Source organism: Magnolia sinica, chromosome 1, assembly GCF_029962835.1.
Source record: "Magnolia sinica isolate HGM2019 chromosome 1, MsV1, whole genome shotgun sequence".
NCBI classification, from domain to species: domain Eukaryota; kingdom Viridiplantae; phylum Streptophyta; class Magnoliopsida; order Magnoliales; family Magnoliaceae; genus Magnolia; species Magnolia sinica.
Window position 1 is genome coordinate 37,897,015 of NC_080573.1, and position 72,089 is coordinate 37,969,103.

At 40.6% G+C, this 72,089-nt stretch overlaps 1 protein-coding gene and 3 long non-coding RNA genes across 4 annotated transcripts; all 4 read left to right on the plus strand.

Moving 5' to 3' along the window:
* The first annotated feature begins 13,663 nt into the window (after positions 1-13,663).
* LOC131246173 (uncharacterized) lies at positions 13,664-34,711 on the plus strand. Its single transcript, XR_009171224.1, has 5 exons — positions 13,664-13,815; positions 14,498-14,587; positions 17,753-17,814; positions 32,106-32,158; positions 34,640-34,711. It is a non-coding gene; the product is annotated as an uncharacterized LOC131246173 (long non-coding RNA).
* On the plus strand, positions 30,275-31,383 carry LOC131246161 (uncharacterized). Its single transcript, XM_058246073.1, has 4 exons — positions 30,275-30,385; positions 30,481-30,552; positions 30,636-30,899; positions 30,993-31,383. Exons 2-4 carry the CDS (start codon positions 30,523-30,525, stop codon positions 31,155-31,157), a joined length of 459 nt encoding a protein of 152 aa, XP_058102056.1. The 5' UTR covers positions 30,275-30,385; positions 30,481-30,522; the 3' UTR covers positions 31,158-31,383.
* LOC131246179 (uncharacterized) lies at positions 32,787-33,452 on the plus strand. Its single transcript, XR_009171226.1, has 3 exons — positions 32,787-32,921; positions 33,141-33,208; positions 33,387-33,452. It is a non-coding gene; the product is annotated as an uncharacterized LOC131246179 (long non-coding RNA).
* Positions 34,712-35,136: 425 nt separating the features above from the next.
* On the plus strand, positions 35,137-36,102 carry LOC131240606 (uncharacterized). The gene is made up of 2 exons (XR_009168830.1): positions 35,137-35,274; positions 35,617-36,102. It is a non-coding gene; the product is annotated as an uncharacterized LOC131240606 (long non-coding RNA).
* Positions 36,103-72,089: the final 35,987 nt, after the last annotated feature.

Genomic DNA, 72,089 nt, shown 5'->3' on the forward strand with positions numbered 1-72,089 from the left:
CACTACACAAGCGCATACCAAGGCTGGAGTCAAGGTACTACATCTCACTCTATCAAGAAGATGAGTCTCACAACGATGTGTTGCTTAAGCTTGCAAGATTGGATTTTAATTGTCTACAATCACTGCATCAGAGAGAGTTCAGGGACCTCTCTAGGTAAGTTTCATTATTATTTTAGTGACGCATTTGGATGGTATCGTTAATAATATGATACACTGATGCGTAGGTGGTGGAACAATCTTGGGCTTGACTCAATTGAGCATCCAAACACAGTGCAACTAGTAACAAACAAACCATCTATTTCTTACTAATATGATATATTGATGTGTCGACATTTATTGTAGGTGGTGGAAGGATCTTGGGCTTACAACTAAGTACCCTTTTGCAAGAGATAGATTGGTGGAAACCTACTTTTGGATTTTGGGAGTGTACTTTGAGCCTCAGTACACCCGTGTAAGAGCAATAAAAACCAAAATAATGAAACTTTGGTCGATAATTGATGACATTTACGATGCATACGCCACGTTCGACGAACTTGAAATATTCACTAATGTAGTCTACAGGTATAAATCTGGAACCCTCCTTGAAATTTCAATATTCTTGCTGAAATCACTCCAGAGGGTTAATGGTGGTTGATAGACTATAAACTGGGAAATGGTCCATCTTTCTTATACACCTGATTACCGTGGAAACACTATCGATGTGAAATGTTAGAGACTAATAACTTTTAGGTGGGAACTTGAGGCCACAGAAGGGCTTCTAGATTACATGAAGGCTTGCTATCTTGCACTCTTAAACACAGTAGATGAAATAGAGAGCTAGATGATGTCGGAGGAAAAATTCTACCGTACAAACTACATAAAAAGAGAACTATGACATCAAAACTCTACTTCATGAGAGTTATTACAGTCATAGGGCAGTACCGCTAGCCAGGCACAAGGTCAGGCCCAGGTGAGTCCATGCCAGGCCTGGTAAATTGTAAGGCCGGCCATTTCCAACTATATCCATCTAGGTCCAGGCTCGTTGGTGATGATTGGTATTACATTAGGTTGGAATTGGATCCGGTTGACCCACTGAAATATCGGTCATCCAAACTGTTTATGAGTAGGTCAGTTATGGATTGAGCAATTTTTTTCAATGGTTCAAATATACTGAACTGAAAAAGCAATATGCCAATCATGTGTTTAAGATTTTCAAATGGGAGTAATGGTTCATTCAATCTAGATGATTGGTATTGCAAATGTACAATTGCATGTTCTTCCTCATCATATATTCTCCTATTTATTTTATTTTATTTATTTATTTATTTGAATTTTTCTAAAGGAGTTTGGTTTGATATGGCATGATCAGATGAAGGTGTTCATCTAGTCCTACATGGATGAAGCCAAATGGGTCAACAGAAAGCACGTGCCTACATTAGGAGAGCATCTTCATGTTTCACTACTCAGTTGCGGCTTCCCATTTCTCACCAGCGTTGCTTATGTTGGCATGGGAGATGTGGCCAGCAAGGAAGTCTTTGATTGGCTGAATACCCATCCAAAGTTCGTTATGGATTTATTGTGAGACCTGTCCTGAGTTTGCATGTTTGCATGTGTGTGTGTGAGTATGCATATCGTGTATTTTGGTCCCGCGGTCCTACCGGTCAAATTTCGGTGACCCGCGACCTTCGGATAGTGATTGCGGTCACCCTCGAGTTTGGTCACGTAGACCCGACTCGGATTGACCCAAGACCTATGCCATTGCGACCGCATCATCGCCGCGGTTCCAGCATCGTGTCTCATGCGTAAATCCAGCATGTCCATCAAAAGTTATGGGCCGCACATTATTTGGACCGTTGATTGCATTTTTAGTGGGACCCACCTGATTGCACATTTCCCCAGGTGCACTATTCCCAATGTCAGCCACCTTTAGCCTAGCAATGATGGCTTCTTTTCTCAAGAAACCATGATGAGATTAGCTTCTCTAGGCAATGATGAGCCACCCTATCCCATGAGCAATGATTATTTCTCTTTTCAAAAATTCATCTTTTTCTAAGAAAGCAATCATTTCAACCTTAGAAACTCTCTCATCTCCCTCTCTCTTTCTTCATTTCTCTCTTCTCCTCTTTGCAAATGTCCTCCATTGCTGAATTTTTCCAGCCCTCTTTCCTCTTCTTTCCCCCTAGATCTAACCATCAAAGATCCATCATCACCATTGAACCTCCTTCCTTGAAGCTTAAGGAGCATGGTGGTTGAAGAATCTTGAAGATCCAACAAGTGGGTGAGCATGTAGGATAGATTGCATGATTCTTATTGTCATAGATCTTTTGTTGCTTCATATGGAGAGTGTAGGACTCACCACATCAATGGTGAAGGTCCACCACTCCTTGGATAAGGTCTTTTTAGCCATCACTTGCATGCATGTGATCTTGATGGGGCCATTCTCCATGGACCCCATCTTGATGAGATTTCATTTCTTCTTCTCTTCCCCTTTCTATGGTTTGGATGTAATGATTATGTGGCCCACCTGATGTGCCATGCAACCAGAATTTTTAAATTTTGGGACATCCAGGCCCAAGTTGTTGGACACCCAGGCCCAACTGTGCTGCCTAGTTTTGCTGCTTGATTTGGAAAGCCTTTGGGCCTGATTTTATGGATTTTCTTGGGGAGGTGCTGGGCCTAGGAGTTGTGTGACACATCAGGGTGGACCCCACCTTGTGGAATCTATGATTTATTTCCCATTTATTAAATTTTTGGGCTGATCTAGACAGCAACATGTTGCTGTCCAGATTGCTGAAATTTTTTTTTATACTGTAATGTATGTGTTGTAGGCCTTGTTTGTGGTCTCATTTTTCCTGATTTCTTAGACTTCTCTTTGAGGTATGGACCCCACCTAAAAGTATGCTAAACCTCAGCTTCAAATGTCCCTATTTGATCACCCAAAAGGGTGGGCCAAGGAGGGTGGACGGTCCAGATTTTTCTGGACTGTCTAGCTACACTATTTGCTGGAAACTCATAAATATCAGCCTGATTTTGAAATTCTGGGCCACCTTTGTGGACCCCACCTTACTGTATACTTGTATAGGAAGGTTGGCCTTGTATTTTTTCTAAACTTACATAGACCTGGGCCCACTCAAATGGGGTGCTAAAGTCAGGGACAGCAACATTGCTGCAGCAGGAAAATAAAAATCTGGACCTTGCTGTCCATAAATTGTATGAGTTAAATAAAATATTTTTACTATCCCAAAAATCCTAAATTTTTGTAGGGAGGTGTCCCACCTATGGTAGGACCTATCCACACAATTTCAGGGCCAAGGAATCCTATTTGGGCATCCAAAAGAGTGGGCCAACATACTGGACTGCCAGAAATTTCTGCTGTGCAGTCCAGCAGCATAGTCCCATAAAAATAATATTAAAAAAATAATTTCTAAGAAGGTGGGCCATATTTCTGGATGCCAACTTGTTTTAGGCTTGATGAGGGACCTTGGGTCTAAATTTCAGGAATTTTGGAGGCCCAGAACCCACCCATTGGATGGCCCAAATTCAGGACAGTTATATTCCAGCAATATTTCACCTTAGATAGATTGTATTCTTTAAATTAATTTAAATCCTTTTGAGTATCCTAAAATCATGAAAATTTACAGGGAGGTGGTCCACCCATGGTGGAACTCACCTACAAATTTTTGGGGCTAATGGATCCCTGTGCACACCGTGGCAAGTGCTGGAATGGCTCACCACGTTCAGGTGTCCCGATTCACCAGATTTTCTTGATGGTCTGTTTTATTTAAATTAATTAAAATACTTCTGACCGTCCAAAAATCACAAAATTTTAAGGATTCGTGGTCCACCTATGGGAGGACCATCTTGTAAATTTTCATGGCCATCGGGCCCCTGTACTGATCGTGGTGTGGCCTGCAAACTTGGGTCAGTTTTGGGCCAGATACTCAGGCCCGTAGGACTACCCACCACGGGACGCCCCTACCTTGGGCGGTTGCTGGGCCTGTATTCCAGCGGCATGGCCCACTTCTAATGTGTGTTGTGCATTTCCCTCTCATCCGGTGGGACCCACTGTGATATGTGTGGGTCACCATGGGCTAATAACCCATCTGAATTAAATAAATTTCTGGATTCCAGCAGGCCCAGGAAGTGGGTGGGCTGGAATTCCAACAAGGGGCCCAAATTTGCTCCATAGTTGATTATTTTGGAGCTGTTGTTGCCCACCAGATTTAAGGGAGTATTGCACACACTCCTTGCCTTTTTCCTTAGACATTTTTGGGCATAATTAGTTCCTCTTAAAGCTCACCTTTGTGGTGATGTTGGGGGTTAGCCTTAACCAGATTTTTGGTAGTTTATAGGCCCAATGGGCTGGAAACCTATTTCTTGAGCCCAAGATCGTATAGGGCCTGACCTTATTATTTCACGGGCCCAACGGGCCGTCTACAGGCTGACCGTGTGTATTTATTAGCCGTGATGCCCTCATGAAATGCTTAATTATGGGCTGACTTGCGGGGCCCACATAAATGTATAGTGTGGAGGGCCTTGCTAAGTCTTTGGGCTGATGTGGTAAGGCCCACACTGTCAGTATATGCCTTGCATATGTGTATTCTTGGGTTTATGGGCTGCCCTCAAGCCCACCATAATGTATGAATTGGATGACTTTTGTTTTGGGCTATTTCTTTAGGGCCCATTATGTGATATAGTATATGCATGTTTGTGTTAGCAAGTAGGCCTTGTGGACTCAGTTCTTTTGGATAGGCCCACTGATCTTGAGCCTATACTCTCCTATCTATTGTGATGGGCTTAGGGGCAATGATACACAAGAAGTCGGGCCCTTGGCTGCCCATTAAACTGACCCTATACTTTGGCCAAAAGTGAGGCCCAACTCACTTGTGTTAAATGTGAAACTTGCCCATGTAAATGAATTACTGGGCTGCCCATGAAGCCCACCACAATATGTGGAATTATGACCTTTGTGGTTGGGCCCAAACATTACTTGAGGGCCCACTATATGGCTTATGAGTTGGGCTTGGGGTATGGCCTACTAGTCCACGCATTGCTTAGGCCTTAGATCTTTCATTATATGGGTAGTGGTGAGCTACCTCTTGGAAACCAGTTGAGGTTGGATGTCCTCCTGGGTGATCCTAAGGTAAGCTCATAGGTTTCTCTATGGGTGGTTAAAGGCCCACCATAGACCTTAGGCTATTTATTTAAGGCTCAATATGCATGTATGTAGAACCTACCTTAATGCATGTTTAGTCCAGGCCGTCCAAGCCTTGGATCGCCCGATTGTGGAAGCACTCTCTGCCTTGGGTTGCTGCTGGACTCACAATCCAGTAGTAGGCCTACTTGATCTTTTCATTATATATACACACTCTCCATCTGGTAGGGTCCCCCAGTGAGTATAGTTGGCCTTCATGAGATTATTTCCACATACTCAACTAATTTCTGGACCTTAGCAGGCCCAGGAAGTCAAACGGGCCAAAAGTTTATCAAAGGGCCTTCGATGTACAATTTTATGGTTACAACTTTATTTGGCTGTGGGGCTCACCATATTGAGAACTTGTGTACGTGTTACTTGCTTATGCTTTCTTATAATCTTTGGGCTTAATCAGTGCATTCTTTTGGGTCACTTTTAGTGATCTTATGAGGACCCCATCTTAAGATCAGAATTTTGGGACATTCAGTGAGCCCAGATTAGGCAGGGACATCCCAGCTTGGCCCAACCATACATTAGGCCGACTTCCACCATTTTGATGGACTTGTGGGCTGAGGTAAGGATAATATTGGGCCCTCGGTTGCCTACTTAAATTACTAATTATTGGGCTGATGTAGTGGGGCCCATTTCATCCAAACTTAAACCTATTTTTGGGCCGTATATTGTGTACGCGGGCTGCCCACCAAGTCCAACTTAATGCATGGATTCTATGGCCATTGGGAATTGGGCCTTGGGCCTTAATTCCCCTCTTAGAGCCATGTTGTTAAAAGTGGTATTATATCTTTTTATGGCCTATTATGAGGAATATATGTATGTGATTACTTTTATTTTTATCTTAAATGTAGGCCTTGGGCCTTTTATTCATATAGTTCATGGTAGATATGCCTTTTTGGGGAATGGTGGTTAAATGTCCCCATTATGGACCCCTCTAGGTCCGGTTGTATTTAAAAGTGATTGGATACTTATCTTAGACAGTTGCTAAGCTCATTTCTATATTACTTAGACCCGTAGTTGTATGCTTAGTCTTATGGGCTACCCCAGGTAAATGGGCCCCCACTAGAGGTGGGATTCCTTATGGATATTGTCTAAGTACCTAGTCTTGGTTCCTTCTTAGATAGGAGGAATGTAATTTACTTTGTATATCACCGCATAATGCGCCTAGACCCATCTTCATGGCCCATGTGCATCATTGTATGCTTGGATGACACTGTGTGTGTGGTTATGATTGTGCCATTGGGCATTGCATGCTGTCTTCCCGAGGGACGTAATATTCCCTCTTGAGCATGTTGGATGCTTGGAATTGATGCATAGTTGATTGTGTGATTCATGCATCTGGCATTGCATAATATGAGCATTATCATCCTTGCTTCATCAGGGTTGTAGCCTCCATAGATACATCATGGATGGCCATGTTTGGACACCGGAAATGTTACTTGAGCATACTGGGTGCATAGGATGCCCATGGGTGAAATTTCCAAAACTTCCATGGTACCAAGGATCTGCTCCAACGCCGTGACCGAGTGGAATATATGAGCGCACGAGGGCCTTATACTATTAGGCCGTGACTCCCACTGTCGTGTAGTCGGTTGGATAGGGGTGTGGCCTTACTCGCCTGATGTAAGAGGGCATTGCTAGGCTGAGTCTGACCAGCTCGTGAATGGGTCCGCTACCGTCAGGCCTTGCTAGTGATTGGTTATCCACAGGAGGGTAGTGAGGTCTCTTATGCTCGTTTGACTGTGCGGGGTCTGTAGAGCGGCAGTCATCCAGCAGTGTAATGGACCCCGGTGATTTCCTTATGATTGGAAATATACTTGACATATGGTTTGGTTATGAGCACTGGCATTACTTGCATCGCATTAGTATTGGTTATGTAAGCCCTTTCATGCATTGCCTTGGTATGGCGTCCAGTACTCATTGCATCATATTCATGATAAGCCTTGGTAAGGCTAGTGATATTCTCATTGAGCATGTCTCCTTCCTGTATCTCCTATTATTCTTCTGTGCACTATTATCACACACTTACACCACCCTCTAAGCTTCTATAAGCTTATGCACGATTGATGCGTGCAGGAGATCTTAGGCAGGCGTTGCAGTGGCAGAGTATGGATTAGAGCTGAGCTTGAGGACCCAGTATTGCATCCTTCCTTTCTTTCTTCTATTATCTTATGTATGTCCTTTTGGACCTCATGTAAACTTGTAAAAGTTCAAATTCTTAGTGGATTTTGTGATATGTGCCTTTTTTATTCTCAGATTTACTTGTTATGATCTTAGGTATGCTCGTATTGGAAATGGTTATATTGTTATGGAAATCCTCCTTGTAGGATCCCAGGATCGGAACCTGCTTCAGGAGCCGAGAATGGGGTACTACGGAGGCTGTTGCGGCCAGAACCGGCCATCTGGTTCCTTGTGAATCCGGTTACCGAGTCTGGGGCGTGACAATTTATCTATTGTATGCCGACTGTTGGATGACATCGCAAGCCATCATGTAAGAATACATATGAATTGAGTAGTAGCCCATGCACATTTTTCCTGGTAAATTAAATGTGCATAGGGATTCCCCACCACCACCAATCACGGATTAATGACTTATCTAAGTCGGAGGCAACTCAAACCTAATTTGGCACAATGAGTCAGCATTGACAATATTCGTAATTGGGTCAATCATGACTCGGGACTCAGGCCCAAACAATTTGGTCTGAGTTGACTGGTGAGTGGTGGAAGAAGTTTTTTTAGGTAATGCATCAACTAGGTACATGTGAGTTCAACACGGTTAGAGATTTTGATAAAGATAAAAAAAATATTGATAATCAATAATTTATATAAACTATAGTTTCCAATACAAATTACTGTTAACTAAAAAGTATGAGATCATTTTTTAAGTGGCAAGTTTTTAAAATGGCTTAACAAGATTTTGAGCTGATTCGTTGTGAAACTTTGTGTTCTATGTGTGACTCAATTTAGACTTGGCATGGCTCACCGAGCCGACTCGACATGACAAACTGAAGCAAAGCACTATTTAATGAGATGCTGATAAATTCTATATTTTATATATCTAATCCCTGTTGAAACTATTTTAAACATTTACTGATAATTATTGAATTTTTAATCTTCATAACTATTAGAAAGTAAGTCGAATCAGGTTGAGCTTTCAAGTCCACCTGACCGGCTAAGGTTTGACTTGAGTCAAGTTTTCGTATTGTACATGTTCTTATCACCCATTTATGTTGCTGATACCTGAAGTTTGAGCAAGAGAGGGAGCATGTTGCTTCAACTGTCGAGTGCTACATGAAGAAGCATGGTGTATCAGAGGAAGAAGCATATACCAAGCTTCGAGAAATGATTGCTATGGGGTGGAAGGACATAAACAAGGCATGCCTGGGACCGACTCTTATCCCATTGCCACTTCTTCTTCGAGGGACCAACCTCCCACGTGTGATAGAAGGCCTATACATCCATGGAGATGGATATACTAATTCCAAACATGAGACGAAAGAGAAAGTCATTGCGGTGCTTGTTGATCCTGTTCCCATTCCCATGTGAAAATGGGGTGTGCCACACTCATCTTCGGTTGCTTAAATAAGGCTCTGTTTTACACTTACCTATATTGTATAAGGGTGGGAGCACATAGAAACTATTTCTCATATGCATATATTTATGTTTATAGGATTATTTAGTGTTTTACACTTATCTATTTTGAACGAGGGTTGGGGCACATCCCAACTTCTTCTCATATGCATGTAATTTATGTTTATAGGATTATTGGGTGCTTAATACGTGTTTATAGTTTTCTAGTGTGATTGTGATTATATCCATACCTGTTATTATGATGTTATCAGTGGTTGTCAATTTATTACATGCATGATTCACTTGTAGACCGTTGCATATGGAGTGAAAAGTTGGAGCAGTAGATGTCACACTCCAGATTTCGGCACCCAAGCATTCTCTACTCAATTATGTAGTCATAGGTCGTTATATGAGCTAAATAAAATCATCACATTCATTTCAACCATTCATGCACGATGTAAATAGCAAAATATATCATCACTTAAATAAAATAAAAGGGATTCCCAATGTACATCAACTTATTTGAAATAAAAAGTTATACGAAAAGCAAGTGCATAGATCTATTTTTTATTCTCTTTTTCTTTCTTCGGTTCCACAATAACTTTCTTGAGATCACAACTCCACTCCTGGGTGTAAGAAGTGTAATGCCTTGGTTCCCCGTATCCCTTACTGGGCGCTAGTGCGCTCTCCCCATTGATTTCTGGAAGCCCTAAGTGTGTGCGCGTGTATGTCAGTGACCTTTCGCACATTTATCTTGACCTTGCGTGTGTGTGCATACCCTCAAGAGCGAGAGTGTGATCTTCGGACCATGTAGGTCTAGCCCCTGCACTCGAATGCCCTCACATGCACACATAATCACATAAAGAGCCATAAAACCCAAGTGCTAGAAGAAAACTCTAAGTGGTGAAGCAATGGGACACCCCCACCCTAAGTGGGCTTGAGCCCTAACTACACCCACGAGCTTAAACCCATTACAACTCATTCCACACATACTCTCTCTCTCTCTCTCTCTCTCTCTCTCTCTCTCATCACCACTACATCACACACCTCCACTCACACACACACACACGCTCTCTCTCTCTCTCTCATCACCACTACATTACACACCACTTGCACCCTCCACCCACTGTCTCTCATTCTTCTCACATACCATGCATTCTCTCCTCATGACACCTCACCCACATCCATGCCACCTCTCCACACATGTATGTTACCTCACTCCATGCACTCTCTATATATGACACCTCACCACATACCTCTTTACCAACCAATGCATGCGTTAAAAGACAATCCACTCACTCCCTTCTTAAGCTAACATAGGTTAGCTAAACCCCCTTCCCAACCCATGGTTAGCTCTCTACACAAAAGGATTTCTAATCCTGGTTAGCTTTGGAATTTTAGAATCTTCTAGCTAGAGAAGGAGATGATTAAAGAAAGAAAAGAAAAGAAAAGAAGAGAAAAGAAAGAAGGAAAGAAAGAAATAAAAGAGAAAAGAGAGGAGAAAGGAAAGAAAAGAGAGAAAAGGGAGAGAAAAAAGAAAGAAGAGAAGAGAAAGGAGAAGAGAGGAAGTATAGGAGGAGAAGAGAGAACCAACCCCCCAATGCACATTTCGCACCACGCACCGCATCAACCTAACCCGAATCGACACTTGGGTGTGGCTACCCCTCTCCCCTACCTCACAAATGTTGGACATGGTGGTGGATTTGTGTAAATCCAAAACCGTGTGAGGATCTTATGAGCTAGTTGTGCATAACGTGTAAGAACCGTGTGAGCTAGCTGTGCTGTTACATTTTTTCTAAGTTTAGGGAATTAGTTGGGTTAAGATAACAGTAGATATTTTTCTGAATTTTTTCTATGTTTAGCTGCCCCTAGGAAGCATCTAGACTGGGATATCTTAGTCATTTTGTATAAGGAGAAAAGCCTATAAAAGGCACCATTGTATTCGTTTCTTACTCAATTCAAAATACAGCAGTTTAGCTCTCTTCCTCTTTCAAGTTTCTGTTTTCTGTTCTATGGTGGCTGTAGCCACACGTGAACAAGAAGTTAGGTCTTAACCCCAACAAATTAGTATCAGAGCCATTGATCTTTAGGCCTCATCAGCAAGAAGCGGGTCCCCTTCCAAATGAGCAGCAGTCGTCACCTACACCAGCCACGTTTCCTTCTTGTTTGGTTTTGCAAAACCCAACAAGTAGCAAAAGAAAAAAAAAACTACCTAGATTTATTTATTTTTTTGGGACCTTGATAGCAAAAACTGCCCAGATTTTTTTTTTGGGCCTTGATAGCAAAAAACTGCCCAGATTTTTTTGAGCCTTGATATATATAATAATTAAAAAAAACTCCCTAGATTTTTTTTCTTTGATAGCGAGAATGTCCAGTTTTTTTTTTTTTTTTTTTGCCTTAATAGTAAGAACATCGTCAAACTGTCCATATTTTTTTATTTGTAAAATCTGTCAGTTTTTTCCTCTTTTTTAATCTCAAGTGGTGGATGGTCTTTGAACTCTAGCAGCATATATATTAAAATATTTTAATAGCAAGCACAATACAACCTCAAATACCCAAGTTATCTAAGGACAACTACGAAAATTGGTGCATACAAATGAAAGCTTTGTTTGGATCTCAAGATCTCTGGGAGATCATCACCAATGGGTACAAAGAGCCCATAAAAGAGAAAAAAGCCGTCTACACCGCCGAACAAAAGGTCATTCTCAAGGATCAAAGAAAGAAAGCTAAGAAAGCTCTTTTCCTCATGTATCAAGGGTTAGATGATTCCACCTTTAAACAGATCACTGAAGCAACATCATGTAAGCAAGCATCGGAGACCCTTAGCACTGTCTCTAAGGGTGTTGATCGTGTCAAAAGGGTTCGGCTCCAAACTCTTAGAGTGGAGTTCAAAGCGACTCACATGAAGGAAGGTGAGAATATTGCTGATTATTTTTCACAATTGCTTGTAACTGTCAATAATCTAAAAAGAAATGATGAGAAGATTGAAGATGTCCGAGTTATTGAAAAGATACTTCGATCCCTCACAACCAAGTTTGAGCATGTGGTTATGGCAATCGAAGAATAAAAAGATATTATAAAACTCTCCATTGAGGAGCTGATGGGGTCGTTGTAAGTTCATAAGCAACGAATGCAGGAGAATGCCAATTCCATGCCGATGGAAGAAGCTTTGGAGTTAAGATTGACTCTGAATGATAATAATGGTGGAGGTGGAAGTTCACAACATGGTGGATGTCTTGCTAGCAATTGCGCAAGGGGCAGAGGGTGCGGATACCAACAAAGCCATGGCCAAAACCAGCAGAAAAATAATTTTCGTGGAAGAGGAAATGATAGAGGCAGATCAATGTGTGGACGGAGAAGTACAAAGAACATCCAGTGCTATAATTACAACAAGCTTGGCAATTATGCGTCTGATTGTTGGAGCAAGCCGGTGAATCAAGACGAGCGATCCAACTATGTTAAAGCATTTGGACATGAACAAGAAAGCTCCACACTTCTCCTTGCACAAGAGAAAGGCTATGATCAACAAAATATATGGTATCTCGACACGGGTGTAAGCAATCACATGTGTGGCGACAAGAAACTCTTTGTGGAACTCACATAAGGAGTTCATGGCGATGTAACAATTAGACACTCATCAAAAATGCCAGTGCAAGGTAAAGGTAAAATCAAAATCTTTCAGACTATATCTCCAATGTATACTACGTGCCCAACATGAAAAGTAATATACTAAGTCTCGGACAACTCCTCGAAAAAGGGTATGTCATATACATGGAGAACTCTTCTCTTTCCATAAGAGATGCATGGACGTTTGATTGTAAAAGTCCAGATGGCGAAGAATCGTATGTAGGATCTTTTCTTTTATTTTTCTTTGGATTAGATTCAGAGTTCGGGTTTCACCATGTATATGCAAGAATGGGAACATCAGTATACTGAGATACTTAAAAGACACTGGGAAGGGATGTATGATGATTATGATAGAAATCAACCTATGTCTCAGAATTTTCTTGAAACAATCATCAAGAAACAATCAGAGTATAACGCTCCATCGGTTAAGAAGTCCTTACACGATCATATATGGGAGAACAATTACACCCTACGGACAGTACGTGAGTGTTGGGGTTATCATAACTATGGGAGTGAGAATTATTATCACCTATCTGATAAAAAGAAAACAATGCGTGATTATATTATGAGTGATAATATGTATTACCAACCATCAGATCTCCCACCTATGATCCGTATGAATATGATCAGTGAAAACATTAATGTTGGGAAGATGAACCAGCAATATACACTACCAAAAAAATGAGCAAAGTCGACGGACTTAGGGGGGTTTTGGCTACGGCTAAAATCCATTGGCGAAAGTCAATAATCCATCGGGGAAACCTCAGTTTTGGATGGTGGACGTCCAACCGTCTACCGTTTTCCCATTTTGTGGTCCACACCTGAGACTTATTTAATTCTCATTTTTGGTGATCTATCCTAAAATGATGTTGAGAAATGGATGGACGACGTGGATGAAATATATCCATCATGGTGGGGCCCATAGATCCCTCCCCTTTCCAAAGGTATGTTTACCATTTTTTCTGTAAAAACTGTGAGTTTTATACAGAATGTAAAATAGTGGTGACTTCTTTATGAAAATAGTGGCAATGATATAGAGTTATCCAGACCATTCAAATAATTCGTCTAGTTGTAAGTGTTGAATATTTATAATTTTGTTATATAATACAATCTTAGCCATCCAGAAAACGGTCCCTCTTGCATGTACGATTATTGACAGAAGTTTTGTTATAAACAATGGTAGACGCACACTATATTAGATTTGAAGTGTTTATCTAATTCAGAAGAGGAATTTTGAAATATTGAGTGCTCGTTTGCTCTTTTTGCCATTTTCATCGAGCGGGTCCCTCTTAGTCGTGCTTTCATTTCTATCTTCCAAATGTGATCCGAATCTCAGCAATGGAAGCATTAGATCAAAGATTGAAGATCTAAACTGGGATCACTCAGTGCAGGAGTTGCCAGGAGATTCACGGACTGATGCGATTCCCCAGCAGGTTTTTGCTTTTCACCCACAGACTTCTTTGATAGGTTTCTAATTTCATCAGGGAGTGGGCTTCCTGATGTAGAGGGCTTGTGTTTGAGCTTGTTGGCTATATTTCTAACTTAGTGTAGTCTTTTGTCTCTTTTCAGTTGCTTTTATTTTTTTGTTTTTTGTTCCCTTTTGGCTATTGCCTAATAAAATCATCACCTTTCAAAAAAAGAAAAAAAACTGTCATGTGGGCCAGAATGTTAGAAAGTAGCAGACAACTTAGAAAAACTTGCCAAGTTTTTTTTTCCCTGTGACTTTCCATTTGTTTCATAAATTGTGGCCCACACGATCAATCTAGTAGCCTTAAATTTGGGTGAGGGCATCATACCTTGTGGGATCCACCTGATGATCGGCTTGAATTTGGGTGGTGCACATATACATCAAAAACAGGCTATTGGTTGGCCCCTTTTAACCGTCCACTGTCTTGTACACATGCTGCTTGATGATCGGCAGACAAAAATATGAGCTACTAAACATTCATCATGGAGTCGGCATGATGAATAGCGTGGAACTGCATGCAGGTGCTGTTGTAGGCATGGGTGGGATAGTTGTGCATATGTCGATCTGCGGCTAGGAATATTTATCCTCAATGACCTGACTTGAGAAACCTGACTGATGTGTTGGTGTTATTTTATTTTGGTTTGCAGGTGAGTCTTGCCTTCTGCTAAACTGGAGAACCCTGAACTTGTGGCGTGGTCAGAACCAGTTGCTGAGTTGCTTGATTTGGATCTGAAAGAGTAAGTGACTTCGCTTGTGCTCCTGGATAGTGTTGCTAGCCTTTTGGTTCCATGTACAAAGCAATTTAAATTGTTAAAACCTTTAGAATCTCTCTCAACTTGTTTACCCAGAGGCCCGAGCTTCTATGTGAATAACCAAAACTCTGTGACCTCACCTTTTTGCACCATTGTTTACTTTACTTTTGATTTGATGGAACATGGACTTTTCTATCTTTGAGAAATTGGGTCTCTCTATAGATGTGGTTGCAACTAGTGAAGTCAGTATTTTGTTGGCATTGGATCCCTCAAAGAATTTGCGCAGAGAATCAATTCAGCAGCAGACAAGCATAGGAGCTTAAGATCATTACATTTCATTGAGTTGGTTACTTTTTGTCATCACTTATTACTGTGTCCAGCATTTCGTATATTTGCATTCTGTGAATAGATTTCAGCGCCGATGCTGTAATTCACTAGTATGCAGCCAAGTTTGTTATCATTAGCTAAATATACTTGTGAGGTTTGTTGAATGAGGAAAATATGTAGGTCTCACCATGGATGGCCCATGGGGTAAAAATCCCTACAGATTGGGAGATCCTAGAACTATGTTATTTGGCCCTTTTTGTGGTTGAATGTGAAGGATAGTAGTAATTCTTTCTTGACTGCCTATTTGTTGGCACCTACTGCAAGGGTTGGGATTTCTCCAATCTGGGTGACTTACTAAATGGGGCATCCATAGTGCAGCCCCTGATTTCAACTGTTGGGATCAATGAACTAGGGACCACATTTCAGCACTCCTACAATCTGAAAACCTGAAACAGTTTTACAACACTTGACCTGCCACTTCAGAAGTGTTGTAATCTTAATGTTTTTTCAACCATGTGTCTTTTCCTTTGGGATTAGATTGCTACAGTATGAGCGAGGATGTATTAGATGTTAAATGCCGAATACGGAATTAGTTATTCAACCTTTAATCACCACACATATGGTAGGCATATAAAAGATTATGAATCTTGACTGTTCATCTTTTTTAGAATATGTGTAATTTTATTTTTATTTTTATTTTTTTTTGAGCAGGCAACAACATAGCCATTAGCCAGAGCATGGCATCTGTGTAGGAAAGTGGACAACCATGGAAAAGAAAATGATTTCCCCTGATATGACAGTTTCCCTGTTTGGGAAACCAAAAAAGGGGGTAATCAATTTTGTTTCCTAGATTTTCTTTTTTTAAAAAAATGAGTAAAATCATTTCCACACACAAGCAAAAAAAGAAAAAAAAAGAAACCGTTAAATGTAGATTTTCAAATGTCATATTGACTTAGAGAAACATCAAGGAAACATGGGAAAAAATGGTGGAATTTTTCAATGAGAGTTTAGGAGATGCTAACATACACATTTTCATATTTAAGAGTCGAATAATAGCAAAAAAGATGTAAATTTGTATATTTAGGGATCAAATGATAAATTTCCCTTTAATGGGGGGTGTAAAAGCATGCAGGAAACATTGGGGAAACATGGGAAAATTGGTGGATCCATACATACATCCAACCATGCATGCACATGCATAGATACAAACACACATTCACGATCAATACATCCATCCATCCAATCATCCATGCATGCATACAAACATACAATGACACATACATATATATGCACATGCATGATCCATTCATCCATGCATACACACATGCACATATATACACATGCATGATCCATTCTTTTCTATGGTTAGCATGAATTTTATTTAAAGAAAAAGAAGAAAAATATCATACAACATCCATCAAGTAAATGGAGAAGAATGCCTAGATGAACAAAGTTGAGATGCACCTTATTTCGCTACCCTATTTGACTGATCATTAGCCTCCCAGGGAATGAGGTTAAACTTGGTGCTTACCTAAGATAACAATTCTCTAATCTGCTTTGGCTGTTGTTCTTTTTTCTTTCATGCCAAGGAAATTACACTCCTTGAATCACCTTCTACAATCAGTTGATGGTTCTCAATCATTCTCCTGATGTGTTTAACGAATTATCCTTTCTCTTTAACATATTAGTAGAGTTTTTTACTCTTTTCTTGGCAAAAAAAATTCTGCTAACAAAACTTCTAGAAATATAATTTTCCAGTGTTATAGAAAGGGCAACTTGGATGGCCAAGCTGCTTTTTTTCTTTGGGTTCAAATAAGAACCCATATTGAGTTACAAAAAGGAAAAAAAGTAAATCAAGAAAGGAAAATGCAAATATGGTTCCCAAAAACCTTTACATGCTATAATTATTCTTTGACATCACGGTTTTGTTTGATACTTGGAAATTGTAACAAGGTTTTCCTAATATCTGTTCACATGTTAACACAGACAGCTCTCCTGTTTTTTTTTTTTTTGGTATATGGTACACATGTATTTGATTATTTCCATTTAACATTCGTCAATAATAAGACTTGGATGATTTGGTAAGTGGACAATTTGAGTTGATCTTTTAAATTTTCCATACAAAACAACCAAACAACGGAATTAGTATTGGAAACTGTTAAATGTAAATTTTCACATGTTATGTAATTTGAGTTAACCTTTTGACATTTTCATAGAAAACAACCAAACAATGAAATTATTGATAGATTTTGCAATTTTCTATTTCTTGAAGATTTCATATGGGTTTTCAATATCCATATTTTGAATTCTCTCTACCTAAACAGGTTTGGATAAACCAGTTTTCCCCAGTTGGTATTTAAAATTTTACTTCCTTTTGGAAGGCTGACTTTGGTCCCTTTAGGTCTTTTCCACAGTAGAGGTTTTCAAATCATTGTACCAACAGCATATGATCTTAGAAAAGGCTAGTCTGCCTTTTTCATTTTCCTTCATTAAAGTCCATGTGCATTGGTTGAAACTAAAAGAGAAATGCTTTGCTAGAGGGATTCATCCAAACTTTCTCACTAGGTAGGATTGTAAAAGGGAAAAATATCAATGGATCGACCTCATTTAAATGCATGATTCTTGAATCATAGAGGGACTTTTTGGCATCAAATCTTATTTCAATCATGTACATTTATATTACTGAAAAACATGTTCATTCAAGAAATTCATGCAAAGGGAGAGAACCCTTCCCCCAAGAGTATTACGTCCTATTTTTGGTTGAGGCCTCTTGTTTTAAGGTGTCTAAGATGTTGTGGTTTTCTTCTTCTTTTTTTTTTCCAGGGGTTGTTGGCTAGATTGTTTAGGCAAGCTACGTCCACAACAACACAACTTGGGTCATTTAGGTGAAGCTCTTGCACATGAAGTACAAATATGTTAGACTATGTATGATGTTTTTGAGATAAATATGTTTTCTATACTTATTTATAGTTATGCTTCAAAAACTGTTAAAATAATTGATTGCGTTTCACCATAACCCATTTCTTCTTAGATGTTCCTTCATGATATAATTACAATTAGTATTTATGCCACCTAATGGTTTACAATGTATCCCCCTGTTTAGAAATTTATATTGAACAAGTATATTCAGTTGGCTGAAAATGCTTGTTCTTTATGGATTCTTAAATTGTCCCATTTTGAATAGTTCGGTACCATACCATGTACTTAGGTTGTCATCATTTTCAGTTTACATGTGTTGGAAATTTGGTAGTGTCTCTCTATATTTTCTCTGGATATGTGGTTCTTTACTAATTGGTTTCCTCTATCGATGTGTAATGGATTACATGTGGCAACTAGTTAGTATTGAATTATACATATATCTGGAAAATATGGGGAGGTGCTGCCGAAATTTTGACTCGCATGCAAACTGTATGAGGACAGTACATGGTATGTTACCGAATGGGATAGAGACAATTAGCTCGTTTAGGTAGAAGCAAGTATGATCAATTTATTGATATGCACAAAAAGATAGGGAGAGTACAAACTTCTTTTCTAACTTGAGAAGATAATAGAAATATGTATTCTTTTACTCAATGCCCTTATGACTAGTATTTATTCCATGATTGTATTTCTTTTAGCTCACAAAAAGAAATCATCGCTAATTCTTTTCTTTTTAGCAAAGTGTTCAACTTATTTCAAATATTAACGATGCATTCTGACAACGCAATGTATTATGTGGTGCATTAAATGCTTCCATAGAATGTTAAATGCCTCTTTAATCAAATCAACCATATATCTGTGATGTTTTGATATAGCTTGAATTGAAAGATGGTGCTTGTTTTGTTTCAGGAATATAATCCTATTTGTTAGAAGTCCACTTCTCTTGCTACAAATAAGAACTTGCTTCATCAGGTATAATTTGTATTAATTCAACTTGTAACTCCTCAGAACTCGCTCTGCCATAAGATATTACGGTGCATGACAGTTCCCAGTAGGTTAAGTTACATGTTGTTAAATAAAATTGGTTGGATATCTTTTATTTTTATAAATGTTGTCAATAGTTAGTTGGATGATGAATTAGGTGTATAAACGTGTGCCTACATACAGTCTTACTTAATTTATATTTATATTTCTTCATTTATATTCTTTTTTATTAATTCAACTTGTAACTCCTCAGAACCCGCTCTACCGTAAGATATTACGGTGCATGACGGTTCCCAGTAGGTTAAGTTGTAAGTTGTTATATTGTCACGCCCCAAATCTAGAAATCGGATTCACAGGAATCCCGATCGCTGAATCCGGTGCCGACAGCCTCCGTAGCACCCCATTCTCGGCTCCTAGCGTCCATACGCCAGATTCTGATCCTGGGATCCTACAAGGAGGATTTTTTTTAATGTACATTTAACTCGTAATAAGCATAATCACAAGTATACCCAAATTACAAAGACAACATCATCATCACATATCCACTAATATAAACATTAGAGTACAATACTGAAAAGGAAATACATAAATCGAAAGTCAAGCTCCAAAAGACTGCTGCACGCTCCAAGCTCAACACTACTGCAACCTATCATCATCTGCATGCATCTATCGTGCATAAGCTTATAGAAAGCTTAGAGGGTGGTGTAAGTGTGTGCACAAGGTAAGTGTCAAGTATTCAATACAATGCCATCATCATACAATACCGAAAATACTGGTAATCCATAAATCATACATTATTGGAATAAGCAAAAAGACTGACAAGATCATGAATTATCAGAGTAAACAGAAATACTGACAAGAGCAGAAATTATCAGAGTAAACAGAAATACTAACAAGATCATAAATCATAAGATAACAGAATAAGCAATATAGAACATCTATGCAAATAAGGAGTCATAAAAAGCCAAATATCAGATGCCGAGGATGCGATGCAATATACAATTCCTGATGAGTTCACGAATAGCGTCAGCTATATCTAGACCATATAAATGCAGAAACGCAGTAACACAAAATGTCATATGCGGTGTGAATGGAATGACCATGCCGAAGTGTGAAGTCGGGATGATAGTACGTAGTATCGTAGGCTATGGGGTCCATCATAAGGGACTTCTATCCAAACCAGTCCCATACCTAAATTTGGATAGTCAGACTCAATATGGTAAACTCCTAATCTTAGGTTAGTCGCGTGCCCCAACCAAAATCCTGGCCATTGCGAAGGTACAAGTAACAAATAGTTGCGCACCACCAGCCCGAGTGGATAGTGAATGAATGAAAGAATGAGTATGTAACTCTTGCTTAATAAGTCCACATATCAGTACGGTTACTCTCTAGGATCATCACCGGGGTCAATTACACTCTGGGCCAACTTGCCGCCCCTATCCGAGGGCGCAACTGGGTAAGTGGAAGAGACCTCACTATCTACCTGCCAATATCGGGCCCGGCTCATCAATAGTGAACCCATTCCTCAAGCTAGTCAAACTCAACCTAGATATTGCCCCCTCACTTAGGCGGGTAAGGTCACACCCCCTCCCAACCGACCACAATACAGTAGGAGATGCGGCCTCCTGGTATTTGGCCCTCATGCGCTCATATACATCCACTTGGTCTCGATGTTGGGGCATCCTCTGGTACCAAGAGGGTTTAGGGATTGTCACCAAGGGCCATCTATAGCAGTCTGATGCTAGAACAAATTTTCGGTGTCCCGTCTGACCATCCACGACATGCCTGTAGAGGCTACGGCCTTAATGTCGCTAGGGCATACAGTAATCACAACACAATGTAAGATGCATGAGTCATACAATCCAGTCATCCATCAATCCTGCACATGCTGTGCGCTCATGTGAGAAAACCTCCGCCTACCAAGGAGTCTCATAACAGCCTGCCTAATGACATATGCGATGGTCAACCACGTCTCATAACAAACATGCAGATGATGCGTATGGGCATGTATCATAATGCTATGCTGTCACATACTCATAATCAGTATCAATAACTGATATCGACAATCGGTCTCGACAATATGGATATTTAACCAACATTGCCCTCAAGGAATAGCCCACATAGAACCTAACATATAGTAGACTCATGGCCTCACTGAAGTGCTGAATACGCATTACAACGAGCATCCAATCCGGGCCGAATGCATATCACAATGAGCCTCAACTACGGGTCATATATACATCATATAGGTCTCGACAATCGGCCTTGGCAATCGAAATCGGCCTCAACCATCAAAATAGACACTCAGAATCAACCTCAATACTTGGTACCGATAATCAACTTCGATGATCAGCACTGATGGGGTCCATAGATGGACAACCAATCAACCATAATGTAAAGATCGGCTCTCGGTCGTGGTTATATCAAATCCGATAGCACGGAGCCATCCATCTAAGGCGAATGGGGCCCACTAATATGGGTTAACCTACGAAGGAATGGCTTAAGAAGGCCTAAGGGAAGGTCACAATGAGGACATCTAACCGTCATTGCCCATCAATGTGGACATCTAACCAACATTGCTCCTAAGGAGTGACCTACATAAGGCCAAACATATTGTGGGCCCATGGCCTCACATACAATCACGATGGGCCTCATTTACATCACATCGGCCTTGTCATGTGGGCCAACATATATCACTTTAGGCCTTATATAAGGGCTACATACACATCACTATGGGCCGCATCACATGGTCCTATTACACAACACGGTGGGCCACATCTCCTGGGCTTAATACACATCATGGTGAGCCGCATCTCATGGGCCTAATACACATCATGATGGCCGTATCGCATGGGCCTCGAATACATCACAATTATCCACGACATATGGGCTAAAAATACATCTCAGTGGGCCGCAACACATGGGTCTCATATACATCAAATGGGCTGCACTACATGGGCCTCATATACATCAAATGGGCTGCATCACATGGTCTGCACCAATGGGCCAATATACATTGAGTGTGCCGCATCATATGGACCTAGAATACAACTTAATGGGCCACACCAAAAAGGGCCACAAATACATAATAGACGGACCCTGCACATGGGCCTAACATACATAACAGCCTCATCATATCAAGTTGGGCCGCATCAATGGGTCACACCAATGGGTCTCATAAAACAACAAGTGGGCCTCAAATATACATTACAGGTAGGTCCTATCACATGGTCGGGCGGTGTGGATGAATCACATCCATCAAGGTGGGACCGGTAGAAGGACGACGTGGACATAAAATACATACATCATGGTGGAGTCCTCATCACCATCCAAACACGTCCAGCACCGTCTAGATCATTTAGACGGTGTAGATGAACAAATACATCATGGTGGTCCTTGCACAGCAGCACAACAGATGGACGGCTGGGTGTGCACCTACATCAACACAAGGTGGGCCCCACACACTACTGATGAGGGTCAAATATTACATGTTAGATCCCAATTATTACTTGATTTTACGTACATGATATTGTTTAATGCCCTGCTTTAATCATGTTTGTGATGCAAGGTGTATTTAGGAGAATGAACTACAAAAGGGTGCTAAAAGCATAGATTTAACGCTCATAATTCACCAAGGCAAGTGAAGGATTCGAGGGGACCAAGAGCGATAGATTTACACGCCAGTGATCCAAAAATTTTGAGAAATTAAAGCTCAAGTGGCCTGAAAGTCAGCCAGAATGCTTGATCACAGGGTTTCCACCATCCGTTCAGCTTGAAACTTTATATATGGCCCGATGACCACAAATTAGCCGTATACGTAAAAATTCATCCCTTGGATCAGTGTATAAGTGACCCAATGGGCAAGATTAGACAATAACCATTAAGAAAGTATCTTAGACATCCTTGGGTGATCGGGACCCAAACTGAACCGATGAAAAGAGCACAAAAACCGATAGATATTTGCCAAATTTCACTTCTTTTGGACGGTGCAGTACGGAGGAACGAACGACAGACTATTCTAGAAGGGAGAGTGGCAAATTTGTAAATAAACAAAATTCCATATGCATGCACGTAATGGATAACAAAGGGTTGCTTCAACGGTGGGTAGTGCCTCATCACAGGTGGATAGTGTGGCCCACATAGAGTTCAGATTTACTTCATACTTTGACCCATTGGCTTACACATTACTGGGAAAATGATGAACAGAGTAGATCCCCAAGAATATCATCAGAAGTGGGCCCCACCTTTTTTTTTAACAAAGCACCCAAACAATTCCCTTTTGGCCCAAAACGTCCAGTGACGGACGTGCTTACTACTGGGTTTTGTTAGTGGGCCCCACCCATCATCACTTTTCATGATCTAGACTGTCCAAGGTGTCCCATGGGGCGGCAGCAACGTATGCCTAGGTGGCAAAATTGTAAAAGATCGTAAAGATTGGTTTTCAGCTGTTCAAACTAGGACGGACGGATGCTACCATGGTGGAGTCCACGTCTAATGGGTGGACGATTTAGATATAAAATATATACATTTATTGGGTGCCCCATTACAGCCCCATCCTAATCAGTTCAGCACCGTCCAGATATGTTTAGATGGTGAAGGATATAACACATGCTCCATCAGGGTCCACCATCCTAAGGGACGGTTTGGATAATACACCTGCGTCAGGTGGGGCCACGTCCAATGGATGGACGGTTATGATATAACAATACCTCGTTGTGAGGCCCACATGTTGACGTCCGAGCACAGTAGCACCTTGCTGCTGCTCGTCCATCAGATGGACGGTCTGGACATAACATATACGTTATGGTGTGGGTCCCACCATAACGTTTAGTTTCCATCCCATCCGTTGATAAAGTCACACAGACCTTGAAAAAGGTGAAAAAATAAATATCATAAGCATTCAAAACTTCTGGGACCCAAAAAAAAAGGTTTCAAGGGTAGGCATTCAACCCTTGCTGCTTTGAAATGTTGACCACCTGAGTCCCATGCATGGCTGATTTTTGGGGTGACCCACTAATTAAAGAGGACCCATCAGGTGCACGGTGTGGATGTTCAACACACATCACGGTGGGGTCTGTAGTGGGGCCCACCATCCCACCTACATTCAGCAGCGGACACTGCAATGTCCTCTGGACGCTGGACGTCAGTAGAAGGAAGCCCCACGCTAACATATTTTTATGAATTTTGGTTTTTTTGAGGTTTTTCTTAGGTGGGGCCTGCATCAGAAGAATCCACCCCACCCATTAGATTTTACAGCCCATAACAGATCAAACAAGCCCAATATTGAGTATATTTTGGTGTATAGAAACATCAGGATAGATTCCAATGGTAACAACACTATTTTCTATATTATGGCCCGCTAGATAGTCGGATTGCCTTCATCTTTCGACTCAACGCCTAAAATGATCTGAGGAATGGAATGGACGGTGTGGATTAAATCCATACATCAAGCTAGGGCCTGCATGAGTGGCCCACCTAAAAATCTCAAATAAAGCTGATTTTTTTATTTTGTTTTTCACGTGCAGACGCCTCTCTGTTCAAGCTTCACTGAAGCACATCCAGCGTCTAGAGACGCTGGATGGACGACGTGAATTATCTCATCAACGTGGGTCCCACATGGACGACCCACTTGATTTGGATCAATCCAATATTTGTGTTTTCTTCTCACCATACGGTATGGCCCACATGGCTTGCACGACCATGGGGTTCATTTGATGGACGGTTTGGATACCACATACAATCATTAAATGGCCCACAAATAAAGGAAGGAGAGAGAGAAACACCCACCTCAAGATCTTCCCCTTCAACTTCTACCATTATGCTCTAATGCTCTTACGAAGCTTCCTCAGCAGTGGAGATGATGATATAAAGGTTGGATTGGTGAGGATCTAAGGTGGAAGATGGTTGGAACTTTGGGATGGGTTGGACGTCCGTGGTTCTTGCAAATGGAGAATGAGGAAGAAAGAGAGAGGGAGAGAGAGATAAGAGAGAGAGAGAGAGAGTTATGGCTTGTCATAATGATGTAAGGCCATCATAAATGCCTAGGTAAGGGGAGGTGTTGACTTAAGAGAATGAGCCATTATTACTCGTGTAAGGACATGACACCTAGGAACTGGTGTCATAGGGGTAGGTAGGTCCCACAATGTGAGGTCCACAGCCATTATAATGCATGGACCACAACTTCTGATATAAGCGTCACTTTGACGCACGAGACATGGCATTAGAACCGTGGTGATGGCACAGTCGCAAGGGTATAAGTTTCGAGTTGATCTAACTCTGATATATGGTACACGACTCATGATCGCTCGCAAACGCTGATAATAGATCGCAGGTAGCCGAAATTCGACCGGGAGGACCACGGAAGCCTACGAAACGGTACGGGCTAGGATACGGGTCTTACATATATAAAGTTGGTTAGATATCTTTTATTTTTATAAATGTTGTCAATAGTTAGTTGGATGATGAATTAGGTGTACAAACGTGTGCCTACCTACAGGTGGTATCCAATGAACTCTAGGGAGTGGATTACTCTACATTACCTGGACCCATAATTTATAGATGGTATGATGAGCTTTGTGAAGTTCGTAAAAGAACATATTCCTGGTAGAGAAACCATTCATTGTCTATGTACCAGATGCAGATGTTTACATTTTCCCTACACAATCGATAATGTGGTGATAGATCTAATTAAATATAGATTTAATCCAACATATAGGGTGTGGAACATGCACGGTGAGCCTGAATTACTCAAGTGTACTGAACGCACTTCTCACCAGTATCATAGTGTAGCAGACATAAATAACATTGTCAATGCGGTTGTTGAAGACCTTAATTGTAATAACCTAGACCAAGTTATTTAAGATGAACCCAATGTAGCCCCTGAAGCTGAAGACATTGTTGGAGATGCTTCAACCAATGAGTTTGAAGCAAATGTACGAGATGCGATGACTGAGCTATATCCTGGTTGTCACAAATTCACCCTGCTGACTTTCATTGTATAACTTTTTAAATTAAAGGTGAACCATGGATGGAGTGAACAAAGCTTTACGGCTCTTCTTCAACTACTCCAAAATGTCTTGCCATCCGGTAATAAGACCCCAACTAATACCTACTAAGTGAAGAAGATCATTACAAAGTTAGGTTTTAATTACCAGAAGATTCATGCATGTCCAAATGACTGCATGTTATATTAGAGAGAGTATGAGACAAAGACAAGCTGTCCAAACTATGGTACTTCTAGGTACAAGACCCATGTTAATTCCAAGTTGAAATGAGCTAAAGTACCTGCGAAGGTGTTAAAGTATTTTTCATTAACACCAAGGCTACAAAGAATATACAGTGTGCCATGGGTGGCAAAGGAGATGACCTGGCACTCAATTGGGAAAATGCAGAGTGGAAAGACGGGGCATCTGGTGGACTCCAGCACATGGAAGTTTCTTAATAACAAGTATAAGGATTTTTCAGCGGAGTCTCGCAATATTCTATCGGGTCTAGCTACAGATGGGTTTAACCCCTTTGGCACTTTCAGCACATCGTACAGTTCTTGTCCTGTTATGTGTGTGACGTATAATCTTTCACCAAAGTTATGTATAAACCACAGTTTACTATGCTCACTTTGCTCATTGAGGGACCACGATAGCCCGGGAAGGATATTGATGGTTATTTGGAGCCATTGATTGCTGAGTTACAAGACTTATGGCGAAAAGGGATCACGACATTTGACGTATACCATGGAAACATGTTCAACATGTGTGTCATCTTGCAGTGGACAATTCATGACTTTCTCGCATATGGTAATGTTTCTGGTTGTAGGACTAAGGGTAAGTATGGTTGTCCTGCATGTGGTCCCCACACAGATTCTTTGTGATTACACTATGGAAAGAAACACGTTTATATGGGTCACAGACAGTAGTTGCCTCTAAACGATAAGGCTAGAAAAGATACAAGTGCAGGCACCTTCAATAAGAAGGTGGAGTTACAACCACAACCGATTCGTCTGACTGGGAATGAGGTGGAAAGCATGGTTTTGAAACTAAATGTGTAGTGGGGCAAGATCGAAAAGAGGAAACAAAGTGGTACAAAAGGAGGACGGGAACAAAATGATGATGCAGAATCAACATGCTTCTTAAAGCGATCCATATTATACGATCTGGACTACTAGAAGGATATTCTCATACGCCATAACCTTGATGTTATGCACATTGAGAAGAATGTATGTAAAATCCTTATTGCATTGATGTTGAACACAACGGGCAAAACCAAGGATGACACTAACGCACATAGAGATCACTTGAAGCGGCTATGAATTAAGAAGCGTTTATGGCTAGAAAATACTGATAGTAAGGTGATCCAAAAATGAGGTCCTTTTCTTCCTTCAAAAAGAAGAAAAAAAAACTTTTCATCCAGACTTTACGTGAGCTTCGTGTTCCAGTTAGTTTTACTGGGAATTGGAAGAACAACGTAAAGGAAGATAGTGTCGATTTAAAGGGAATGAAGTCTCATGATTACCACGTATTGATGCAACATCTGCTTCAATTTTGATCCAACATGCATTCAAGGATAGTAAGCCTATGCGCACTATAATTAGAAGCTTTAGTACATTTTTCAATGCCCTATACTCACGAACCATAGATATTAAAATGTTAATGGCTCTTAAGAAGGGCATGGCAAGGACTTTATGTGAGCTCGAGATTACATGCCCTCCTTCAATTTTTGTTGTGGTGATGTATCTGCCTATCCACTTGGCTTACGCGTATGTGGTCCTATCTACTATCGATGGATGTATCCATTCGAAAGGTATGATATGATTTTAATCTGAATAAACTGATCCAACATCTGTAATTACATTTTCTAATGTGTCGTTAACTCTTTTAGGTTCATGAAGACATTTAAGGCGTACATCCGAAATATGACACGACCTGAAGGATCTATAGCAGAACGATACATTCAAGAGGAGACACTTATATACTGCAACCAGTATAGAGGAAAAAATAACACAAGCCTCTTGGAGAAACTGGAAAATGGTTAGATGGATCAATTTCACTCATGCCGAAGTTGCAAGATATTGTTGACGACTTTGATGTTGACGTGGTTAGCCTAGTTGGCCCTGGTCAAAGTGTCATTTTAGAAGGTATTGAGTATGAACAGACTCGCACCTGGGCACTGAAGAGTCATCCTAACTATGAGACATGGCAAGGGTACGAACTGGACTTTGCTTGTATGTATACGTCTTCTTCATTTATTTATTTTTTCTTGTTTCAACAACATTGTAACAACATTTATGAAAAAAATTGTCAATTTTGTAACAACCTTCTTAACTTGTAGGAAATATGCAAATTTCTTAAAGCAACGCAATGTAGTTGCCGAGACCAGGACTAAGGTGACGAGTGATGATGAGTTCATACCTTGGTTAAAGAAAGCTAGACTTGAATGAATTAAGAAATGAAGTCTTTAGAGATATAGTTAGGGGACCAAAGGCTTTTGCGATGCAGTACAATAAGTATTGTATCAATGGTTTCCTCTTCATCGCCAAGGAATACGAAGAGAATAAAATGAACCAGAACAGTGGGGCTAGCATAGAGAGTATGACCACCTTCCGATCTAGTGCTAAGGACAAGAATCCAGTGGATGAATCTGTACCTTATTATGGAGTCCTCCGCAAAATCATCCAACTGGAGTATCGAGAAGGGTACAAGCCAGTCCTACTAAAGTGTGATTGGGTGAAGGTGATGCACCAAGGTGTTTCTTTTGATGCAGTAGGGAATTTGAGACTGGTGAATTTGTCTAATCTTCTCAGTTCAGACCAAGTGCATGATGAGCCATTTATTCTTGTGGAGCATGCCGTGTAGGTTTTCTATTCTAGAGATCCAAAAAATCCTGATTGGCATGTGGTCTTAGAGGTTCCAAGAAAGATTTTCGTTGAAAATGAGACAAGCCTTTTATCAGAAACACGGGTTGTAACTGAGGCTGAAGTAGGACCTGATCTCACCGAAGTAGACATAGGTGGCGAGTTGTTATTCAATGACATTGAAGATATTTGTGTGGTTGTTGAAAAGAAAAAGAAAAGAAAGAGAGCAGGGAAAAAAACTTGATTTGTTGGTTATATTATGCATGTAATGATACAATTTTGATTTATGCCCTTTTTAATTTTTCCATTATCATATTAATGTGATAGAAAAAATTTATGAATTAATTTACTCGTCTCTTTATTATACTTGGTACTTTGCTATTTGTGTAGAAATTTTTATATGTTACAAATTAGATCTTGAAGATGGATCTAGAGGTAGAGCCACTCGGGGATGCATCCCATAAAGATGCTAGGGGTAATAACATAGCTCTCATTAGCTATTTAGATTTAAAATTTCTTTTAAAATGATCTTTCACTTAGAGGTAGTGTCATTTGGCACAAAGTCGCTAGGGGATGTAGCCCCTAAAGATGCTAGAGGTAATAAGATAGCCTTCTGTAATTGTTTAGATTTAAAATTTATTTAATATTGGCGATGATGAAACATGTGTGAAGCTATTTTTCTTTTTATGCTAGGGCTAATAACATAGCTCTCGTTACCTATTTAGATTTAAAATTTCTTTTAAAATGATCTTTGACTCAGAGCAGAGTCATTCAACGCAGAGCCGCTAGGGGATGCAACTCCTGAAGATGCAGCCCCTGCAGATGCAGCCCCTGAAGATGCTAGAGGTAATAAGAGAGCCTTCGTTAATTGTCTAGATTTAAAATATCTTTTATATTGGCGATGATGAAGCATGTGTAGCTATTTTTCTTTTTATGCAGGCAGGTCGTCATCTTCATCGTCTAAGAAGAGAGGTCCTACGTGAGGTTCAGAATTACATGAGAAGACTTCATTGAAAAGGGTCATTAGGATTAATGAATTTGGGCAACCGAATGCAGGGGATGCAAATCAGATCGCATTCAATTCAAGCATTGGTGTTCTCACCCGTGCACACATTTCGATCACCTACACAGACTTTTGGTTGGTGTCTCTACAGTATATTCAGAGGGTCAGTGATATCCTAATGTGTAGTTATGAATTTCAGGATAACCAAGAAGCGTGGCCACAATACGTTCGTGATCACTGTAAGGCCGCTTGGAGAAATTTTAAGAACACTTTGCATACGAAGTATGTTAAGGACAAGGATCCTGCAGTTGTGAAATCGTATCCCGCCCCTATTGGTGTCCCTATTGAGGATTGGATGATCTTCATGGATTATTGCAATACTGATAAATTCAAGGAATCAAGTGGAAGAAATGCATCCAATCGGGCCAAACAAGTTAGCCCTTCTACACTTGGTCGGCGTAGCATGGCTACCACATGTCATGAGATAGTACATGTCCTAAAATAACATAGCTCTACTTTATTTATGATGATTATTTCAATTTATTAGTCGTTTAATTCCATTATTTATGTGTTTTGGCATGGGTGTTATGGGGAAAAGGCAATTGAGAGGAATCTTACTACTGATGCTTAGGTTGGTAGGGCTGAGGTGTACATCCGAGCCCATACAACAAAGGATAACAAAGCGCAGTTTCTAGAAACCTTTGTAAGTGCAACCCTCGTACACCCTTTCATTATCCATGTGAATTTTAAATGCTTCTTTTCCATACTATAATTTTTCTTTTGGATATGTTGTCATAGGAAAAAATAAAATCGATTCAAAGTAGTAATCCTGCATCTCGGATGACCGGTGTGGATGATGCCCTTACACAGGTATATATACATGTCCTTCAAATACTTGAGTTTATTTAGACTTATGCATTCTCTGACAAATCTAATTGCAATTCTGTTTACAGTCAATTGGGAGTGATAGTAGAGGGTGCATGCGGGGGATAGGTGGAAATGTAGGCAAGATTGCAGTGAAGAAGACAATGCCTGTTATACATAAGCTCGGTGCAGTGTCATGGGAACGAGATAATTTGGTAGATGAATTAGATGAAATGAAGAAAATCCTGAGAGATTTCCACCAGAAGTTTAATTGCTTTGTAGATAAGCAAGGGGAAAAAGGGGATGTGGCTCCACCGACAATTCCTCCATTTAAATCTAGTCATGCATCGTCGGTATGTATGCGTTTCTCTAATACTATTTTAAGCTTATGATTATATGTACTTCCAGTTAAAAATACTAATGACATATTATATGTGTACATGTAGCCTGATTTGGTAAATCTTGGCAAGAGATGCGATCTCTGTGATTGGAAGAAACGGGTAATTGCTCGTGGTGAGATGCATGCAGTGGATCCAAATACCCATGTCCATGGAGCAGAAATGGGCAATGGAAATTTTAGTGTCGTCCTGATGGAGATTATAGCTCCGTAGTCAGAGCTATGGAAGGAAGATGGTTATCATGATACGCTTAGAGAGGTCGGTGTAGGAGGATTTGTCGTTTGGCCCAAGCTATTTCTAACCATCTATCCATGATGTTTATGAATATTAGACATTACAACAACTAACACAATTAACTTTTATTTTTAAACTATACAGTAACATAGACAGATGCATGCATATTATGGAATCGAATGAATTTAACACACGCTTCAGATTACATCCACATATATTGAATGGAATGGATTTAACGCCCACATTTATACATTGATATATTTGGTTGGCATTTCAATTTTCAACCTCCATTTAAGGAATTGAAAGATTTGTAATAATTTTCACTTCTTAAAGTGTAATATGCACTCATGGGGGAGAGAGAGAGAGAGAGAGAGAGAGAGAGAGAGAGAGAGAGAACTGTAGGGAATTTTCATCATCCATGGCAGCTGTTGCAGAGAATGTGATCAACTCCGATGATAAGTTTTTACGTGGTTCTGCTGTAATTTCTTCCACGGCTGCTGGTGGTTCTGCAGGTGTACAGAAATTACACCTCAAACAGAGTACCATCTACTGTAAGTTACTTCAAGGATAAATGGTTTTACTCTGGCTATCTTAAAATCATGTAAATAGCAAGATGCTGATGCTAGAGGTACTCTTATTAGCAGGATCTGCTTTTTAGTGTTACAGGATCATCTGCTAAAGCTATACTGGCTGGTTCTCACCCTAAAGGTACTCTTACATTTTTTTAATGCCTTGATTGCTAAGTACACATTTGGGACTGATCTGGTTTCCGTTGTTGCAGGTTGGTGTAGGTGTCACTTCACGGGGAGTTAACCAGATAAGTTTATATTTTTCTTTTTAGTTGCATTTGAATGTCTAATTACCTGCTTGCCTTCTTTTCTTTTTTGTTTTCTTTCTTTTAATTGTAATTCTCTTTGACTGTTTTAGATCAATAAGGGACGTCCCCGTATTCAAGGAACGATTTCAACATGACAATGACTGTAAGCTTAACTCTAAATATCACCTTTATAATTAGAATTTGTGCTCTTTATTATCTGCTTTTGAACTATAATTTATATATATATATATATATATATATATATATATATATATATATATATATATATATAATTTATATATATATATATATATATATAATTGACACCTTTTATCTTGGAATATGACCTATGAAGTAGCATATGAACACGAATAAGAGGATTGATCTTAATAGTATGGTCGTCATGCACATAGACAGAAAATGCTTGCAATGAATGTTTATGAGTACTAGGTAGCCTATTAATGAAAACAATGCCTCCGTCCATAATACACCTGTTTATGATTTGACCAACTTTCAAATATGTATGTCCTTTGAACCTTCCCTAATTGCACAAGTGGTTGAACCATCTCTGTATGTTACACATAATTTGTCATCCACTAGTTTCTGTAAATGATATCCATCCACAAAAGCGCACACTAGTGGAGTTAAACTAGGCTGTTTATTAGCTAAAAAAATATTTTTCCATACGCCTTGCATGCACTATGTAAGAATCCTGTTAATATAAGGAAGTGTGAACTTATGTAATTTGACTATTGGAATAGCTGGCTCCTATGATTATAAATATAGAAGGTGAAGGATGCAACATCTATGGATTCTTAGAAGTTAATAAGGTCACTGGTAATTTTCATTTTGCCCTTGGGAAAAGCTTCCAACAGTCAAATATTCATGTGCATGATTTGCTGGCATTTCAGAAGGATAGTTTTAATGTAAGATTGATCCCATTTTATCTTTTCAGTTCCTTTCAATAAAATTTTGAGCTATTCATTGAAAAGAAATAATCTCGATTTGTGTATATGAAATGGCCACTAAAATTTGCACTAAATTTTGTCATTTTAGTAAATATGAGATTCAGTTACGTAAATGTTCTCTTATCATTTTTTTTTCTCAACAACAGTATTATTATCTAATTCATCTGTTGTCACTAGATTAGCCACACAATCAATAAACTATCCTTTGGAGCACATTTCTCGGGCGTTGTTAATCCTCTTGATGGGTAATTCCCCTTACCTCATTTAACTTTTTAAAAAAAAAATTTAATTAATTTATTTTATTTTAAAAAAAAAAGAAAAGAAAAGAAATCCTCTTACCTCATCCCAGTAAGCCATTCAATTGATTGAAACTGAAAGAGTTTTTATGAATATTGACTTACATTTAATCGGTGGAACTTTCAGAGTACAATGGGTGCAAAAGACACCATATGGGATGTATCAGTATTTCATCAAGGTTGGTCTCACAGAGTTGCCTTCATCCATTTATGTATAATGAAATTCTTTAGGAACCAAAAATAAGGCAGCCAAAAGAAGTAAATTTATTTTGCCCAAGACATTTTTATTTTTGTGTACCATGCAGAATTGAGAGACTAGGCCAATAAAAGAATCTTGTCGGTGGCCCATCATCTGACATGACTAATATTTTCTGTATTGGCCAAATCATCCTAGGCACAGTCATAATGGCAAACAACTCAATTATTGCGTAGTCTGGTTTCTACGTTTTCATCATTCTTTTTTTTTTTTTACTTCTCTGAGTCAGAATTAGATATGTTTCAGTGAGAGATGTTTACTTGTTTTGCTGTCTCAGTGAGAGAAAGTGGTCCAATAATATGCCTTTTTTAAAAAAAAAAAATGTTGGGGCTTGAAAGATTGTGATCTTTTTGTATTGTTTATTTAGGATAATTTTTTACAATTCCATGTCATAGCATACCATGCTAAACTAAATTAGCATTCACTACTTAACTAAAATTTGATGTTATTTCACAATTTGAATTACCACCACCTCTTTACTACAACAGTTGCCTCTTCTCCACTCAACCATATCATCTGTTGATTATCTGAGCATTCCTCCAACATCAAATGGCATTTATTTACAATGGTTTGTTTCAATACATGGATTGTTTGTGCTAGCACTTTTTGTAATATGAGAGTTGCATACAAGTTCCCTCGGTTTGTACAAGTTCTCAGTTTGGGCTGAAAGTATAAGTGCTGGAGCCGACGCTTTCGAAGTCCGAACTCATTCTTTTGAAAAATAGAAAAATGGGAATATTAGTAAATATGGATTTTCTTCTCCATATTTACGGTGGGCCTTAGAAAGTTTTTAATTGTGGGCATTCAATCAACACTGTTTCCTGTTGTATGGTCCACCTGAGATTTGGATATAACTAATTTTTGAGTCCAGATCGTAAATTTTTTTATTTTATTTTTTTAAATGATTCTTGAGCAAGGATACCATCATATATATGCTCCATCAGACATGGTGTCTACGCGACTAAGACCTTGATCGTTGACTCCTTTAACCATGACTTAGAAAAACTATCAAATCATGCAAACAGTGAGCCCCATCCAATAGAATGCTTGAATCTTGTGCACGTATGGCATGCGGATGGTCAGGGCTTCACATGCACTTTGGCTTAGTAAAATTCTATGCGTAGTGTGCTTGGTTATTCAATTTGTAAAAGTGGAGCCAATGGTTATGTGATCCATTGTGGTCATCTGATGAGATCCATTGTTCACGGAACATGCTCCAAAATGTCCCAGGTTGGAAGATCCTCCCCATCCTAACTTTGGATATTCCAATTGAGTGTGGAGTGTCATTGTTTTCCTTTTCTTAACCATTTATTTGCAGGCTACCAAAAAATCAAATGCTCAGGATTGTCTGATTGAGAAGATTCTTGGGGCATCATTCATCTACTGTGTGGTCCATTAGATCAACAATCTGGATCACCCAACCATGTGCACTTGTACAACAAGCTATCAATTTCTTTTGCACACTGTGGCCCATATGAGTGAAATGGCCTGATATTTAGACAAAAACATCTAAACAGTGGCCAAACTGATGAAAATCTCAGATATTGCACACGTGCATATCGACTTGTGTGCTTTCCTGTGGATGGCAGAGCTCCACAAATGTGTGTGTGTGTGTGTGTGTGTGACCATCAATGTAGAGATTTAGCTTATTATGTGTGTGGTCTCTTTACCTTTATTTCTGGAAACCTTGGCTGAGGGGAAGTCCTGTGCTCAACTATGGCTATTATGATTGGATCTGCTCATTTCTGGTTTTTCCTATGTAACAAGGGACTTCACTTCTTTAAATTTTACTGCGTTGATGCTTGTCCATTTCTGTGCTCCCAACAATCCTGTATGTGGCTCATATAAAGATGTTTTTTTTTTCTTTCTAATTGTTTAGCACATTTCATTTTGGTTAACTTGTCATTTGAAGCTTACAGTTCAAGTTTTGTGATATTCTTACATTTGCAACTTCTTTATTACTTACATATGCAATTTCTTATTTTCATTTCTTTGATAAGTGTTATTGTTTAACACATTTTTTTGAATCATCTTCTCCACTAAACTTTCCTTTAATTGAGTACTAATCCCTACCAAACTTTCCTTTATGGTCCTATCTCAGGCTAAAAGAAAAGAATGGCCGATTGAGAAGCTGAGGAAGTTTGAGGTCCCCAAAGCTCCGAAATATATTTTCCTATCATTTGTCTAATGGGACATGCACCAATACACTCTACCAACACTCTTATGTAACCTGTCTTGCTGCAGCAGAAAAAAAAATATGTAATTTTTATCTCAAAATCTTCTAGTAAATATCATTTATTTTTTATATTAGTTTCATTTGATAACACACGAAAGACACGTCTCTTCGATTTATACATTTTCTTGTGGATGGTCTTTTCTTGTTTAACAGGGAACTTTATTAGCACAAGGATCTCTAAAAACATGTTTTCCTAATCTGAGCTACAATCAGATTGTAGGACACTTTTTTTTGCCCTTATGTTTGTCATCCCCTGCTCACTGAATTGTTTTTTTTGCATTAGAAGACTCACCAAATTCTACTTATAAATGTAGTTGGAAAGAGACTACGAGTGTGTGTATTCACCTTAAATTTATATATTAAAAAAAAAAAATCCTAACTAGTTCTTATTCATTTTCTCACAAATCCTCTCAAGAGTAGGCAAAATAGAGAAAAGGCCCATTTCAGTTTTTTTTTTTTTTTTTTTTGAAACGAATGGTCTGTTTTTTGGGTGAGAAGGAAACTTGTTGGTCTTTTCTGTTATGCATCATCTCAAACAAAATTGCATTTACTTGATACATTAGTCTGGGTATCAACCTTGCCACTGCAAATGTTGTCATTCTCTATGAAAGTGATTGGTACATTTTCCATTCTGCTTTGCTAGTAGCATTTTAAATTGGTGTTTTTTTACTATCTAGCTTCATCTCTCTTATGTATATGCCAATTTTAGCAAGTTGAATGAAAAGTCAATTTGGTTTATGGTGGTGGAAGGAAGTGCAGTCTTTTCTCTGCTTTTCTATTGTGTAGACTTTGATTTGGATGATATATTTGATTTTGAATTCTTCCTTTTCTATTGTGTAGACTTACCTTCTCAAATAGGTTCGTTCAGAGCTTTGGAGAAATGGGTATATCTAGTTTTGGATGAGTGCGTTGATTAATGCACATCCATAACTAGATATACCAATTTCTCCAAAGCCTTAATGAACCAACTTATTTGAGAAGGTAAGTCTACACAATAGAAAAGGAAGAAATCAAAATCAAATATATAGTCCAAATTCTTTTTTTTTTTTAATTAATGAGAATCACCGACGATTTTTAGCCGTCGAGAACGCCGATGGGTTTTAGCCGCCGATAATGCTGATGGATTTTAGTCGTTGACAACGTCGACGGTTTTTAGCCACAGGAAACGCCAACGGTTTTTAACCGCCGAAAACGCCGACGGTTTCTAGCCGTTGGCGAGCAATGCCGACGCACCCTTTACCGACGGACCTTGAGACCAGCGTTGCCCTATTTTTTGGTAGTGATATCATAGTGATAATTCTCTTGGGTTCTCTACCTTTGAAACCTAATCAGAAATAATCCAAGAGCATTCATTTTAGAAACTCATGAATGCACAAGAGCAGTTCAATAAAATTATCATACAATTATGTAAATTGCTCAAATCCTCAATTTAAAGAATTTAGTCACACCTTATTGAGGAGGAAGTGGCTAGGTTATACCAGCCTCAGCCCAATCTAGAAGCACAATGTGAAGAAAGTGATCATTACTCGCTTGTGGAAGAAACTGAAATTACGAATGAGGAGTTGGATTCCATTAATGAGCATATGGTTCAATTTCCCGATAAGTCGATCTCGATGACTATCTAAAGGAATGATCAAGAGACGTGGGTGTCTTTCAAATATAATGATAGTGACATACTTCACTCACATGATACACATGATTTCAATGATAAGGTAGAGGTTAGTTTATTCAAACCTCAACCTAATTTAGGAATCGAATGTGAGGCATGGGATCCCATCCCAATTATGCACTGTACGGAATTAGATGATGATGTGTATTAGGATGACGATCATGAATGTGTAGCCCAAATCCCCTGGAATCAATTTCAAGTATGGTTCAGGTCAGTGATCAAGAAGTATGTGAAGTGATCGGTCATAAGGATCTACTCCACTAATCTAACATGCCTGATTTAAATGTGGAGGATAAGCCCCTTACAACCGACCCTTCTAACTCTTGTGAAATATGTTTGGACCACTCCTCTTAATTGAATGGTGATATGAGTCAGGAGAAGGACGAGTTGCTCGATACGACTCTGGAATTTAAAACCACCCAGTTGAGGCCACCATCTGAGCTACACACTTTTGACGATTCAATGCCTCTACTGAGTAGCTTCAATGAACAGAGTGTTCACATTGATGCTTCTCCTATTGATTTTTCAATCTGTCTGCGCAAGGCAAGAGCAAGAGAGCATGCATCCATCCACTTTTAACGACGATAGATTCCTTAGGCGGATCATCAAGAACTTTAATGTGGAAAATAAGTCACTCTCAACTGAATTTTTCAACTCTTTGGATGATTGCTTGACACACTTTGCAGATTCAAACAATTTCATGATAAAAGACATAGTGAATGCCTTACAAGACAATATCTTGGTAGTTGTTACAGACTGAGAAAACCCTTATTCTGAAGCCCCTCCTTCCTCAGATCTTGAATGTTTACCATTAAAGGAGGAGCTGACAATGGAACCGAAGTCTAAAACTTTGAAATGTGTTGAGACTACATCACTTCCTAAAAAATTTTCTGAATTTTATCTACCTGTAGTCTCTGATTCACCATGGGATACTAACTTTGAAACATTTTTTGTCACAGGTGAATCATATATACTTTGGATTCCTTAAGCGATTCGACGACAATATCATGCTGAGGCACATAAGTTTCTCTAGACATTCATGCCCCATGGCATCCAAGCCTATTGTAAAAAGCGCTTTTAGATGATCTTGTTAGGGAATCTACTGAGAAATTTATCAGGATACTAGCCGGAAGAGGAACCTTACAGCATGAGTGAGTAGTTTTTCCCATGCTTTCATAGGACTAGGATAGTTTGCTCGATGTCGTTTTAGGTTAGTTGGTTTTATGCCTTTAGGTTAGTTTACTTTCCCATTGTTTTAGGATAGCTTGCTTAACTCTTGTGCCAAGCCACCATCATGCTAGGATCTCTTTCGAAGAAGCCTCTTAACTCCTTCATCAGGTACTATCTTTTCATCATTTCTCCATTACTTTCATTGTCCCATGTGCATTACATGCTTATTTCTTTTTGCAACGAGGACAATGTAGATTTTAGGTTGGGGGTGGGAGATTAGGTTACCTAATCAGTATTTTCTTGGTTTTGAGCAAAAATTATGAAAATTGTGAAAAAAAATTAAAATTTTTTTGGAAATTCTTGTGAATTCGAAGTGATTTTGAAGGATAGTCGTAATTTAAGAAGTATACGATATGAAGTGTTAGGGATTTACATCTCTTGGATTTAGTTATCTGATAGATTCCACAATTGAGTTCGAATTATCAATCCATGTTAGAAGTTGTAAACATTGATTGAATCATGATTTCACATGTCACATCTCGCTTACACATTGAGGTTTCAGTTCGATATTGAAAGATTAACTTGGTGGTCACTAGACAGGGAAGGAGCCACCCTAGGGAATTTGTCCATTATGCTTATAAAGAAGAATTGAAAGGGTTGGGCAAATGGTCTTCACCATAGGTTTTCTCCCTGTTCACACCCCAAGTATAGGGTTGTGATGCAGTAATAAACTCGATAAGACTGAGGTCGAATCCACAAGGACTGAAACTTGTACGTAATCTGAAAGCAACCAGAACTAGAACTAGAAGAAGATGAATTCTAAATCAAGTGAATATGAGGCAATAATGATGAAATAATAATCTAAAACTTGTAGAATTCAAAGGTAGGAAACTAGGGTGTCAAGGATCCACTTGTAGAGATCAGGGAGATCTATGCTTAATTCATGAACTTAACTGGACTTTGAGTCCCATCTTCATCCAGTTGGAAGATATGTCACTAAAATCCAAATTTAAACATCCTTTGATCTAGTTTTCAAGAGATGAGAAGGATAAGAATTAAAATTGATTCCATCACAAAACCATGCCCATGAGACAAAGCAAACAACAGAATTTTAACCAATCCACATCCTATCTAAGGAATTTATAAACATTAGGAAGGGTTCAGTCATCCAACCATGCCTAGGAGACGATGGTGAACAACAGGGTTCCCAAATTCACAAACCCTATAATGTTAAGAACATGCTCAAAGCTATCGTAGATCCATTTTAATTTCAGTCACAACAAACCATTAAAAACTGAAAGCATTCTTATAATCAAACCTGAATCAAAATTTGTTCGGTCTAACATGAATCAGAGCCATAGGATCATTCCCATCATGCCACAAGCTTCACCTCTTAGCCCTAGCTAAGAGGTTTAGCCCAACATGATTGGACCAGATCCCGAAAAAATCATAATAAAAAAATCGTAAATAAAACAAATAAGCAACTTTAAAACTACTCTTTCTTTCTCTCTCCCCCTCTTAATGCAAGGGCGGTGGCTCAAGTCCTTGCAAAACTTCAGTCGGAAGTTTTCTTTACGTAGCATTAGATTTGGAAATCTATTTGCGTAACCTATTTACGCAGCTACACAGATAGACCGGACGTTACGCAATCCCGTTTGCGCGGATGGGTGACTTGTCTTGGCCATCTGATCTGTTTGGGCTCCTTGAGCTTGGTCGGTGGTCCCATGGAAGGGATTTGGACGGCCAAGATCATTGGTCAGATCCTGGCCACGGTCGTAAAACGACCCAAATCGTCCTGGTCTCTCCGGACACACGTCAGTGCATAAAACATACGGAAATAGAGATTTCCGTGATCATTGGGGCCCATGATCGGGTTTTTTTTCAGGAAATCCACTCCATCCATTGCACTCTCTTCAAAAAACCATTCGGATATGGATGGTTTTGAATTTTCATTGATGCGGCCCACCTAATTGATCTTTCGGCAAAGACTCTGCCGTTCAGTGCATTTGCAATCTCTATCTGGCATGTTTTAGACAAGATCAACGAGATCTTGGTCAGGATCATCGTCTGATTCGAACGGACAGCTCGGATTGATCTGATAGATCCATATGGTGGCCCACAGAGATCGTGCGGTGAAGCTCAGTTCGGGCGTTCGCAGCAATAGGAGATAGGAAGGAAGATTCCTTCCTTCTCTTGAATTCTTACGGTCAAGCAAGCTTTGACCATTTGCTTTGGTTTGGTATAGTGCATGTGCACTTTTATGCGTTCATGCTCCATTTGATGTGGGGTCCACCTAAGGTGACTTCTCGAGAGATCGACTCCGTTCATTCGTTTCCTCATCCCGTTTATAGGGTTGAGGCCATAATTGAAGCATATCTTGATGTCAGGTGGGCCCTAAATTAGAAATTCATGGGCTGATCTATCCGTTGGCCCACTTCCACAAGGATCCAATGGCTGAAATTTGACATGTACAGTTAATTTATGGTCTCTAGACTAAATCTAAAGTTTCGAGCTGAATGGATGGTGGGAACCCTGTGATCTTGCATTCTGGACGACTTTCAGGCCTCTTTAGTGTGACACACGTGATTTTCTTGATTCTCGGCCATGTAGAATCATCGATCTCGGTCCATTGGACTCCGTCCCTTACCTTGATGATTTATGAGCGTCAAATCCATACTTTTAGTACCCTTTTTCAGTCCAAGCTCCTAAATCCACCTTGCAACACAAACACGATTAAAATAAGACGTTAAACTGTATCATGCTCATAAAATCAGGTAATAACTAGGGTCTAATATGTAATATTTGATCCTGAACACTCCCTATAGGTGAAGGTTCAATTCCCTAAGGTTGACATTCAAAAAGGGTTGGGCGACTGGTCTTCACCATAGGTTTGCTCCCTATAGGTAAGGATTTGATTCCCCTCCTTGGCGTTACTTATAATGGAAAAATCCTATAATTCTTAACTTATTTTTCGCATACTTTGATCGGGACGAGCAAAATGCTGGTTGGGAGTTGTGTTGAGGGTCAAATATTGCATATTAGACCCTAGTTATTACTTGATTTTATGAGCATGATACCGTTTAATGGACTATTTTAATCGTGTTTGTGATGTAGGGTGTATTAAGGAGCCTGGACTGAAAAAGGGTACTAAAAGCATGGATTTAATGCTCATAAATCACTAAGGTAAGGGATGGACCTCAAAGGGCCGAGATCGAAGAATTTATACGCCAGAGATCCGAGAAAATCAAGCCACTCACATTAAATGAGCCTGAAAATAATTCAGAATATAAGATCATAGGGTTCCCACCATCCGTTCAGCTCAAAACTTTATATATGGCCTGAGGACCATAAATTAACCGTACACATCAAATTTCAGCCATTGGATCCTAGTGGAAGTGGCCCAATGGATAGATCAGTCACTAAATCATTAATTTGGGGCTCATCTGATATTTGAATATGTTTCAGTTTTGGTCTCAACCCCTCAATTCAGATGGAAAAACAGATGGACAAAACAGATTCTTCCTAATCATATCTCTGTGGGCCCCACCCGTGATGAATGTGCACAACACCATGTGCAACGGAATTGCACTGGAAGTATAAGCACGGTCAAACCAAGTTTGACCGTGCTTTCCAAAGAGGGAGTTCTCCCTATTGCCGCGGACGCCCTAACAGGGACCCGTGGATGATCAAGGTGGGTCATCATCTCACTCCACTAGCATGATCTGATCCATCCATTCAAAACGAACGGAGGAGTTGACCAAGATCTGGGTGATCTTGGTCTGGGAAACGCCAAATATTAGACGTTAGCTTGCTGAACGCTGGGACGATCGCTGCATGATTGACCAGGTGGGCCGCATTAAGTGCAATCCAAAACTAGCCATCTCCGACCAAAATCCTGCCACAAAGCTGATGGAAGGAGTGGATCTCGCAAAACATCAGGACATATGGGCCCCACAGCATTCACCGTAACCTGCTTTATGCAGGGAGCGCACATCTGTGAGTTCCGAAACATTGTGGCCCACCACCGTTGACTGGTTGCTTGATTCAGACCATTCAGATGATAGGGAAAGGGATTTCATCTGTCCCATGCTGACAGATTGGATCGGAAGTAATCCAGTGGACAACAATCACCGTCCAATCTGGTTGCGTAAGCAGGACCTGCGCAACTCTCTTGTTGCATATGCACTCCACCCACTAACTCTTCTCACCGCCTGTCATGCGAAGATTCACACCAACCTCCAGCCTCCCATTCACCGTCTTCCCTGCCTATAAGAGAGAGAGAGAGAGAGAGAGAGAGAGAGAGAGAGAGAGAAATCATCTTGGGCAGCCATGGAGGCCATGCACGTGGGAAGAAAGAACAAGAAGAGACAGAGAGAGAGAGAGAGAGAGAGAGAGAGAGATGTGGAGACGGCTGGTTCTTCTATCCTTTCCCTCTTCAGTTTTTTTTTAAGAGCTTTTAGCATGTTTAGGACAGGCTAAACCTCTTAACTAGGGTTAAGAGGTGAAGCTTGTAGCGTGATGGGGTGATTTCTACGACTTTGATTCATGTTTATGAATGGATTTTGATTCTAGTTTGATTAAGGAATGCTTTCAGTTTTTAATGGTTTGTTGTGACTTAAATTACAATGGATCTGCGATAGCTTTGAGCATGTTCTTAGCATTAGAGGGTTTGTGAATTTGGGAACCCTGTTGTTCACCATCATCTCCTGGGCATGGTTGGATGATGGAATCCTTCCTAACATTCATACATCCCTTAGATTGGGTGTAGATTGGCTAAATTCTATTGTTTGCTTTGTCTCAGGGAATGGTTTTGTGATGGAATCAATTTTAATTCTTATAACAATTTTCTCTTGAAAACTATATCAAAGGAAGTTTAGATTTGATTTTAATGATATATCTTCCAACTGGATGAAGATGGGACTCTAAATCCAGTTGAGTTCTTGAATCAAGTATAAAGATCTCCCTGATCTCTACAAGTGGATCTTTGTTACCCTAGTTTCCCACCTTTGAATTTCACAAGTTTAGTTTAATATTTCACCATTACTCTCTTAAAAGCCTCTGATTTAGATTACATCTTTGCCTAGTTCTAGTTCAAGCTATTTTCATATTACATACAAGGTTCTGTCCCTATGGATTCAACCTCAGTCTTACCAAGATTATTACTACATCACAACCCTATACTTGGGCTGTGAACAATATAGGTGGACAACAAGTCGGCAATCGAACTTGCCAAACATCCAGTTCATCATGGAAGGAGCAAGCACATTGACACAAGATATCACTTTCTTAGAGATCGAGTAAAGCAGAAATTGATTAAGCTGGAATATTGTCACACCACTTAACAAGTGGCAGACTTCTTCACAAAAGCATGGCCGACTGACATGTTCAGGAGATTTAGATCAATGCTTGGAATGAAGCCGGTTTTGGTTTGAAGGGGAGTGTTGGACATAGTGGTGGATTTGTGCAAATCCAAAACCATGTAAGGATCTTATGAGTTAGCTGTGCATAACGTGTAAGAACCGTGTGAGCTAGCTGTGCTGTTAGATTTTTTTCTAAGTTTATAATATTAGCTGGGCTAAGATAACAATAGATATTTTTCTGGATTTTTTCTATGTTTAGCTGCCCCTAAGAAGCATCTAGACAGCGATATCTTAGTCATTTCACATAAGGAGAAAAGCCTCTAAAAGGCACCATTGTATTCGTTTCTTACTCAATTCAAAATACAATAGTTCAGGTCTCTTCCTCTTTCAAGTTTCTGTTTTCTGTTCTATGGTGGCTGTAGCCACACGTCAGCAAGAAGTTGGGTTTTAACCCCAGTAACACACACACACACACACACACACACACACTCTCTCTCTCTCTCTCTCTCTCTCTCTCTCTCTCTCTCTCCCTCTCTCTCTCTCGTCTTCCCTCCCTCTTTCTGATGGGGTGGGACCCACCAAAAAGTGGACTGCGTTATGTAGACAACGTGCACAACATGTTGTTCACGCAACATGTGCCACATTATGGGGCTGGTAGGTCTGAACGGCGTCTCACCATAATGTTTATTGACCATCTGACTTGTTGATTAATTAGGTCACATAGACCGTGATGAAGGGAAAACATAAATGTCGGCTTGATCCTAAAGTAAGGTGGGCCCCACCGAAACAGTGTGGACTGTCCAGTGTTGAAAATCTGTTGGAGTTTAGTATGATGTTTGTTTTATCCAAACTGTCCATCCAGTGGGTGGACCCATAGTTTTTTCAGCTTATGATAGGGTGGGCCCACTAGACAGTGTTTGTGAAAAATCCACTACGTTTATCCATTTATCTAGATCTTTTAAAAAATAATAAATAAATAAATAAATAAATAAGAACAGAGAACTGGAGTCACCGACACATGGGAGGTGCTGGGGACCCACCATGATATATATATATATATATATATAGATATAGATATATATTGTTTCATCCATACTGTTCCGGCCCGTATCATGCCTCAAAATTCAAAACTCAAGTACGGTAACCTTGATCTTGACTTATAAGCTATGAACTAAATTTTCATGAATTAATTCATCTCATATATATTTAAATCATCATTCTTTCGAACTAAACCATAATTAAAATTTAAACTTTCTGAATTCCACAATATAACTAATCCATTACTAATCTTTTTTATGATACAACTTTCCAAATACAAAAATATACAAATTTAAATTTCTAATAGAAATGACCATCTAGATGTTTTCCATCATCTGCTCCTCTTTCCTCTTAAGATGTTTAATTTGGGTGAGTTAAAAGTCCAATGAGATCATATCTACCACAAGTTTAAAACGGATGTGATGAAGGCAAGTAAAATACGACTTAATACAAAAAAAAAGAAAAAAAGACACAAGGATATCATGAATTCAAAATAGATACAATAAAGACATGTAAATCATATAACAAGATCCAATGCCATGATTCAAGATTCTCATAATAAGTATCATGTCATGATGCCTGAATCATCAATACATGCAATTCAAGTCATACTGGAGATGATCTTTTAGGGAACCTCCTTTCAATAATCCCATTACAATTATTATTGCCATGTGTATAAGGGAACCTCTTCTCGATAATCTCACCAAAACATGCAATGCAAGTCATCTTGGAGATGATTCTTTAGGGAACCCTTTCTCGACAATCCCATCGAAATCAAAGTATATTAAATTCAATGCATTCCATAATGAGGCATGCAATTCAACTATCAAGCACTCCATGAATTCTATGTAAATTAAGCAAACTTAAGCATACAGGTTCAATCGCTCTTAATCATGACGCATGTATTGTGGAAATGGTGGAATCGCACAGAGATGAATCTAGGATAGCAATCCAAAAGCACTAAGCAAAAAGGAAGGAGAACACAACGATTTAATGTGGAAAACCCTTTTGGAAAAAAACCACGGCACAAAGCAACAAAAATTCACTATGAAAGGAGAAATTACAAGAGAGAAGGATTACCCGATTCGAACAACCTCGAATCTCACCCTTGCTACACCCCTTTGAAACTATAAAACTATCTAGAAACCCTTGGAATGCATCTCAATCCTATTTACACTCACATATATAGCCTTGGAAAGAATCCTAAATGAAATCGAAAATAAATCCCATAATTTCGTAGTTTTACGAAAAAATCTACGCAAAATCTGATTAGATTTAAGACATTAAATACAATAATCTCCACCTTATTTTCAATCTTCAAACATATAGCTTCTTATCCTCTTCTTTTATCTCTGCCTCGCATCATAGTTTCGTCAATGTTTCTCGTGTACACTCCGTCTTCCTTTTACGCCATCGTCAAGCCCAAAGAAGTTGCACAAAACTTAAATTTCTCTGTAGGAACAACCTTGGTAAGCATGTTTGTCGGATTCATACTAGTGTGAATCTTCTCCAGATTTATGCCTCATTCTTTAAGCACCTGTCAGATAAAGTGGTGACGAACATCATTGTGTTTAGTATGAGAGTGATAAATAGAATTTTTAGCCAAATTTATAGCGCTTTCGCTGTCACAATTAACCGGCATGGCTTCCTATTAAAACCCCAATTGATTTATCATGCCTCTCAACCAAACACCTTCCTTAAATGCTTTTGTCACTGCTATATACTCAGCTTCAGTCGTGGAAAGAGTCACTACGAACTGAAGCATCGACTTCTAACTAATTGCTCCACCTAGTAGAACAAACGAGTATCCTAAAGTTGACTTTCTAGAATCCACACTGCCTGCGTAGTCTGAATCCACATAGCTTACCAACTTTGTCCCTGTCTTCTCAAAAGTTAAGATATAGTCTTTTGTAACTCAAATGTATCAAAGTAGCCATTTCATCACTTCCCAATGTTACTTGTCAGGGTTTGACATGTATTTGCTCACAACACCGATTACCTGTGAAATGTCTGGTCTTGTACAGACCATGACATACATTAAATTGCCAACTGAATTCGAATAAGGCATATGAGACATAACTTGCTTTTCCTCATTTAATTTAGGATATTGCTCTGAAGAAAGATTGAAGTGAGCCACGTGGGGAATGCTCATCGACTTTGTCTGGTCCATCCCTTACTTGATCAGCACCTTTTCAAAGTATTCTACCTGTGATAACCAAAGTTTGCTCCTCTTCCTGTCTCTATGCATATCTATGCTGAGAACCCTCTTTACAGCCCCTAGATCTTTCATCTCGAATGACCCTGATAACTAAGTCTTCAGTACGTTGATTTCAGACATATCATGACTGACGATCAACATATCATCTATATATAATACTAGGATGATGAATTTGTGATCCCTCAGTGTCTTATAATAGACATAGAGATTTTATTCACTCTAAATAAATTTCTAACTCATCATGAAAGAATCAATTTTTTTATACCACTGCCTAGGCGACTGTTTCAGGTCGTACAACGACCTCATTAACCTGCAAAGTTTTTTCTCTGCCCCTTTAACTTCATAACTCTTTGGTTACTTTATGTAGATCTGCTCTTTTAACTCTTCGTGTAGGAATGTAGTCTTAACATCCATCTATTCTAGTTGATTCCTTCTCTCTGAGCATACCCCTTCGCTATCGGCCTCGCTTTGTATCTGTCATACTTCCTTTTGAATAACCACTTGCATCCGATCACTTTTTAGCCTATTAGAGGTTCCATCAGCTCTCATATATTATTTTTGTGCAACGAGTCCATCTCATCATCCATAGTTGCCTTCCACTTTTCTGCATTAGGCCCATTAAGAGTCTTCTGAATAGTAGACAGGTCCTCCTCATCTGTAATAAGGGCATATGCAGTATTAGAGTCATCCTTTGTCTGCGCATCTGTCTTTGCCTGAGTATCATTTATGTCAATCTGGATGTCTATGATCAACCTTTTTATTTCTTCTTCCTCCTCTTGATCATTCTTGTGGAATATAGAGCTTTCAGCAAATTTGACATCATGGCTAGTAATAACCTTGCGTGTGACCTTGACGAATAACATGTAACCTTTCACACCAATACCATAGTCAATAAAGATGTACTTTTTGGCTCTATGGTCTAGCTTATCTCTCTCAACTCACGGTACATGACAGTAATCCTCACGGCCAAATATGCACAAATCTGAGTAGTCCATCTTACGACCACTCCATACTTCCTCTGGAATTTAACATTCAATTGTTGTAGAAGGAGACCGATTCATCAAATAGCAAGCCGTGTTAACGACCTCTGTCCATAGGTCCTTGTCCAACACAACATTACTTAACATGCATCGATTCCTCTTCAAGAGAGTTCGATTCATCTGCTCAGCTATACTGTTTTGTTCATGTGTGTAGTACATCGTATTGTGTGTAATGATCCTGAAAAGTCCTAGCTATATGTCCTAGAGGGGGGAGGTGAATAGGACAATGCTAAATAAAACTTATAACAGCGGAATTAAAAAGAATATGATAGCCAAAATAAATCACAATGCAAGAAAGTAAAATAACCTCAAAATTCAGATCTTGAGAGGTTGATACAAATGTTGTTCGAAGGACAACCTTACACCAAAAACCAGAGTTTATGGTAGGACAACCTCATTTCTAGAAAGATCTTTGTATCAAATCTCAAACCGAAGAGGAATACAGAAATAAATACAAACTGAATTAAAATAAATTGTAATCACAAATGTATTGTTCTAGGGACAGCCATACACCATAAAAATGGCAGGGCAACCTTTCTGGAACAACTTTTAAAGGAAATTGAATATCAAGCTGATAAAGGAATAGTAGAAAATAAATTCTAAACTATTACAAAATTCTCACAAGGCTTGAATTAAATGATTACAACATTCACCACCATACATACATCCCACAAAAGAATAATTAAAGATCAGAAGTATAAATCATTCAACCACAGCACAGGGGATTATAGTGGTTCACCTGTGTGTTCACCAACTGTTAAACAACAGCCACACAGAATGCTACTCCACTCCTAATATCCTCACACAGGAGATATTAGCGTTCACTAACAAAATAGGTTTTCCTAGGTTCACCCAAAACCTTTACAATTATGTCTTTGTCTGTGGGCTTACACAATTAAAAAACCCCACTTCTGAGTTTTCCTGGCTCTCCTCAGATAACCAATACAACAAGATTTTTCTAGCAAATCTTGAAAGAAACCAAAACAGAAAGGAATTTATAATTAAATGTAAAATACCTGATTATCTCCTTCGTTGTAGCAGCCCAGTAGAACCAAATCAGAGTAGATGATTGAATGTCCAAGTTCAATGTCCAGTACTCAATTACAATGGTTCTAATTCTAATAGATTTTAAATTAAACCAAATAGGGCTTGCCTTAATTGATTTTGATTCCAAAGAAAGGGAATAACAATTCCTCTTATCAAATTAGATTGGAATAGCAGAAACAAAATCAATTAAATAAAGCTAAGGAAAGAGAATATTAAATAAGCACACTTAGCTTAGATGGAGCACAAAATTATCTCTCAGAAGTTTGACGAAGATTGACTTGAATGGATTAATTAATTTGATGATTTCTTCTGAGATTCGTGCACTATTTATAGGTGAGCAGATCCCGTCTTCGACTGGTCTAAGGAGCTCTTCAACTAGTCGAAGCAATAACAGATATTTGAAAAATCAGGCGCGATAAGCTTTGACCGTTCTACGACTGGTCGAAGGTCTCCTTTGACTGGTCGTAGGTCACCTTTGACTGGTCGAAAGTCTCCTCCGACTAGTCGAAGAACCTGAAAAACATCGCTGGATTTTGAGTCGAAGTTTTTCGACTGGTCGAAGATGCAGTCGACACTGTTCCTTCGACTGGTCGAACAGATTCCTGGACTAGTCGAAGCCTAACAGATTTTATCCGAAATTTGTAACAAACTCACGACTGATCGAGGAATTTCTTAGACTGGTCGAAGCAACTCTAGGACTAGTCGAAGAAGGCCTAGGACTAGTCGAAGAATAGACCAAACTCATGTAAAATAAACATTCGATTTATGTATCCAAAATGACCTACTTCTAAGGTCAACCTAAGGTCAGTCAAACCTCAACCATGAAGTAAGGACATTGAAACATTAGGAATTAGTGACCTTGAAGTATGAGCCTTGAAGTCTTGATGTAGTTCAATCTTGAAATCTTGATGTAGCTCAATCTTGAAAGTGTCTTGAGTTCTTTACAAACTGCCTTGTACTCTTCTTGAAGTCTTGCAGCTTGAGTCTTGTCTTGTGAGCAGTTCATGCATTCAAGATTGATCCTTGTACTTGTGAGCTTTGCTTGTTGTGGAGCTTTAGCTTGTTTATGAATGTTGATCCTTAAGAGAGCTTCACTTATGCAAGTAATATATAACAGTGATTTTGGCACCACAAATTTGACAACAGACAGGGATATAAACTATAGCACTTACAATCTCCCCCTTTGTTAAATTAGTGACAAAACACATAACCAAGATAAACATAAAGTAAAACAATTGGTTAAAGAGTTATGAACCAGGTCATATCAACTGGCTTACCTACAAATCAATATTCAATATTCAACATTCAACATTTAACCAGTTTCATTCAACTAGTTCATTCAACTAGTTCAAACATACTCCCCCTGAGTAACATAACCAATGCTACTCCTCTCACAATCACATCGTTAAGAACAAACCATTCTTCCCCTTTTGGCACAATATGACAAAGGAAACAATAATAAAGGAGAACTAAATAAAGGGATATCTGAGAGTAAACATGAGGAGTTATGAGAGTATAGTAAAACAGTGATAGAGATACTCAGCATAGCTTCACATAGAATAAATATCCAGCATAAAACATAGATAGTATCCAACTCAAAATCAGTCAACCAAGTACTAAGTTATAAAGTTATTACAGACCAGAAGTCTCATATAAACTAGTCAGAACCAAAACCAGATGATGGAGCAAGAATAGAGGGATCAAGTTAGTGCATGCCTTTATTCAATCGCTTAAGATATTTGCACATGTACTTGAATTGTAAATCATGAGCAACAGACATGTTTTCCATCTTTACATTTATATTCTCAACATTATCCTCTAATGCACTAAGATGAGCATCAACATCAGATGGTACAAACTCTGGATCATTTGTTGAGTCAGAATCCAGTTCCTCAAAAATGTCATCCATATTAATGTCATCACCAGCTTCTTCATGACCACCACCACCACCACCACCTTGTTTAGGAAGTAGATCCAGCTTCATCTTATTGATATTAGTATTGTTGAAAATCAGATGATGGATAGGTGCCTCATCAACCGGCATATCGACTAACATATGTGTAGCCAATACAGTCATTAAATAGGTAAAAGGAATGTCACTATGACCAGGATGGAGTCTAAACTGAAGAATGAAATGACAGATTAAGGATGGTAAACAAATCTGAGTACCATTGGAAATAGCATGGATAACACGAACCATAAATGAAGTCAAGTCAGATTTATTACCCGAACGAGGATACAGATTGGACACAAAGATTTTGTGGAGAATTCTGTACTTGGGTAACAAATACCTTACGGGAAGCGCATTCCCTTTTTGAGTCCATTAAACATCCATGTTGCACAAATCTCTAGTGAGCATGCGTTTTTCAGACATTAAGGGTTTATCAGTTAAGTTATGGATAGGAATACCCTCATCATTCACAGGAATGTCCATAAGGGCTGAAATTAAATGACGATCAACATCAAAAGGCCCTTCTCTAGTAGATATTTTAAAAGTTAAATTATCCTGTGAGAAAGCACTAATACATGTAAACATGGATTGGGCAATGGACCGGTATGCAGGCCCACCCCAATGTAATAGTTAACCCAACCTACAGCTTCAAGCATAAGAAAGATGTCAAAAGGTGCAATATGATTAACATCAACAGGATGTTTAAAAATAACATTACGTAATCTAATATCCCTAACATATGATAGATCATCATTGGGAACAAGAAGATGACGCTTAGAGATAACGATCGATCTGGAGGAAGAAGAAAGACCACGGGAAGTAGTTTTTCTACCTCTAGAAGCCATTTGCAACAAGGATATCAAAGAATTAAGAAGTTGCAAAGGATTGAGAAGTGGGTTTACACAAAACAGATTTTTCAAAATCCAAACCCCAAATCTCAATGAAATCCAAAATACAAAGCTTAAAGCTTGAAAAGAAAACAATCTAGACACAAATCTGCAAGAAAAAAGTGATTTGGAACACTAACCTTGAAGAACATGAAAGATGGGTTCGACAAGTCGAAGCACGGCTCCTTAGAGAAGAAAACCGAAATGAGAAAGAAAGCAAAAATCCCCAATTTTAAGTGATTCACGAGTTCTACGACTGGTCGTGGATATCTACGACTGGTCGAGTATACTCACGACTAGTCGAAAAATGCCCAAAAATTCATATTTCTTGCAAATTATATAAAAATTGGAATTCAATCTAGCAAATATATACACTATAATACAAGTAGGCATAAATAATCATTTTAAAATGCACATGCCAAGATCAAATTTTATCTTTTTGAACCTGCTTTTATCGAGAAGTTTTGTGAAAATGTCAGCTCGTTGATCTTCGGTAGGAATATATTCTAGAGATATAACTTTTTCTTCTACTAATTCCCTTATATAATGAAATCTAATGTCAATGTGTTTAGTACGAGAATGTTGAATAGGATTTTTTAAAATATTTATCGCACTGGAATTATCACAATGTAATAACATAGAATCTTGTTTAATTCCATAATCACTTAGCATTCGTTGCATCCAAATAAGCTGTGTACATGCATTACCAGCTGCGATATACTCAGCTTCAGCTGTTAAAAGTGATATAGAATTTTGTTTCTTACTAAACCAGGAAACTAGACAATTTCCAATGTAAAAACAACCACCACTGGTTGATTTTCTATCATCTAGATTACCAGCCTAGTCAGCCAGCTAATTGGACACCGGTCTCATGAGGATACCAGAGATCGAGATTTACAAAATTGCGACATATCTAATAATTCGCTGGACAGCAATCATTTGGATCCGATTGATATCTTGCGCAAATACCAACACTTAGAGAAATATCGGGTCTTCGTACTTAAATATAACAAACTACCAATCATACTCCGATAAAGTTTTAAGTCAACATTTTTACCATTAGAGTCTTTTGAGAGTTTCAGGGTAGTACTCATAGGAGTATTGAAATTCTTGCCATTCTCAAATCCAAACTCTTGATTAGATTTAAAGCATACTTAGATTGAGAAATGAATATTCCTTCAGGTTGTTGCTTTACTTGCAATCCAAGGAAATAAGTCAATTCCCCAACCATGCTCATTTCGAACTGTGATTTCATCAAATCTGCAAACTCAGTAGTCAAGTCAGTACAAGTTGATCCATAAATGATATCATCAACATAAATCTGCACCATTAAGATATGATCATTATGTTTTTTAACAAATAGATTTTTATCAACAGATTCGATTTGAAAATTATGACTTAAAAGAAATTTCGTTAGTTTCTCATACCATGCCCTAGGTGCTTGTTTTAATCCATAAAGTGACTTTTTAAGCCAATACACATAATCAGTATTTTTGGAATCTTCAAAACCCATTGGCTGTTCAACATAGACTTCTTCATGTAAATCGCCATTTAGAAAAGCACTTTTCACATCCATCTGATAGATCTTTATCTTTCTAAAACATGCAATGGATATAAATAGTCTAATAGATTCAAGACATACTACTGGTGCAAAAGTTTCATCGAAATCAATCCCTTCAATTTGAGTATAACCTTGTACCACTAGTTTAGCCTTGTTTCTAATTATATTTCTACACTCATCAAACTTATTTTTGAAAATCCATTTTGTTCCAATGATGTGTTTATCTTTAGGTCTTGGTACGAGATACCAAACATCATTTCTTACGAATTGGTTGAGTTCTTCTTGCATTGCAACAATCCAGTTCTCATCAGCAAGAGCTTCTTTTACGTTAGATGGTTCTATTTGGGATATAAAACATACATAATTACATATATCCTCAAGTTGTCTACGGGTGTGAACACCGCTGAGAGGGTTTTCAAGAATTTGTATGGTTGGATGATCTTTAACAGTCCTCAACTCAGAATCAGTCTGATTCGATGAAGTCTCAGGTTTATCAATGATTAGTACTTCATCATTATCTGAATTAGAAATTGGCGTGTTTAAGTGATCATCAATGACAACATTAATGGATTCTTAAATCACACCAGTCCTTTTGTTCAGAACCCTATAAGCTTGACTGTTTAAGGAATATCCTAGAAAAATACCTTCATCACTCTTCGTATCAAATTTTTCCAAATTTTCACGATCACGTAAAATATAGCACTTGCTGCCAAAAACTCGAAAGTATTTAATAGTAGGCTTTTTATTGAACCACAATTCGTAAGCCATTTTATTATTATCTTTGCTAGTGTAGACTCGGTTAATAATATAGCAAGCTGTGTTGACTGCTTCAGCCCAAAGATTTTTAGAGAGCTTCATGCTATTCAACATGACATTAGCCATTTCTTGAAGCACCCTATTCTTTCTTTCTACAATTCCATTTTGTTGTGGAGTTTTGAGAGCAGACAATTCATGTAATATTCCTTGGTCGGTACAGAACTTCTCAAAATTGCTATTTTCAAATTCAGATCCATGATCACTACGAATTTTACTAATTTGAGAAGATTTTTCAGTTTGAATCCTTTTGAAAACTTTTCTTACTTCCTCAAGGGTTTCAGATTTATCCCTTAAGAAGACTACTCAAGTGAATCTGGTAAAGTCATCAACTATTACCAGGATATACTTTTTCCCACCACGACTTTCTATTCTGGTAGGTCCTATCAGATCCATGTGGAAAAGTTCAAGTGGTCTTGATGTGGTATTTGAATTCACCTTTTTGTGTGAGTTCTTTCTTTGTTTGCCTATCTGGCACTCACCACATATTTTAATTAATTTCTGAAGTTTTGGTAAACCTCTTATAAGTTCTCATTTACTCAATCTATATAAATTTCGATAATGTACATGTCCAAGACGTTTGTGCCATAAATCAGTCTCGTCTGTATGGACCATGTAACATGTTTGATTAGATGAGCTGGATTCGCTAATAATATAGCAATTTTCAGACGTTCTATGTCCAGTTAATATTACAGAACCCTTATTGTTTAGTATCTCACAGCTTTGATTAGAAAACCGAACATTATGGTTATTATCACATATTTGAGATATACTAAGCAAGTTATGTTTTAAGCCTTCAACATATAAAACATTTTTAAACACAGGAAGATTAAAAAGTTGAACCGTACCTTGGCCTATAATCTTGCAGTTGCTACCATCACCAAATGTGACTGAACCATTAGTCATATCTTTCAGATCCGTGAATAAAGCTTTATCACCTGTCATATGCCTGGAGCATCCACTGTCCAGGTACCACTTTGAATGACTTGTTGCTTTGAAAGTAGTGTGAGCAACCAAGCAGGTAACTTTAGGAACCCATTTCATAACTGTTTTGGGTTTAGGAACATAGTTGGTCTTCTTTTGTGTATATTTGTAGGAATGACCTATAGAGTTAGATTTTAAGAGCTCCTTGAGTAAATCAACTATCTTTTCAGCTAGTGGATTTCGTTTTGGATTAAAGTTGACATGGCTGCTTCTAGGTTTTTGAAAAGTTTTTGAATTTCTAGAAAAATCTTGATAAGTACTTTTCCCTTTTGAGTTTGAGGACTCTCCTTTAACAAACATAGGAGGAGTATACTTTTGTTTAGGAGGTAGATTTTTATCATATCCCAACCCGGATAGATCGCCACATTTTCTTGATCCGAATAAAAGTTTCTATAACTTTAGATCACCTTGGGCATATTTCCATGTGTCCTTTAGACTCAGAAGAGAAGATACTTCAGTTTTAAGTTTCTCAATTTCAGATTTTAAATCAATAATTAGGGAGTTTTTGAATTCCAAATCACATTTTGATTTTTCAAAACAATCTACAATTTGTGATTTTTCTAAGACAATTAATTCAAAACAATTTTTGAGTTTAGAAAACTTTTCTTTTTGAATTTTAAGTTTGACAGCAATTTTACAACTTTCCTTATATAGGGCATTGTAAGCGTCTTGAAGATCATCTTCATTTTCACATTCACTACTCAGATTTTCTTCACTTGTTGAGTCATTATCTGAAAATGTGAATTTGGCTAGAGTCATAAGAGCTTTAACCTCATTGCCCGACTCAGTTTCAGAATCTTCTGATTCAGAAGAAACTTCAGAATCAGATGATTCATCCCATGTAGCCAACATACCCTTCTTCTTGGGTTTGTCCCTTTTAGGACATCTATTTGCTAAGTGCCCATATTCTTGACAGTTGTAATATTGACTATCTTTCAAAGATTTTCGAGATTTAGGTCTAAACTTCTTTTTATCATTTGATTTTTGAAAATCAACCCTTTTCTTGCTTTTGAAAATCTTGTAAAATTTCTTAGCTAAAAAAGCCATATCATCTTCTGAATCAGAATTTTCTTCTGAATTACATTTAGAAGATTTTAGTGCGATAGATTTACCTTTAGGAGCTTTAAAGTTTAACTCGTAGGTTTATTGTCACGCCCCAGACTCGGTAACCGGACTCACAAGGAACCCGATGGCCGGTTCTGGCCGCAACAGCCTCCGTAGTACCCCATTCTCGGCTCCTGAGGTAGGTTCCGATCCTGGGATCCTACAAGGAGGATTTTCATAATAATATAATCACTTCCAATGCGAGCATACCCAAGATCACAGCAAGTACATCTGAGAATAACAAAGGCACACATCACAAAATCCACTAAATATTTGAACTTTTACAATCATCCAAAAGGTCCAAAAGGACATACATGAGAATAAAAAGGAAAAGAGAGAAAAATCAGCAACACTGGAGTCCTCACTGCTCAACTCTACTCCATGCTCTGCTGCTACGGCGCCTACCTAGAGTCTCCTGCACGTATCAATCGTGCATAAGCTTATAGAAGCTTAGAGGGTGGTGTAAGTGTGTGACAATGGTGCACAGAAGAATACTAGGAGGTATAAGGAGAGAAGCATAATCAATGAACATATCACTAGTCTTACCAAGGCTTACCATGAATGCGATACAATAAGTAATGAATGCCATACCAAGGCAATGTATGAAAGGGGGGCTTGTACAGCCAATGCTAATGCAATGTAAGTAATGTCAGTGCTCATATCCAAACCATAAGTCAAGTACATTTTCGATCATAAGGAAATCACCGGGGTCCATTACATTGTTGGATGACTGCTCTGCAGACCCCGCATAGCCAAACGAGCGTAAGAGACCTCACTACCCGCCCGTGGACAACCAATCACCAACAAGGCTGAAGGTAGCGGACCCATTTACGAGCTAGTCGACTCGGCCTAGCAATGCCTCCTCACACCAGTGTAAGGCCACACCCCTATCCAACCGACTACACGACAGTGGGAGTCGCGGCCTAACGGTATAAGGCCCTCGTGCGCTCATGTATTCCACCCGGTCACGGCGTTGGAGCAGATCCTTGGTACCATAGAAGTTTTGGGAATCTCACCCATGGGCATCCTACGCACCCAGTATGCTCAAGTAATATTTCCGGTGTCCACATATGCGGCCATCCACAAATGTCCCTGTGGAGGCAAGGCCATGATGAAGCAAGGGCGGCATCCTCATGAAATGCGATGCCAATGCATGAGTCGCACACACAAATCATGCACAAGTTTCAGGCACTCAATGTGCAAAAGGGAAGAAACTCCATCCCTGAATGACCACTATACAATGCAATCAATTCATACAGATGATGCATATGGGTTGCAACGATGTAAGTGTGCTACCTGAGGAATATGAAATCGTCTGTCCCAAGGAGGGTCAAGATCTAGGCACATCGACAAGTATTCTAAGAAGAAGAGAAGTCCTCTAGTGGGAGCCCAGTACTTTGGGATGACCCACAAACTAAGAGAGTCAAAATCCTAAGGAGGAACAGTCCTAGCCAGGCCCAAGGTGGGCCTTTAACCACCTATAAGGGCCTCTATGGGCCTACCTTAGGGCCACCAAGGAGGACATCCAACCTCAACTGGGTCCCAAAAGGTAGCCTACTATATATGCAAAGAAAGGTCCAAGGCACAATCAACCCATGGCCTAGTGGGCCATACACTAAGCCCAAAAATAAAGGCAACCTGGTGGGCCCTTAAGCAAGGTTAGGGCCCAACCATAAGGGTCATAGGTTCATTCATTGTGGTAGGCCTAATGGGCAGCCCATTATCCCAACATATGGAAAATTCTTAAATTTTTAACACATGTAAGTTGGGCCTCACATCTCGGCCCAAGTATGGATTTATTATAGTGGGCAAACAAGGGCCCAACTGCTTGAGTATTTAGCCCATAAGGCCCATTACAATGACATGGTAAATATAGGGCCCAAGGGTTCAATGGGCCTATCAAAAGTTCCAGCCCAACCAAGGCTATAAGGCCCTTACTTAACTAAGAGACTAGCCCAAGAAGAATCCTATTTGGGATGGGCCTTTAATCATACACTAATTAAGCCCAAAAAATAAAAATTAAGATGATAAGATACTGACATAAATCCTCCTCAAATCTAGTGGGCCATATTGCCCCAAAGAACATCTATAGGCAATAGTTATTGGGCTCAATGCCAAATTCCAGCCCACCCAAATTTCTGGGTTGGTTGGAGTTCAGCATTAGAAGTATTTTTTTTAGTATAATTAATTCTGGATGGCTCACACACATCACTGTGGGCCCCACCAGATGAGAGAGGATATACAATACATGTATGAAATGGGCCAGACTGTTAGAATGCAAGCCCAGCAGTAGCCTAAGGCAGGGATGTCCCATGTGTAGGCAGTCCTATGGGCCTGGGGTATATGGCCCAAAAATCCACCTAATGTGTTCTAATTGAATAAAAAGGGGGCAAGTATGATCAATCCCCTAAGGACCCTACATGGATGGGTGGTGGGACATTCAACACATCGAGGTGGGCCCACGAAGCAGGCTACATGCCCCAGCCTGGGCGTCCTTGCCTAGCAGACCACTTCCAGCCATACCACGGGCAACTCAAATGTATTTTGGATCTGAAATTTTACAAAGTGATACTTCCATAGGTGACCTACACTCCCACAAAATTTCAAGATTTTTGGACACTTATAAATATTTTAATTTATTTAAATAAAATAGACTGTCCAGAAAATCGGACTGACCTGGTCGTCCCAACGTGGTGGGCTAGTCCGGCCCTTGCCACGGTGTACACAGAGGTCCATTGGCCCTGAAATTTGGTAAGTGGGTCCTAGAATGGGTGGAACATATCTCCACAAAATTTCAGAATTTTTAGACATATATAAATATTTTAATTTATTTAAAGAAATCAATCTGTCCTAAAACTCGGACTGATCTGGACACCGTATTGTAATGGGCCAGTCCAGCCACCACCATGGTGTGTACAGGTGTCCATTGGCCCCAAAATTTTGTAGGTAGGTCCTACCATAAGTGAACCACCTCTCTGTAAAATTTTATAATTTTTGGATACTGATAAATATTTTAATTAAATTAGGAATTTCAATCTGTCCAGGAAGGGATGTTGCTGTCCATGCATTGTTTACCCAATAAGGTGGGCCCAACCTTCATCCAAGAGGGGAAAAATGGAGGTTTAGTATTTTCTTCATAAAATAAAGTAAGGTGGGGTCCATAAAAGTGGCCCATCCTTCAGAGAAACCAAGCTGAAGTGTATGTTTTCCCTCCATACATGTGGGTTGGACAGCCCAACAAGGTGGACCGCCCACCCCTATGGGCCTCCTTTTTGGGTACCATATCATGGACCATCTGAGGTATGACCCATCACACCTCATGGTGGGGTCCACACCTTCTCATTACACTCCATACTTATAAAGAAAATAATGACAATCATGATCCAAAATCCATGCCAAAGATTGAACATGACAATCCATGCAACAGTCCAAGTTTTTGGACAGCAATACATGGCTGGACACATCAGCTTATATCTCAATAATCCCAGCCATAAAAAGGGTGTGTAGCCTTCCTCAGTGGGCCCCACATAAGTCCAGATCACATACTAGAACTAGGACACTTGCATGCATTTGATTAAGGTGTCCGATGATCATGGAGTTAGGTGATAAGAGCATCCCACCTTGCTGGATTTTTATTTTTATTTATTTTGGGACATCCAAGGCCCACTATAAATGGGCCACACACACACTATCATCCATACATCAGAGAAAGAAAAGAAGGAAAGAGAGTAATCCGGCCATGGGGGTAGGGCCCCGCCACTAGTGGGCCCTCCCAAGAGTGAATCATACCCATACAACTACATTGATTTTACATGCAACATAAAATCACTACATGCATGATATATAATTGTTATGGATGGTTGGGATGCCATCCCAACATGATCCTTAGGGTCTAGATGACCTTAAGATGGAGTTGATTATAAAATACATCATGATGGGGTCCATGGAGAATGGCCCCATCATGGATCATGACATGCATGTAGGATGGGCCAAAGGGCCACATCCATGGGATCAAATGGGATCCCCACCATGGATTGGTGGGTCCCATATGATCCATCTAGAAAGAAAAAAGATCAAAGGGTAGAAAATAAGATCAACAATTATAATCACCCACCTTGAATCTTCAAGCTACCACCAACACTAGGTACTCCAAGCTCCAAGCTTAAAGGTTCAATGGTCAAGATGAATTTGTGGTGGCTAGATGGAGGAAGAAAGGAAGGGAAGTTGCTGGAAATTGGGAGAGGGAGGGCTGGAAATTCTTCCATGGAAGAGGAAAATGAGAGAATGAAGGAGGAGAGAGAGGAAGGGAAGGTTGTAGGGGAGTCATCATTACTCTCCCTCCTTGGTTAGAGAAAGAAATCATAACCTATGGTGATACAAACAATGCTTGCTAGGGTAGGTTAGGTGTGGGTAGTGTTTAGGATGGTTAGTGTTTATTCCATGGGAATTATAGTGTGTGTGGGTGGTGTGCATGGGAACTTGTGCCTGAGAGTGGTCCATATGCTTTTGTACAAAAAGTGGGCCACAAGATGAAATGCTCACAACTTTTGATCTATAAGTCGGATGAATGCACAAGACACGTCGTTGGAATCGCAACGACGATGCGGTCACAATGGTATAGGTCTCAACTCGATCCGAGTCGGGTCTTCATGACTGGGCTCACGGATGACCGCAAACACTATCCAAGGGTCACGGGTCGCCGGGATTCGACCGGTAGGACCGCGGGATCAAGATGGACGGAATGCATACTCACACACACACATGCACACATGCGAACTCGGGTCGGGTCTCACAACCCTCCCCACCAACAAAGAAATTTCGTCCTCGAAATTAAACAATCTTAGACAAAATAAAAGGCAAAACACCACCATCATATAGCAATCATCATATAAGGAAGGCAATACAAACAATCATATATCAATCAATCATCAAATAAATGGGGATAACGCTCTCTAATCTCGGCCTCACGTTCCCAAGATGCCTCGGCCTCTGAATGATGACCCCATTGCACCTTCACTAAGGGAATGACCTTGGTCCTGAGGACCTGCTCCTTCCGATCAAGAATATGAATCGGCTGCTCAATATAGGAAGCATCCTCATGGACCTCAAGTGGCTGTCAATCAATCACAGGAATAGTGTCTGAGCCACACTTCCGCAACATAGAAACATGGAACACATCGTGGATAGCAAACAACTCAGGAGGTAAGCCAAGCCTATAGGCCACAGCGCCTACGCGCTCGGTAAGCTTAAAAGGTCCAATAAATCTCAAGGTGAGCTTGCCCTTCACACCAAAGTGAACCACGCCCTTCATAGGCGAGACCTTGAGATACACCATGTCCCCGACTGCGAACTCGAGGGGTCGACGCCGACGATCAGCAAAACTCTTCTGCCGACTCTGAGCTGTGCGCATCCTCTGCCTGATAACATCAATAACCTCTGACGTCTGCTGCACAAGCTCGGGACCTAAGAGATGACGCTCTCCAACCTCAGTCCAACAACTAGGAGATCTACACGGTCTGCCATAAAGTGCCTCAAAAGGAGCCATGCCGATAGTCACCTGATAGCTATTGTTGTACGAGAACTCGGTGAGGCGTATATGCTCATCCCAACTACCCGCAAAGTTGATCACACAAGCCCTGAGCATATCCTCAAGGATCTGGTTGACCCTTTCGATCTGCCCATCCGTCTGCAGATGATAAGCGGTGTTGAGATGTACAGTGACCCCTAATGCCTGCTGAAAAGTCCTCTAAAATTGAGACGAAAATCTGGAGTCTTGGTCTAAAACAATCGAAACTGAGATGTCGTGCAGTCTCACTATCTCCTCAATGAATATCCTCACCAACCGGTCCATAGACCAGGAAGCACACTGGAATGAAATGAGCCAACTTCATTAGACGATCGACGATAACCCAGATGGTATCATGACGCGCCGAGTCCTCGGTAAACTGCGATGAAGTCCATCGATACATGCTCCCACTTCCACTGTGGAACGCTCAACGGCAAGGGACCAGGGGGTCTCTGATGATCGGCCTTGACACGTTGGCATGTGTCACACTCGGCCACAAAACTCGCAATCTGGCGTTTCATCCCCTGCCAGAAGTACTGCCTCCTCATATCACGATACATCTTCGTGGAGCCCGGGTGGATAGTAAGTCTCGATCGGTGTGCCTCGGTCATCAAATCATGACGCAACTCTGGCACATCTGGGACACACAACCGGCCTCTAAAGCGTAATCCACCATCGGAACCAATCTGCCAGTCTGACTGCTCCACGGATGTGGCTTCTGCTCGATACTTCTGAAGTGACTCGTCCGTCTGCTGAGCCTCGATCACCCTAGCCACTAAAGAGGGTTGAATCGACAAGCTCGAAAGCTGAACAATGGAAGACTGCAGACCGAACTCAAAGTCAAACTCTGATACATCCTCGAGCATCTGCCACTCACGCACCATCATCTGTGCCACCAGGCCTCGTGGCTGACGGCTGAGCGCGTCCGCCACCACATTTGCCTTGCCCGGGTGGTACTGAAGGTCAAAATCATAATCTTTCAGCAACTCCATCCATCGCCTCTGTCGCAGGTTCAACTCGGACTGAGAAAATAGATACTTCAAGCTCTTATGATCCGAGAAGAGCTCGAACCTAGCCCCATATAGATAATGCCTCCACACCTTCAGTGCGAAGACGACTGCTGCGAGCTCCAAATCATGAGTGGGGTAGTTCAGCTCATGGACCTTGAGCTGGCGCGAGGCATACGCCACTGGCTTCCCATGCTGCATCAGTACAGCACCCAAGCCAACTCTGGAGGCATCAGTAAAAACAACAAAACCCTCACTCCCATCAGGAATAGTGAGAACAGGAGCGGACGTGAGGCGGTCCTTCAACTCTGTAAATGCCTTCTCGCAAGCGTCACTCCAGATGAACTCGACACCCTTCCGGGTCAACCGGGTTAGCGGTGCTGCAATACGGGAGAAACTCTCGATAAACCGTCGGTAATATCCCGCTAGACCAAGGAAGCTGCGAATCTCGGACGCGTTCGTGGGCTTGCCCCACCGACGCACTGCATCAACCTTCGAGGGGTCCACAGCGACACCCTCCGTCGTCACCACGTGACCGAGGAACTTCATCTCCTCCTGCCAAAACTCACACTTCTCCAGCTTCGCATACAGCTGGTGGGCACGGAGGGTCTCAAGCACAATCCGCAGGTGCTCAGCATGGTCCTCTCGAGTCCTCGAATATACAAGAATATCATCAATGAATACCACCACAAACTGATCAAGGAACGGTCGAAAAACCTCATTCATCAGCTGCATGAAGATAGCGGGCGCGTTGGTCAGTCCAAATGACATGACCAGGAACTCGAAGTGACCATAACGTGTCCGGAAAGCCGTCTTCGGAATGTCCTCCTCTCGGACCCGAATCTGATGGTAACCAGAACGCAAGTCTATCTTAGAAAAATACTGTGCACCCTGCAACTGATCGAACAAGTCATCAATACGGGGAAGCGGGTATCGGTTCTTAATGGTGACTCTATTGAGCTCACGATAATCTACACAGAGTCGCAACGAACCATCCTTCTTCTTCACAAACAATACCGGGGCTCCCCAAGGTGAACTACTAGGACGAATGAAACCTAACTCCCGGAGCTCATCCAACTGCTCCTGCAGTTCCCTCAACTCCAATGGTGCCATCCGGTAGGGGGCCTTCGAGATGGGCGCAGTACCGGGTACCAAATCAATCTGGAACTCCACCTGCCGACGCGGCGGTAAACCCGGTATCTCCTGAAACACATCCGGGTACTCACAAACAACTGGCAACTGCTCAATACTCTCTGCCACAGAATCCTCAATGACCGAGGCCAAGAAACTAGATAATGGCTCTTCTCTGGGCTCGGCGACGAACTGGAACACTGGCAAGCCTGGAATGTGAAACGTAACCGTCCTCGCGGCATATTCTAAGATGGCACCATACTCTGCAAGCCAGTCCATACCCAGAATCACATCAAAACCTGACATCGGCATCACGAACAGATCGGCAGGAAGGAATATCTCGCCTACTAACACCGGGCAAGAAGGACAGCTACGGGTCAACATAATAGACTTCCCCATGGGAGTCGAAACGGTCAAAGCTTCAGACATGGACTCCGATGGAATACCGGTCGATCGGCAAAACTGCTCATCCACAAAAGAATGGGAGGCACTAGAATCAAATAAAACATGAGCAATGTAGGAAAAATAAGAAGAATATCCTCGATAACTTTGTAGGTCGATGACTGCGGGTCCTGACCTGGCGCCTGCTGCGTGGGATAAAATTGGCCCTGAGCTGGTAGGGGAAGTAAACTGGAAGACTGAGGGTCCTGAGTTTATGCTTGCTGGGCTACGATACATACTCGACCCAAGGACTGGACATATGAATATCCCCTCTGCTGGTGCTGGTGCTGCTGCTGTCTCTACTGCTGCGGTCTCTACTGGGGAGGTCTGCCTGGCTGCCTCTACTATAGAGGAGGAGCCCTAGGAGCAAGGGCTGGAAGCTGCGCTCTTTGCTACTGCTGCTGAGAAGGACAAGGAGGAGGCAACTGTGGTGGCCTCTGCTGCTGAATGGGGAGAGGGCACTCACGCCTCCGATGCCCGACCTGTCCACAGCCGAAGCATACACCAGAAAAGGGGCCGGAAGATGAAGCGGTTGGCGGTGCTAATGATGATGAAGAAGCTACTAACTGAACCGCAGGCTGCCGAAATCCTGATCTGCCCCTCCTCCTCTGCTGACGGAGCTGCCTGGAGCTGCTGGCTGGTGCCCTCCTCTTTCGGTCTCCACCGGAACTCTGCTCTCTCGACCTCTGGGTCATAGCCCAGTCCTCCTCATAAACCAGTGCCCGATGAACGACCTGGTCAAACGTCTCTAAACAATGCCCTACCACACGACTGCGAAGGGCAGGACATAAACCGGTCACAAAACGATGAGCCCTCATCTTCTCATCGCTGGTGAGATGAGGAGCAAATCTAGACAAGGCTAAGAAACGGGCCTCATACTGAGATACGGTCATATCACCCTGTACTAGGGTCTCAAACTCGATCGCCCGCTGGATCTGAACCTGCTCAGGGAAGAACTTCTGGTCGAAACGGACCACGAACTCCTCCCATGTCCAAGCAAACTGAGGCCCGACCATCCTAGATACGGATGACCACCAGTGACGGGCCTCACCCTGAAGAAGATATGTCGCAAGGGATACTCTCTGACCCGCAGGACACTGAATAGTGTCAAAAATCCTCGCAACCTCAGTGCGCCAAGCCTCGGCAGCAGAAGGGTCAGGGTCACCACTAAACCTCGGGGGATCATGTTGCCGGAACTCTCGAGCTATCGCACTAGCACGCGGTAAGTCAGACTGCCCAAAAACCTCGTAGCAGGCTGACGGGTCTACAATGCGGTGGCAACAAGCCGCATCAATCGCTGGAAATGCTCGCTCCTATAGGTACTGCCGGAAAGGGAGGCGGCACTCGCCTCGAAGTGAGGCACGGGGCGGCCGGCGGAGCAGAGCCTCGAATCGGAACAGCAGCCGAGTAGGGGAATAGGTGGGGAACCGGGCAATCGGAGGTATGGGCGCTACGGGCTCAACTGGAGGAACAGGCCGGATCGGGACCTCAGGAATCGGATCCTCAACAACGGGAGTCGGATGTGCTCGAGTAGAAGGGGTAACTCGGGCACCTCATCCACGTGCACCACGACCACGGGTGCCACGACCACGGGAGCCACGTCCACGCGGCATCGTCTACAAAATAATGACGACTCAAGGAATCAAGACAATTACAGGCTCAATACGGAGCGAAAGGAAGGATCTCGGGACACTACTTGTCCCATGTTCTTAGCAGACCTGCGATGTCATCCTTAGTCTTTCCAGAATTACTTGCTATTCTCTGATACCAACTCCTGTCACGCCCCAGACTCGGTAACCGGACTCACAAGGAACCCGATGGCCGGTTCTGGCCGCAACAGCCTCCGTAGTACCCCATTCTCGGCTCCTGAGGTAGGTTCCGATCCTGGGATCCTACAAGGAGGATTTTCATAACAATATAATCACTTCCAATGCGAGCATACCCAAGATCACAGCAAGTACATCTGAGAATAACAAAGGCACACATCACAAAATCCACTAAATATTTGAACTTTTACAATCATCCAAAAGGTCCAAAAGGACATACATGAGAATAAAAGGAAAAGAGAGAGAAATCAGCAACACTGGAGTCCTCACTGCTCAACTCTACTCCATGCTCTGCTGCTACGGCGCCTACCTAGAGTCTCCTGCACGTATCAATCGTGCATAAGCTTATAGAAGCTTAGAGGGTGGTGTAAGTGTGTGACAATGGTGCACGAAGAATACTAGGAGGTATAAGGAGAGAAGCATAATCAATGAACATATCACTAGTCTTACCAAGGCTTACCATGAATGCGATACAATAAGTAATGAATGCCATACCAAGGCAATGTATGAAAGGGGGCTTGTACCCAATGCTAATGCAATGTAAGTAATGTCGTGCTCATATCCAAACCATAAGTCAAGTACATTTTCGATCATAAGGAAATCACCGGGTCCATTACACTGCTGATTGCCGCTCTACAGACCCGCATAGCCAAACGAGCGTAAGAGACCTCACTACCCGCCCGTGGACAACCAATCACCAACAAGGCTCGAAGGTAGCGGACCCATTTACGAGCTAGTCGGACTCGGCCTAGCAATGCCTCCTCACACCAGTGTAAGGCCACACCCCTATCCAACCGACTACACGACGTGGGAGTCGCGGCCTAACGGTATAAGGCCCTCGTGCGCTCATGTATTCCACCCGGTCACGGCGTTGGAGCAGATCCTTGGTACCATGGAAGTTTTGGGAATCTCACCCATGGGCATCCTACGCACCCAGTATGCTCAAGTAATATTTTCGGTGTCCACATATGCGGCCATCCACAAATGTCCCTGTGAAGGCAAGGCCCTGATGAAGCAAGGGCGGTATCCTCATGAAATGCGATGCCAATGCATGAGTCGCACACACAAATCATGCACAAGTTTCAGGCACTCAATGTGCAAAAGGGAAGAAACTCCATCCCTGAATGACCACTATACAATGCAATCAATTCATACAGATGATGCATATGGGTTGCAACGATGTAAGTGTGCTACCTGAGGAATATGAAATCGTCTGTCCCAAGGAGGGTCAAGACCTAGGCACATCGACAGGTATTCTAAGAAGAAGAGAAGTCCTCTAGTGGGAGCCCAGTACTTTGGGATGACCCACAAACTAAGAGAGTCAAAATCCTAAGGAGGAACAGTCCTAGCCAGGCCCAAGGTGGGCCTTTAACCACCTATAAGGGCCTCTATGGGCCTACCTTAGGGCCACCAAGGAGGACATCCAACCTCAACTAGGTCCCAAAAGGTAGCCTACTATATATGCAAAGAAAGGTCCAAGGCACAATCAACCCATGGCCTAGTGGGCCATACACTAAGCCCAAAAATAAAGGCAACCTGGTGGGCCCTTAAGCAAGGTTAGGGCCCAACCATAAGGGTCATAGGTTCATTCATTGTGGTAGGCCTAATGGGCAGCCCATTATCCCAACATATGGAAAATTCTTAAATTTTTAACACATGTAAGTTGGGCCTCACATCTCGGCCCAAGTATGGATTTATTATAGTGGGCAAACAAGGGCCCAACTGCTTGAGTATTTAGCCCATAAGGCCCATTACAATGACATGGTAAATATAGGGCCCAAGGGTTCAATGGGCCTATCAAAAGTTCCAGCCCAACCAAGGCTATAAGGCCCTTACTTAACTAAGAGACTAGCCCAAGAAGAATCCTATTTGGGATGGGCCTTTAATCATACACTAATTAAGCCCAAAAAATAAAAATTAAGATGATAAGATACTGACATAAATCCTCCTCAAATCTAGTGGGCCATATTGCCCCAAAGAACATCTATAGGCAATAGTTATTGGGCTCAATGCCAAATTCCAGCCCACCCAAATTTCTGGGTTGGTTGGAGTTCAGCATTAGAAGTATTTTTAGTATAATTAATTCTGGATGGCTCACACACATCACTGTGGGCCCCACCAGATGAGAGAGGATATACAATACATGTATGAAATGGGCCAGACTGTTAGAATGCAAGCCCAGCAGTAGCCTAAGGCAGGGATGTCCCATGTGTAGGCAGTCCTATGGGCCTGGGGTATATGGCCCAAAAATCCACCTAATGTGTTCTAATTGAATAAAAAGGGGGCAAGTATGATCAATCCCCTAAGGACCCTACATGGATGGGTGGTGGGACATTCAACACATCGAGGTGGGCCCACGAAGCAGGCTACATGCCCCAGCCTGGGCGTCCTTGCCTAGCAGACCACTTCCAGCCATACCACGGGCAACTCAAATGTATTTTGGATCTGAAATTTTACAAAGTGATACTTCCATAGGTGACCTACACTCCCACAAAATTTCAAGATTTTTGGACACTTATAAATATTTTAATTTATTTAAATAAAATAGACTGTCCAGAAAATCGGACTGACCTGGACGTCCCAACGTGGTGGGCTAGTCCGGCCCTTGCCACGGTGTACACAGAGGTCCATTGGCCCTGAAATTTGGTAAGTGGGTCCTAGAATGGGTGGAACATATCTCCACAAAATTTCAGAATTTTTAGACATATATAAATATTTTAATTTATTTAAAGAAATCAATCTGTCCTAAAACTCGGACTGATCTGGACACCGTATTGTAATGGGCCAGTCCAGCCACCACCATGGTGTGTACAGGTGTCCATTGGCCCCAAAATTTTGTAGGTAGGTCCTACCATAAGTGAACCACCTCTATGTAAAATTTTATAATTTTTGGATACTGATAAATATTTTAATTAAATTAGGAATTTCAATCTGTCCAGGAAGGGATGTTGCTGTCCATGCATTGTTTACCCAATAAGGTGGGCCCAACCTTCATCCAAGAGGGGAAAAATGGAGGTTTAGTATTTTCTTCATAAAATAAAGTAAGGTGGGGTCCATAAAAGTGGCCCATCCTTCAGAGAAACCAAGCTGAAGTGTATGTTTTCCCTCCATACATGTGGGTTGGACAGCCCAACAAGGTGGACCGCCCACCCCTATGGGCCTCCTTTTTGGGTACCATATCATGGACCATCTGAGGTATGACCCATCACACCTCATGGTGGGGTCCACACCTTCTCATTACACTCCATACTTATAAAGAAAATAATGACAATCATGATCCAAAAATCCATGCCAAAGATTGAACATGACAATCCATGCAACAGTCCAAGTTTTTGGACAGCAATACATGGCTGGACACATCAGCTTATATCTCAATAATCCCAGCCATAAAAAGGGTGTGTAGCCTTCCTCAGTGGGCCCCACATAAGTCCAGATCACATACTAGAACTAGGACACTTGCATGCATTTGATTAAGGTGTCCGATGATCATGGAGTTAGGTGATAAGAGCATCCCACCTTGCTGGATTTTTATTTTTATTTATTTTGGGACATCCAAGGCCCACTATAAATGGGCCACACACACACTATCATCCATACATCAGAGAAAGAAAAGAAGGAAAGAGAGTAATCCGGCCATGGGGGTAGGGCCCCGCCACTAGTGGGCCCTCCCAAGAGTGAATCATACCCATACAACTACATTGATTTTACATGCAACATAAAATCACTACATGCATGATATATAATTGTTATGGATGGTTGGGATGCCATCCCAACATGATCCTTAGGGTCTAGATGACCTTAAGATGGAGTTGATTATAAAATACATCATGATGGGGTCCATGGAGAATGGCCCCATCATGGATCATGACATGCATGTAGGATGGGCCAAAGGGCCACATCCATGGGATCAAATGGGATCCCCACCATGGATTGGTGGGTCCCATATGATCCATCTAGAAAGAAAAAGATCAAAGGGTAGAAAATAAGATCAACAATTATAATCACCCACCTTGAATCTTCAAGCTACCACCAACACTAGGTACTCCAAGCTCCAAGCTTAAAGGTTCAATGGTCAAGATGAATTTGTGGTGGCTAGATGGAGGAAGAAAGGAAGGGGAAGTTGCTGGAAATTGGGAGAGGGAGGGCTGGAAATTCTTCCATGGAAGAGGAAAATGAGAGAATGAAGGAGGAGAGAGAGGAAGGGAAGGTTGTAGGGGAGTCATCATTACTCTCCCTCCTTGGTTAGAGAAAGAAATCATAACCTATGGTGATACAAACAATGCTTGCTAGGGTAGGTTAGGTGTGGGTAGTGTTTAGGATGGTTAGTGTTTATTCCATGGGAATTATAGTGTGTGTGGGTGGTGTGCATGGGAACTTGTGCCTGAGAGTGGTCCATATGCTTTTGTACAAAAAGTGGGCCACAAGATGAAATGCTCACAACTTTTGATCTATAAGTCGGATGAATGCACAAGACACGTCGTTGGAATCGCAACGACGATGCGGTCACAATGGTATAGGTCTCAACTCGATCCGAGTCGGGTCTTCATGACTGGGCTCACGGATGACCGCAAACACTATCCAAGGGTCACGGGTCGCCGGGATTCGACCGGTAGGACCGCGGGATCAAGATGGACGGAATGCATACTCACACACACACATGCACACATGCGAACTCGGGTCGGGTCTCACATTTATAGAGAACCAACTAGTTCTTCAACCCTCATATTATCCGTATCACGAAGTTCTTGGATCGCGGTTACTTTAGAATTGAACCGTTCAGGAAGTGAGCGTAATATTTTTGCACACACTTTACTTTCTGGGATTTTATCGCCAAGACCCCACATTGAGTTTACAATGTCATTCAATCTAGTGTAAAAGTCTATAAATATTTCATTTTCCTCCATATGAATTTCTTCAAATCTGGTTGTGAGGAGTTGGACTTTAGATTTTTTGACAATTATAGTACCCTCGTGTGTCATTTCTAATTTATCCCAAGCTTGCTTTGCAGTATCACAGGAAATGATTCTTTTGAACTCATCCGATGATAGTGCGCAAGTAATTGCATTTAGTGCTTTAGCATTTACACTACTCTCACTTTTCTAAAGAGTGGTCCATTGGTAATATGGTGTGACTTTCATAGATTTTGAACCATCAACCCCAGTAACTTCCATGATAGGAGGTTTCCATTCAGTTGCTGTGGCTTGCCACACACTCTCATCCATTGATTTGAGGAAGATCCTTATTCTGGCTTTCCAATAGGCATATTTGGAGCCATCAAAGGGTGGAGGCCTAGTGACTGAAAGGCTATCAAAATTTGACATCTTAAATAGCTTAAATCATTAGCTCAGGAATTAAATCCAAGAATAAAAAAGAGCTATTAGGCTTTGATACCACTTGAAAAGGCCTAGCTATATGTCCTAGAGGGGGGGTGAATAGGATAATGCCAAATAAAACTTATAACAGCGGAATTAAAAAGAATATGATAGCTAAAATAAATCACAATGCAAGAAAGTAAAATAACCTCA

Bases quoted from the DNA above. Each gene is read 5' to 3' on its own strand.
- LOC131246161 (XM_058246073.1), top strand. From the start codon at position 30,523: ATGACCGGTGTGGATGATGCCCTTACACAG. The intron at 30,553-30,635 runs GTATATATACAT...TTCTGTTTACAG, and splicing joins TGGATGATGCCCTTACACAG to TCAATTGGGAGTGATAGTAG. The intron at 30,900-30,992 runs GTATGTATGCGT...GTGTACATGTAG, and splicing joins AATCTAGTCATGCATCGTCG to CCTGATTTGGTAAATCTTGG.